The following is a 72089-nucleotide window of genomic DNA, read 5'->3' on the forward strand; positions in this document are numbered from 1 at the left end:
TACAGATAGAGAGAGATAGTACAGATAGAGAGAGATAGTACAGATAGAGAGAGATAGTACAGATAGAGAGAGAGATAGTACAGATAGAGAGAGAGATAGTACAGATAGAGAGAGAGAGATAGTACAGATAGAGAGAGAGAGAGAGAGAGATAGTACAGATAGAGAGAGATAGTACAGATAGAGAGAGAGAGATAGTACAGATAGAGAGAGAGAGATAGTACAGATAGAGAGAGAGAGATAGTACAGATAGAGAGAGAGAGATAGTACAGATAGAGAGAGAGAGATAGTACAGATAGAGAGAGAGAGATAGTACAGATAGAGAGAGAGAGATAGTACAGATAGAGAGAGAGAGATAGTACAGATAGAGAGAGAGAGATAGTACAGATAGAGAGAGAGATAGTACAGATAGAGAGAGAGATAGTACAGATAGAGAGAGAGATAGTACAGATAGAGAGAGAGATAGTACAGATAGAGAGAGAGAGAGATAGTACAGATAGAGAGAGAGAGAGATAGTACAGATAGAGAGAGAGAGAGAGTACAGAGAGAGAGAGAGAGGGAGAGAGAGAGAGAGATAGTACAGGGAGAGGGAGAGAGAGTTAGTGAGAGAGAGAGACAGTGGGAGAAAGACATACGGAGGGAGGGAGAGGGAGGGAGAAAGGAAAATAAATAGATACAGAAAGACAATAAAAGGGAAATACGAAGATCGAGATACCAAGAAAAAAATAGAGGGCAAGAAATATAAAAATACATAGTGAAAGAGAGAGAGAGAACACAGGGGGAGAGGGGGAAGTTTGAGCGGATAGAGGCGGACTCGAGGAGGGCAGGGTGTGGAGGAACTGCAACCCGCAGGGAGCCGGAGACCAGAGCTGAGAGAGCCGGAGACCAGAGCTGAGAGAGCCGGAGACCAGAGCTGAGAGAGCCGGAGACCAGAGCTGAGAGAACCGGAGACCAGAGCTGAGAGAGCCGGAGACCAGAGCTGAGAGAGCCGGAGACCAGAGCTCAGGGAGCCGGAGACCAGAGCTCCGAGAGCCGGAGACCAGAGCTGAGAGAGCCGGAGACCAGAGCTCAGGGAGCCGGAGACCAGAGCTCAGGGAGCCGGAGACCAGAGCTCCGAGAGCCGGAGACCAGAGCTGAGAGAGCCAGAGCTCCGAGAGCCGGAGGAGGAGGAGGAGGGTGCGCTGCCTCTGCCTCTGCCTCTGTCCGCCCCTCACAGACATTGAGCCCATTCCACTGCCCGCAGGCATCGCACTCGTCCTCGGGTTTTAATGGAAATGTTCCGGGAAGGCGGCTGACTCCAAGCTTCTGGTGGTGCCCCGGACCGGACTGCGCTGATCGACAGGGTAAAACCATCCTCCTTTTTAAATGTTGCGCATTGTTCTGGTTGAAATGCGGTGGGTTAGTACCTGAGAAAGGTCAGTGCACGGTCACTGAAGGGTCAGGGTACGGTCACTAAAGGGACAGGGTACGGTCACTAAAGGGACAGGGTACGGTCACTAAAGGGTCAGGGGAACGGTCACTAAAGGGTCAGGGGAACGGTCACTAAAGGGTCAGGGGAACGGTCACTAAAGGGTCAGGGGAACGGTCACTAAAGGGTCAGGGTACGGTCACTAAAGGGTCAGGGTACGGTCACTGAAGGGTCAGGGTACGGTCACTAAAGGGACAGGGTGCCGGTCACTGAAGGGTCAGGGGAACGGTCACTAAAGGGTCAGGGTATGGTCGCTGAAGGGTCAGGGGAACAGTCACTAAAGGGTCAGGGGAACAGTCACTAAAGGGTCAGGGTACAGTCACTAAAGGGTCAGGGTATGGTCACTAAAGGGACAGGGTGCCGGTCACTAAAGGGTCAGGGTACGGTCACTAAAGGGTCAGGGTACAGTCACTAAAGGGTCAGGGTACGGTCACTAAAGGGACAGGGTGCCGGTCACTAAAGGGTCAGGGGAACGGTCGCTAAAGGGTCAGGGGAACGGTCGCTAAAGGGTCAGGGTGCCGGTCACTGAAGGGTCAGGGTGCCGGTCACTAAAGGGTCAGGGTACGGTCACTAAAGGGTCAGGGGATCGGTCCCTGAAGGGTCAGGGCAATAGTTACTAAAGGGTCAGGGAAATAGTTACTAAAGGGTCAGGGTACGGTCACTAAAGGGTCAGGGGATCGGTCCCTGAAGGATCAGGGGAACGGTCGCTAAAGGGTCAGGGTGCCGGTTTTAAAGGGTCAGGGTATGGTCACTAAAGGGTCAGGGAAACGGTCACTAAAGGGTCAGGGAAACGGTCCCTGAAGGGTCAGGGGAACGGTCACTAAAGGGTCAGGGAAACGGTCCCTGAAGGGTCAGGGGAACGGTCCCTGAAGGGTCAGGGGAACGGTCCCTGAAGGGTCAGGGGAACGGTCACTAAAGGGTCAGGGGAACGGTCACTAAAGGGTCAGGGGAACGGTCACTAAAGGGTCAGGGGAACGGTCACTAAAGGGTCAGGGAAACGGTCGCTAAAGGGTCAGGGAAACGGTCGCTAAAGGGTCAGGGGAACGGTCACTAAAGGGTCAGGGGAACGGTCACTAAAGGGTCAGGGGAACGGTCGCTAAAGGGTCAGGGAAACGGTCACTAAAGGGTCAGGGGAACGGTCCCTGAAGGGTCAGGGTACGGTCACTGAAGGGTCAGGGAAATAGTTACTAAAGGATCAAGGGAACGGCCACTAAAGGGACAGGTTACATAAGAAGGAGTAGGCCATACAGCCCCCTCGAGCCTGCTCTGCCATTCATTAAGATCATGGCTGATCTTTGACCTCAACTCCAGTTTCCTGCCCAATCCCCATATCCCTTGATTCCCTTGAGTCTAAAAATCTATTGATCTCAATCTTCAATATACTCAACGGCTGGGATGTATCCTAGGTTGCTGAGGGAAGTAAGGGTGGAAATTGCGCGGGTACTGGCCATAATCTTCCAAACATCCGTAGATACGGGGGTGGTGCCAGAGGACTGGAGAATTGCAAATGTTACATCATTGTTCAAACAAGGGTGTAAGGATGAACCCAGCAACTATAGGCCAGTCAGTTTAACCTCAGTGGTGAGGAAACTTTTAGAAACCATAATATCTCCTTTCTCTATTCAAGAAAGGAAGGAGATAGAAAGCAGGAAACTACAGGCCAGTTAGCTTAACAAATGTCATAGCGAAAATGCTAGAATCTATTATTAAGGAGGTTATGTAAGGAACCCTTCACTCACCTGACGAAGGAGGTAAGCTCCGAAAGCTTGTGATTTTCAAATAAAACTGTTGGACTATAACCTGGTGTTGTAAGATTCCTTACATTTGTCCACCCCAGTCCATCACCGGCATCTCCACATTAAGGAGGTTATAGTAGAGCACTTAGAAAATCTCAATGCAATCGGGCAGAGTCAACACAGCTTTGTGAAAGGGAAATCGTGTTAGACTAATTTATTAGAGTTCTTTGAGAAAGTTACAAGCAATGTGAATAAAGGGGATCCTGTGGATGTGGTGTACTTGGATTTCCAGAAGGCTTTTGACAAGTTGCCACATCAAAGGCTACTACACAAAATAAGAGCTCATGGTGTAGGGGGTAACATATTAGCATGGATAAAGGATTTATTAGCTTACAGGAAACTGAGAGTAGGCATAAATGGGTCATTTTCAGGTTGGCAAGATGTAATGAGTGGAGTGCCACAGGGATCAGTGCTTGGGCCTCAACTATTTACAATCGATATCAATGACTTAGATGAAGGGACCAAATGTATAGTTGCTAAATTTGCTGATGACACAAAGGTAGGTAGGAAAGTAAGTTGTGAAGAGGACGTAAGGAGTCTGCAAAGGGATATAGATAGGTTAAGTGAGTGGGCAAAAATTTGGCAGATGGAGTATAATGTGGGAAAATGTGAACTTGGCATGAGGAATAGAAAAGCAGTATATTATTTAAATGGAGAGAGATTGCAGAACTCTGAGGTACAGAGGGGTCTGAGTGTCCTTGTACATGAATCACAAAAAGTTAGTATGCAGGTACAGCACTGCTCTTAATACTGTTCCGGATTACATACACACATACGAATTATCAGTCACTTGGACGAGTGTGGGTTGATTAGGGAAAGCCAGCACGGATTTGTTAAAGGCAAATCGTGTTTAACTGATCTGATAGAGTTTTTTGATGAGGTAACAGAGAGGGTAGATGAGGGTAGATGCAGTTGATGTGGTGTGTATGGACTTTCAAAAGGTGTTTGATAAAGTGCCGCACAGTAGGCTTATCATCAAGATTGCAGCCCATGGAATAAAGGGGGCAGTAGCTACATGGATATAGAATTGGCTAAGGGACAGGAAACAGAGACCAGTGATGAATGGTTGTTTTTCAGACTGGAGGGAGGTGTACAGTGGTGCTCCCCAGGGGTCAGTGCTGGGACCACTGCTTTTCATGATATATATTAATGATTTGGACTTGGGTGTACAGGGCACAATTTCAAAATCTGCAAAACTTGCAAGTGTAGTAAACAGTGAGGAGGATAGTGATAGACTTCAAGAGGATATAGACAGGCTGGTGGCATGGGCGGACACATGGCAGATGAAATTTAACACAGAAAAATGCAAAGTGATATATTTTGGTAGGAAGAACGAGGAGAAGCAATATAAACTAGAGGGCACAACTCTAAAAGGGGTACAGGAACAGAGAGATCTGGGGGTATATGTGCACAAATTGTTGAAAGTGGCAGGGCAGGTTGAGAAAGCAGTTTAAAAAAAGCAGACGGGATCTTGGGCTTTATAAATAGAGGCAATAGAGTACGGAAGTCATGATGAACCTTTTATAAAACACTGGTTTGGCCACAACTGGTGTATTGTGTCCAGTTCTGGGCAGCGCACTTCAGGAAAGATGTAAAGGCCTTAGAGAGGGTGCAAAGAGATTTACTAGGGATGAGGGACTTTAGTTACATGGATAGACTGGAGAAGCTGGGGTTGTTCTCCTTGGAACAGAGACGGTTGTGAGGAGATTTGATAGAGGAATTCAAAATCATGAAGGGTCTAGACATGGTAGATAGAGAGAAACTGTTCCCATTGGTGGAAGGGTCAAGAACCAGAGGACATAGATTTAAGGCGATTGGCAAAAGAATCAAAGGTGATATGAGGAAAAACTTTTTTACACAGCGAGTGGTTAGGATCTGGAATGCACTGCCCAAGGGTGTAGTGGAGGCAGATTCAATCATGGCCTTCAAAAGGGAACTGGATAAGTACTTGAAAGGAAAAATTTGCCGGGCTACGGGGAAAGGGCAGGGGAGTGGGACTAGCTGGATTGCCCTTGCATAGAGCCGGCACGGACTCGGTGACGGAATGGCCTCCTTGCGTGCTGTAACCGTTCTAAGATTCTATGACTGAGCATCCACAGCCCTCCGGGGTAAAGAATTCCAAATATTCATGACCCTCTGAGTGAAGAAATTCAACCTCATCTCAGTCCTAAATATCCGACCCCTTTCCTGAAACTATGTCCCCTAGTTCTAGACTCTCCAGCCAGGGGCAACATCCTCTCAGCCTCTATCCTCTCAAGCCGTCTTAGTCTTATATGTTTCAATGAGATCACCTCTCTTTCTGGAGGTTAGAAGAATGTACACACCCATTCTACTCAATCTTTCCTCATAGGACAACCCTCACATCCCCGGAATCAAACTAGTGAACCTTTGTTGCACCGCCTCTAAGGCAAGTATATCTTTCCTTAGGTAAGGAGACCAAAACTGCACACAGTACAGGGTCAGGGAATGGTCACTAGTCAGGGCACAGGTACTAAAGGGAGAGGGTACGGCTTAAAGGGACAGGGTATGGGTGCTAAAGGGAGAGGGACAGGATACTGTCACGTTAAGGATAGGGTACCAATAAGAACAGGGTACTAAAGGGTCAGGGCATGGGTACTAAAGGGACAGAATACGGACACTGGTCAGGGAACAGTCACTAAAGGGACAGGACACAGCTACTGGCCAGGGCACCAATAGCAACAGGGTACTAAAGGAACAGGGAACGGTCATTAAGGGGACAGGGCACAGCTACTAATGGGTCAGGGTATGGGTACTAAAGAGACAGGGCACAGTCACTGGATATAATATGGTCAGGGTACCAAAGGGAGAGGGTACGGGTACTAAAGGGACAGAGTACGGTCACTAAAGGGACAAGATATGGGTGATAAAGTTTGGAGAGCCCTCACGTTCTAATTATTAATTAATTGAAATCTGATTGTTTATCCTGGTTTAAATGTTAGGATTTTCACTGATTTTCAAATCAATGTGAATAGGGCTTTCTAGTTTAAGTATTGTATTTGACTGTGGCACTAAGAGTGCTGGGACACACCAGTATCTCATTCTCAGATCATTACCAGCACGGAGAAGCAGACTGGAATCATTGTGCCGACCTCTGCCTCTGCTGGGGCTCTTTTTTCACATACAATAATATCACTGCCTCCTCGTCACTTGTGTTTTTAACTGTTGCAGTGTGGAGCTTGCCAAGGCAACTAACTGTGAAAGACTGAAGACTGGAAGCCAAACAGAGAGTAGAAGGTCTCCTTGGGTGGAAGTGTCAGATACTTTGTACAGATGCCAACCAACGAGCAGAGGCTTCATCTGGTGCTGGCAGCCCAATCGCAAAATCCTAAATTGAAGGTGATGGAGGAATCTCACTAATGGGACAACAGACACCGTGTTTAAACCTGTACGTTAAACTACTTAACCCAGCTGAATAATAAATCTGTGAGGACCTCGGAAAAAGGAAGCCCTACGTTTTTTGAGGGTCAGGTGCCCCAATCCTCAGCTCTGATCTCTGGTCTTGACTGCATCAAGCTGTTTCTGGTTGGGAGTTCCTCTGGATGGGAGTTGCAGATATGGACGGTGTTTTACCACAGAGATCCAACACCTTGACCCCATTCACTCCACCATGCTAGTAACTGAGAGGCAAAGTTTGGAAAATGTGATCTACATTGTATTTGAGCTTGTGATCGCTGTCTTGGCCGTGCTGGGCAATGTCCTGGTCTGCTGGGCCGTCTATCTGAACAGCAACCTGCAGAACGTGACCAATTTCTTTGTGGTGTCCTTGGCCGTGGCAGATATTGCTGTCGGGGTGCTGGCCATCCCCTTCGCCATCACCATCAGCACCGGTTTCTGCTCGCTCTTCTACGGCTGCCTCTTCATCGCCTGCTTTGTGCTGGTGTTAACCCAGAGCTCCATCTTCAGCCTGTTGGCCATAGCCATCGATCGGTACATTGCCATCAAAATCCCGCTCAGGTAAGAGGAGGCTGGCAGCATTTAAAGGGGAGCAACAGGAATATCTGATTGATTGACACTCGCCGATCAATACTGTGCCTCCCTCTACTGATCTGTCTTCCCTAGTAAAGGGGTATTTGAAGATTGTGTCTATCCACTGGTTTGTTTAAAGTGGACATCTCTGGGGAGAGGGGGAAATTGGGTGGGACAGTGAGTTGGGCATTGGGTTCACTTTTAGAATCTGGATTGAAATCCAGGCCAGGCTGAGTCTGACTGTAAGGACTCCTGTGTGAGGTAAGTGTGGACAGTTTAATTCAGCGGGCTGGCGAGAGAAGTGGGAAAAGCATCCTGGTGCACTGGGTCGTGTGGGATTGAGGCTAAGGCACATTGTTGAAGTGCAGTAGTGTAGCTGACTGACTGTACCTGACCTCAGAACGCTTGATGCTAAAACTGGGTAGCAATGAATCCTTCACATCAAAAAAAAACAATGCCCTCCGTCACAATAGACCCATTTTTCCCTTCAAAAAATGTTGTTAAATTAATAATTTTAAAAGTGCATATTTAGCAGATTAATGAGATTGTGTTAATGAGGGAGGGAGGATGGGTGGGAGATTCCCGTTAAACCTAGCGCCATGATGTCATTCCCAATCACGTACATAATTGCCGCTTCCAGGTTGTGAGGAATGGCGATTTTGTATGTGAATAATTGACAGTGATACCTTTGAGTCTTGCTAATGTTGGCATCGAGCCGAACGGGCAGTCTATTTCCTACTAATATGAGCATCCGGCAGCTACAGCTGTACTGCTTTGTAGTTTCTGGGTGAGACCTACAGGAACTGGCAGTTTAATTCAGCACTAAGTAGGTACAATACTGTGTAGGACACTGCAGTATAAATGGCTATTAGAGACAGAAAAAAAAGGAGGGTAACATGCATAGAGGGTAAAATACAAAGGCATAGAAATTGGATGGCATCCACCCATTTTTAGGGCGGTAAAGGGTGCCCAAGCCTTCAATAAGGCAGGCAGGAAGCGCTCACTCATCACAAGCCATAAGTGCGCCAGCTGCCATATGAGTGTAGGCAAAAAAATAGGTGTCCAGTACTCACGCTTGAAAAGGGCATTGAGTCCTCTTCATATTCAAATAAGGGACCTAACAACAACTTGCATTTATACAGTGCCTTTAACATAGTAAAATGTTCCAAGGTGCTTCACAGGAGCGATTATCAAACAAAATTTGACCGTTCCTCCCAAACCCACATTAATACCATCGGGTTCCTGCCGACCAACGCTTTACCCCCCCAAACCCACCACCACCACTTCTGGCTACAGCTAGACCCTCTTTCCTGTTCGCCCCCTTCTCGACACCCCCTTTGCAGATCATCCTCTCTCCCGGTCCCCTTTAAGGACTTATCTTTGAGTCCCCTTCTCCAGTGAGCTGCCTGAGAACGCCCTTTAGGTGTCTACAGCTCGCCGGTTCGATAATAACGAAGCCTGAGGACAAATATTACATGTGCCTTGGGTCTATCCATTCAGGTGCAGGAATCGTTCCTTGCACGCCTGTTTTTGGGCACGCTCAAATTTCTAGGCCAGAGGGTGAGTAAAGCCAGGGGAGGCAGAGGGTCAGGCACGGGGAAGGGGAGGCAATAAAACAGAAAGTAAAATACATAGAGGAAAAAATAAATGAGAGAAGGTAAAATACATAGAGGGTAAAATATATAGACAAGTAAAGAGTATAAAATAGTGTGAGGGGGTAAAATGGACAAGGAAAGAGAGTGAGTAAAATAGGCCGGGAGAGCTGGGGTAAAATACATATTCTGGAAGGTGTGAAAGAGAGCAAGGGAATTTAGTTATTTCCTGTGAAACTGGATTTTTATTTCTCTGAGATGAATTCATTAATGAGACCCAGTGGGGATAGATCTGAAAGTCCGACCCCTTGTGGTGCGGTTCATCACAGGTGCTGGATAATTCAAGGTGTCAGAGCAAGGAGTAAACACTTGTGTGGCATCTCTGAACCCTTGTAACATAGCAACTGTGCTGCTGAGTTACTGGCACTTCACTTGCCTCTGGCACTATATAGGTTGTCCTGGCCATTTGTACAGCTGTCAGAACAGGAGCTTAATGTTCTAGCAGGGTCAGTATTTGTACAATTGGATCGATGGAGGTGGCTGTGTACGTGAGGCAGTCTGTCACTCCCCTTCAGTCAATATCCTAGTCACCTGAGGCCTATCCATAACTCCTGGGCTTTTTACAATACAGTCTTTGCCTGCCTCATCTTCCTTCCAAAAGTATACTGTGAAGAATGATGATAAACTGTTCATTTTTAAAGCAGACGCTAGTTCCAAAAGACTGTTTGCATTTGAACAATTCTTGGTCCCTAAACAGACCTACAAAGTGCTTTAATTCTGTAATATTTCTAGTAAGCTTTATAATATGTATTTCAAATATAGTCCTTTTACGTCAAGACATGCTGGGGTAAGTTCCACAGGTGTCAGTTGCCCTCTGGTGCCTCACCGAAGTGGTCATTATACATATAACAGGCTGTTTGACCATGAAAGACGGCATAGCCCTGCCTGATCCATTCCTCAGGTGACACGCACATATACAGCATTCAGAAGCCGAGGGATACTGGGCCCAGTTATTGAGCCGTAGCTGGCTGGAAATCAAACATGGGATCTGGTACCGAGCGGTGCCTTTCCCTACTGGTTATTGGATCAGCTATAAAATGGGCTGTGCTTAATGCTTTCTCCGACTATCCAAGATTTCACTTGAAGAGGTTTGCGTGCAAAGCTGTTAATGGAGGCTGACCTGTGGGTGATTGTCACTGCCAGGTTTTGCAGAATCAATAGTCACCAAGGTCAAAGTCTACTTCTTGCTGCTTCGGGCTGGTTGTGTTCCTTATTGATCAGTGTGTGTACTGACTGTACATTCGTCAGTACCCCATAATGGGGGGCAGTATCAGAAGGACCTTGGGCAACATAGTTAGAGTTTACTAGGATGGAATTCAGTCTGTTTAACCAGGCTATAATGCTGTGCCGATAGATTGACTCTTGTCCAGAATGGCTCAGGTTCAACTGGTAGCTGATTTCAGCTGGAGCAGGGGACTGGAGTAGAGGGCGCGACCTTTGGTCTCCGCACTCCTAGGCTCGGGATGGGAAAAAAAATCAACCAGGATTCCCATTCCAGTGACCTCTGCTCTATGTGCAGGATAGTGATGAGGCTCGTCTCTGATGCCCCCTACTGTTGAATAGCCTGCTGTCGAGGCTTGCACGTGAAGAATGACAACTTGGGTTAGATACCATGTCACGCCCTGTGGCTGTGGAACCGTAAGAGTCAGAGCACACAGGAGAACATTGCACAAAACTGGACTGGCTGTCGAGTGAGAATCTGCTACAGGCAAGGGACACACATCTGCCTACTGTTGATCCCTTGTTTCCCAGAAAATAACTCTAGATGACTGGTATTTACACACCAATGCCAGCTTTTAACTTCATTGCCTAATAAAATATTACACCTCTTCATTTTCCCTCTAGTTCTTTTGCCAATTATTTTAAATCTATGACCTCTGGTTACTGACCCACTTGCCAGAGGAAAGAGTTTCTCCTTATTTGCTCTATCAAAACCCCTCATAATTTTGAATACCTCTATCCGGTCTCCTCTTAACCTTCTCTGCTCTACCTCATCCCTGGTACCATCCTGGTAAACCTCCTCTGTACCCTCTCCAAAGCCTTGACATCCTTCCTAAATTATGGTGCCCAGGATTGTACACAATTTTCCAGCTGAGGCCTAATCAGTGATTTGTAAAGATTTAGCATGACTTTCTTGTTTTTGTATTCAATGCCCCTATTTACAAAGCCAAGTAGCCCATAAGCTTTCTTAACTGCCTTCAAAGATTTGTGAATTTGCACCCCCAGATCCCTCTGCTCTTGCACCCCCCTCAAAATAATACAATTTAAATTATGCTACCTCTCCATGTTGTTCCTCCCAAAGTACATCACCTCAATTGCATCTGCCACGTGTCTGCCCATTTCACCAGTCTGTCAATGTCCTCCTGAAGTTTGCTACTATCCTGCTCACTATTTACTACGTTGCCATGTTTTGTATCACCGCAAACTTTGAAATTGTACTCCCTATACCCAAGTCCAGGTCATTTATATATAAGAAGAAAAGCAATGGTCCTGGGGGACTCCACTGCATACTTCTCTCCAGTCAAAGAAACATCCGTTCACCACTACTCTCTGCCTCCTAGCCTGTAGCCAATTACGTATCCATATTACCACCGGTTAATCCCATGTGCTTCTATTTTCCGAATAAGTCTGTTATGTGGTACTTTATCAAATGCCTTCTGAAAGTCCGTATGTACATCTACTGAACTATTTTCATCAACCCTCTTTGTTATTTCATCGAAGAACTCAATCGGGTTAGTCAGACATGATTTGCCATTAACAAATCCGTGCTGGCTGTCCCTTATTAATCCCTGCTTCTCCACATGAGAATTAATTTTGTCCTTGACAATGGTCTCTAATAGTTTTCCCACCATTAGGTTGATTGGCCTGTAGTGAACAGAGGTGTAAAATTTTGCAATCCTCTGGCACCACTCCCACATCCAAGGATTGAAAGATTGTGGTCAGAGTTTCTGCAATTTCCACCCTAGCTTCCTTCAGCAACCTAGAATGCATCGCTTCTGGACCGGGTGACTTGTTAACTTTGAGTGATGCCGACCTATTTAGCACCTCCTTTCTATCTATTTTTATTCTATCCAATATCTCTACTCCCTCCTCCTCTACTGCAACATTAACCTCATCCTCTTCTTTTGCGAAGACAGATGCAAAGTACTCATTCAGTACCTCAGTCATGTCCTCTGCCTCCACAGAAGATTTGCTTTTTTGTCCCTAATCGGCCCCATCATTTGGGACAAAATTGATTTTCAATTGAAAAAACATGGGTTAATTAATGACAGCCATCACAAATTTGTTAAAGGCAAATAGTGTCTAACAAACTTGATTGAGTTACATTGTTACATTGAGTCTACAGCACAGAAACAGGCCATTTGGCCCAACTGGTCTATGCTGGCATTTATGCTCCTCACAAGCCTCCTCCCTCCTTACTTCATCTAACCCTATCAGCATACCTTTGATTCCTTTCTCCTTCATGTGGTTATATAGCTTCCCCTTAAATGCATCTATGTTATACGCCTCAACTACTCCTTGTGGTAGCGAGTTCCATATTCTTACCACTGTCTGGGTAAAGAAGCTTTTTCCTGAATTCCCTGTTGGATTTATTAGTGACTATCTTATACTGATGACCTCTAGTTTTGGATTCTTCCACAAGTGGAAACAATTTCTCTACATCTAACCTATCAAACCCTTTCATAATCTTAAAGACCTCTATCAGGTCACTCCTCAGCCTTCTCTTTTCTAGAGAAAAGAGCCCCAGACTGTTCAGCCTTTCCTAATAAGTACATACACTCAGTTCTGGTATCATCCTTGTGAATCTTTTTTGTACCTTCTCCAATACCCCTATATCCTTTTTATGGTATGGAGACCAGAACTGTGCACAGTACTCCGAGTGTGGTCTAACCAAGGTTCTATACACGTTTAACATAACCTCTCTACTTTTTAATTCTATTCCTCTAGAAATTAACCCCAGTGCTTTGTTTGCATTTTTATGAACTTGTTAACCTGCACTGCTACTTTTAATGATTTGTGAATCTGCCCCCAGATCTCTTTGCTCCTCTATCCCATTTAGACTCTTATTATCCAAGCATTATGTGGCCGCCTTATTCTTCCCAGCAAAATGCACCATCTCACACTTATCTATATTGAAATACATTTGCCAATCACACACCCATTCTGCAAGTTTATTAATGTCTTCTCGCATTTTAACACAACCTTCCTTTGTAGTAACAATATCCCCCAATCTCGTGCCGTCTGCAAATTTTAAAATTGTATTTCCGATTCCCAAGTTGAAATCGTTCATGTAAATTGTAAACAACAGTGGACCACCACCTGACCAATACCACTTCCTACCTTTTGCCAGTCTGAGGAGCTACCTTTATCCCCTACTCTGTTTTCTGTTTTGTGGCCAGCTTGCTATCCACTCTGCGACCTGACTCCACATGCTCTGACCTTAGTCATGAGTCTACATTGCGGTCTTTTGAAGGCCTTTTGAAAATCCAACTATATTACATCTACTACATTACCCTTGTCTACTCTTTCTGTTACTTCATCAAAGAATTCAATAAGGTTGGTCAAGCATAATTTTCCCTTCTGAAATCCATGCTGACTACTCTATTATATTTTCATTTTCTCAATGTTTTTCTATTACATCTTTGAGTAAAGATTCCATTATCTTTCCTACCACCGACGTTAAGCTAATTGGTCTATATTTCCCTGGAATTGTTCTGTCTCCCTTTTTAAATATAGGAATCACATTAGCTGTCCTCTGGCACTATTCCATTTTCTAATGAATTTTTATATATGTGTAATAGAGCCTCTATTATCTCTTCGCTAACTCCTTTTAATATGTAAACAATTTTACAACACCAAGTTATAGTCCAGCAATTTTATTTTAAATTCACAAGCTTTCGGAGACTTCCTCCTTCCTCAGGTAAATTTACCTGAGGAAGGAGGAAGTCTCTGAAAGCTTGTGAATTTAAAATAAAATTGCTGGACTATAACTTGGTGTTGTAAAATTGTTTACAACTTTTAATATGCGCAGATGAAATCCATCCGGACCAGGGGTTTTATCCTCTCTAAGTTTGATTAATTTGTTAATTATCTCCCCCCTTTCTATCTTAAATGTCTTTATGATCTGAAGTTATTGAAATCAGTGTTGAGTCCGGAAGATTGTAAAGTGCCGAATCGAAAGATGAGGTGCTGCTCCTCGGGCTTCCGTTGAGCTTCATTGGAACAATGTAGGAAGTCGAGGACAGAGAGGTCAGAATGGGAGTGGGACGGAGAATTAAAATGAAAAGCGACCGGCAGGTCAGGGTCACGCTTGCGGACTGAGCGGAGGGTGTTCAGCAAAGTGATCACCCAATCTGTGTCTGGTCTCCCCAATATAGAGGAGACCGCATCGTGAGCAGCGAATACAGTATATTAAATTGAAAGAAGTACAAGTAAATCGCTGTTTCACCTGGAAAAGGAGTGTTTAGGGCTCTGGACGGTGGGAAGAGAGGAGGTGAAAGGGCAGGTGTTGCATCTCCTGCGCTCGCACGGGAAGATGCTGTGGGAAAAAGAGTGGGTGTTGGGGCGATGGAAGAGTGGATCAGGGTGTCGCGGAGAGAACGGTCCCTTCGGAATGCTGAAAGGGGAGGGGAGGGGAAGATGTGTTTGGTGGTGGTATCACGTTGGAGGTATGACAAATGGTGGAGACTGGTGGGGTAGAAGGTGAGGACAAGGGGGATCCTATCATGGTTCTGGCAGGGAGGGGAAAGGGTAAGGGCAGAAGTGCAGGAAATGGGATGAACATGGTCGAGAGCCCTTTCAACAACAGCAGAGGAAAAAGGAAGAGATATCGGAGGCACTGGTGTGGAAGGTGGTATCGTCAGAACAGATGCGATGGAGAAACTGGGAGAATGGAATAGATTCCTTACAGGAGGTGGGGTGGGGGGAAGTGTAATCAAGGTAGCTGTGGGAATCGGTGGGCTTATGATAGAGATTGGTTGACAGCCTATCCTCAGAAATGGAGATAGAGAAGTCGAGGAAGGGAAGAGTTGGAAATGAACCATGTGAAGGTGAGGGAAGGGTGGAAATTGGAAGCAAAGTTGATGAAATTTTCCAGTTCGGGGCGAGAGCAGGACACGGCATGGATACAGTCATCAATGTACCAGAAAAGACGTGAAGGGACCTGAGTAGGACTAGAACAAAGAATGTTCCAAGTATCCCACAAAAAGGCAGGCATAGCTAGGACCCATAGCGACACATTTTATTTGGAGGAAGTGAGTGGAGTCAAAGGAGAAGTTGTTCAACATAAGAACAAGTTCAGCCAGGCGGAGGAGGGTGGTGGTGGATGGGGACTGGTTAGGCCTCCATTCAAGGAAGAAGTGGAGGGCCCACAGGCCGTCCTGGTGGGGGATGGAGGTCGGTGATGAAAAGGAGACGGTTAGCACCAGGAAACTGGAAACTGTTAAAGTGGCGGAGGGCATCGGAAGAGTCGCTGACGTAGGTCAGAAGAGGCTGGACAAGAGGAAAAAAAAGTCAAGCTGGGGCAAGAATAGGCTGAAACGATGGGCCTACCGGAGCAGTCCTGTTTGTGGATCTTGGGAAGGAGAAAGAAGCAGGCTGTGCGGGGTTGGGGGACAATGAGGTTGGAGGCCTCGGGGGGAAGATCTCTAGGGGTGATGAGATCAGTGATAGTCTGAGTGATGACTTCATATTCTCTTTTGTTATCCTCCTTTATTGTCTATCTACTTAAGAGAGTGCCCTTTTTTAGCTTCAGTTTTACCCATGTCTCTTTATTCATCCATGGTGTTTCATCATTAACTAGTTTGTTCTTGTTTTTTTAGAGGAATATATTTCTCCTGAACTCTTGATCACTGTTTTAAATATTACCCACTGCTATTCTCTCTTTGTCTGTCAACATTTTTTTCCAGATAACCTTCCCTAGTTCCATTCCCCTCAAAATTAGCTTTTTTTCAATCTATTACTTGGGTCTTTGTCTGTCTTATATCTTTCTCAATCATTATTTTAAACCTTATTATGTTATGATTGCTATTGCCTAGATGTTCCCCTACACTTACCTCTCTTATCTGCTCCGGTTCATTTCCCATTACTAAATCCAGCAGTGATTCCTCTCTTGTCAGGCTTCTCAAATACTGGGTAAGAAAGGAGTCCTGAACATACTGCAAAAACTCCATTCCCTGTATCCTTTTCCCCACCTCTTGCCAGTTTATTTGGGAATAGTTGAAATCGCCCATGATTATTATTTGATGTTTTTTACTCATTTCATAGATTAGCCTACGTATTTATTCGTCCACTTCCCTTCCACTATTAGGCGGTCTGTAGAATATCCCTATTAACGTGATCGATCCCTTCTTATCCTTTGTCTCAATCCACATGGATTCTGTTTCTATCTTAATATCATTTATGTCCCTTTTTTCTATTCCCATTATGTTGTCTTTAATTAGTACAGCTACCCCACCCCCCCTTCCTTCCCTATCCTTCCTAAATACATTATATCCTGCAATATTTAACTGCCAGTCCTGTTCTTTATGTAGCTATGTTTCAGTTATCCCTCCTACATCTGGCTCCTCACTACAAATTATTGCCTCCAGCTCCCCTGTTTTGTTTTGGATGTTGTGCACATTGCTGAAAAAAGGCAATTTAATTTGTTTTTAATAATTGTTCCCCTCACTCTTTTTAAGTCATTCTGTACTCCTGTTCTACAAGTTCATTGATGAAATAACTGAGAACATTGATGAAAGTAATGCAGTTGATGTGTATATGGACTTGCCACATAATAGACTTGTTAGCAAGAATGAAGCCCATGGGATTAAAGGGACAGTGGCAGTGTGGATACAAAATTGGCTACGGGACAGAAAGCAGAGAGTAGTGGTGAACAGTTGTTTTTCAGACTGGAGGGAAGTATACAGTGGTGTTTCCCAGGGGTCCGTATCAGGACCACTGCTCTTTTTGATATATATTAATGCCTAGACTTGGGTATAGAGGGTATAATTTCAAAGTTTGCAGATGACACAATACTTGGAAAAGTAGTGAACAATGAGGAAGATAGTAACAGACTTCAGAAGAACATAGATAGATTGGTGAAATGGGCAGACACGTGACAGATGAAATTTAACGCAGAGAAGTGTGAAGTGATGCATTTTGGGAGGAAGGAGGAGCAGTCAAATAGCTGCCTCCTGCGCTGTAAGATTCTGCTAAGATGTTTGTTTAGTATTAACCGCTCATTGGCGAGCAGTTACCAATCGCTACCTGATAGTTACCCCTTCTTGCCCAGCAATTACTCTACAATGCCTGCTATTTACACTTGATACTTGCCACTTGTTGCCTAGTAATTACCCCTTTGTCTGATATTCCCGATGCCCAATATTTACCCCTCAATGCCTAGTCATTACCCACCTGATAGCCCTCATGCCCAGTATTTACCCCTCAATGCCTAGTCATTACCCACCTGATAGCCCCTCATGCCCAGTATTTACCCCTCAATGCCTAGTAATTACCTCTCTGTCTGATATCCCTGGTGCCCAGTATTTACTCCTCGTTGCTAGTAATTATCCCTTGATGCCTGGCAACGATCCTTAAGTGAATGGTATTTATCTCCTCTCCTCTCTTTCTCTCCTCCCCCCCCCCCCCCCCCACACTATGATCGATGAGCTCAACCTGATGTTTGATATTCACCTCCAATTTCTGGTAGGTGCACTTTGTTACCCACTAATCACAGCTCGATCTCCACTATTTAACCCTCAATGTTTGGTATTTACACGTACCATGATAAGTATTTCTCCACCAATCTTTGGTATTTACCCTTTGGTGCCTGGTATTTTACCCCTCTTCTCCCCCCCCACCCCCCAATCAGAATTTACCTCTGAGCATTTTTACCCCTCGATTACTACAACAAATTGCATTTCCCTCCCTAAACCTCTCCGCCTCTCTCTCCTCCTCTCTCCTCCTTTTAAGACGCTCCTTAAAACCTCTTTGACCAAGCTTTTGGTCACCTGTGCTAATATCTGTTTATATGGTTTGGTGTTAAATTTTGTTAATCTTGATTTTGTTAATTTTGATAATCGCTCCTGTGAAGCGCCTTGGAACGTTTTAGTATGTGAAAGGCATGATATAAATGCAAGTTGTTGTTGGTTACACACCAGATGGAGTGTGTTACACACTGGACGTCACACATGCTGCAGTGTGACACAGATTCACGTCTGGGAACTCCAGACCCATTTGAGAGTCGCACCTGGGGTGGAAGTCCTGTTGGATCAGAAGAATCCAGCTCTTGATGTCAGGTCAGTGTAGTACAGATCGGAAAGCCCCTTGTTTTGATCGTTGGCCTCTGCTCAGTTAGGTGATCTTGGCTCAGCAGCAGTTGGGACACCAGAAGAGCTGAATTCCAGAGGTGAGGTGAGAGTGACTGCCCTTTATATCAAGGCAGCATTTGACCAAATGTGGCATCAAGGAGCCCTAGTAAAATTGAAGTCAATGGGAATCGGGGAAAACACCAGTGGCTGGAGTCATACCTGGCACAAAGGAAGATGGTAGTGGTTGTTGGGGGCCAATCATCTCAGCCCCAGAACATCACTGCAAGAGTTCCTCAGGGCAGTGTCCTAGGCCCAACCATCTTCAGTTGTTTCATCAATGACCTTCCCTCCATCATAAGGTCAGAAATGGGGATGTTCGCTGATGATTGCACAGTGTTCAATTCCATTCGCAACCCTTCAGATAATGAAGCAGTCCGAGCCCGCATGCAGCAAGACCTGGACAACATCCATGCTTGGGCTGATAAGTGGCAAGTATTAAGGGATATGGGCCAAAGGCAGGTATATGGAGTTAGATCACAGATCAGCCGTGATCTTATCAAATGGCGGAGCAGGCACAAGAGGCTGAATGGCCTACTCCTGTTCCTATGTTGCTAAGTAACATTCGCGCCAGACAAGTGCCAGGCAATGACCATCTCCAACAAGAGAGAGTCTAACCACCTCCCCTTGACATTCAACGGCATTACCACCGCCAAATCCCCCACCATCAACATCCTGGGGGTCTCCATTGACCAGAAACTTAACTGGACCAGCCATATAAATACTGTGGTTACCAAGAGCAGGTCAGAGGCTGGGTATTCTGCGACAAGTGACTCACCACCTGACTCCCCAAAGCCTTTCCACCATCTACAAAGCACAAGTCAGGAGTGTGATGGAATACTCTCCACTTGCCAGGATGAATGCAGGTCCAATAGCTCAACACCATCCAGGACAAAGCAGCCCGCTTAATTAGCATCCAATCCACCACCTTAAACATTCACTCCCTTCACCACCGGCGGACCGTGGCTGCAGTGTGTACCATCCACAGGATGCACTGCAGCAACTTGCCAAGGCTGCTTCGGCAGCACCTCCCAAACCCGCGACCTCTACCACCCAGAAGGACAAGGGCAGCAGGCACATGGGAACAACACCACCTGCACGTTCCCCTCCAAGTCACACACCATCCCGACTTGGAAATATGTCGTCATTCCTTCATCGGTATTGGGTCATAATCCTGGCACTCTCTATCTAACAATACTGTGGGAGAACCTTCACCACACGGACTGCAGCGGTTCAAGAAGGCGGCTCACCACCACCTTCTCAAGGGCAATTAGGAATGGGCAATAAATGCCGGCCTCGCCAGCGACGCCCACATCCTATGAATTTTTTAAAAAATTTAGCCTTGATTCCCTCAGGTTACGATTGCTACGCAGTGACCACTGTTGAACAAGCGTGTGTGTGTGGATGTCAGATGCAGAGGGGTTTGGGTCACGTTGATACTTACTATCTAAACACATGATGTGTGGCTACTGAGCTGAGACTCCAACTCCATCACAAATACCGCCTACTTGCACCTCCCTAACATCATCCATCTCCCCCATTTCAGCCCAACTGCTGCTGAAACCCTGGTCCATGCTCTTTGTCACCTCCAGATCGACAATTCCAATGGCCTCCTGGTCGGCCTCCCTTCCTCCACCCTCCATAAACTTCAGCTCATTCAAAATTCTGCTGTCCATATCTTAACCCATACAAAGTCCTGTTCACCTTGCTGAACCACATTGGCTCCTGGTCCCCCAATGCCTCCAATTTAAGATTTTCATCCTTGTGTTTGAATCCCTCATGGCCTCGCCCCTCCCTATCTTTGAAACCTCCTCCAGCCCTACAACCCCCCGAGAACTCTGCATTCCTACAACTCCGGCCTCTTGTGCATCGCTCCCCCTTCGCCCCACCATTGGTGGCCGTGCCTTCAGCTCTGGAATTCCCTCCCTAAATCCCTCCACCTCTCCACTTCCCTCTCCTCCTTTAAGACCCTCCTTAAAACCCACCTCTTTGACCAAGCTTTTCATCACCCCTCCTAATATTTCCTCTATTGTCTCAGTGTTCATTTCTATCTGATTATACTTTTGTGAAGTGCCTTGAGACGTTTTCCTATGGAACTGTACCCCAGTGTCCTCAAGGAAGGGATGGAAGAAACTCTCAGACGGACACTACTTCGTGGGAAATGTCTGACAGACCTTTTTTTTTACATTTGGTTTGAAGAAAGGCCACGTTAACGTTGGTTTTGACACAGCGATGTCACAACAAGTAATGCGATGATCTGTTTATGACCTGATTTATGTGAGCTTCTTGTGTTTGTAAATAAATGCAGAAAAGGTCTGGTACACTTGATGGAGACAAGCTTGTTCCTTTTCCGAAGTGGGAATTTGCAGTTTGTTTATCGGAAGTTTCTATTTCTGTTCTGTGATTTTTGCGCTCCATGTTGAAGAATTTAAAATCTGTCCTACCTTCTAAAGGCCTTCACCAGGAATTGGCGAACGTAGGCCAAACGAGCTCAATTTCACTTTCCTCTGCTGTATATTAAATGGTGCCTCAGCCAAAGAAAAACTCAGCTCTCCGAAGTCACGGGTTAGCAGAGTAAAACGCCCTCTACTCTGCCCTAACAATGAGCCTCAGCCCCAAACCCAACTCCAGAAGAGCATCTCCTGCTCTACAAGTGCTGACAACTTTTAATTCCCCACACCTCAAGTCACCCTTTGGCCTTAGTGTTAGTTGGGGCAGGTTCTGCACTGAGGCCCATAACAGGGTCCATGTTGGCCATTTTGCACGTGATTCTCGCAGCTAATGTAGAAAGGACACTCGTCCTATCACTGAGTTGGACTTCCATCCAGGGCTTGAAGCCAAAGACGCTGAATGGCCTACTCCAGTTTCTATATTCCCATTCAGCCCCTCAAGCCTGTTCCACTATTCAGTTAGATCATGGATGATCTGTATCTCAACTCCATTTTACCTGCCATTGCTCCATATCCCTTGATACCCTTACCTAACAAAAATCTATCTATTTCAGTCTTGCAAATTTCAATTGACCCAGCATCCACAGCCTTTTGGGGGTGGGGGGGTGGGAGAGTTCCAGATTTCCATTACCCCTTTGTAAGAAAAAGTGCTTCCTGATTTCACTCCTGAATCGTCTAGCTCTAATTTGAAGGTGTTGTTCTGGATAGTGAGCAAAAGCAGGAACCCTACCCGACTTCCTGCCCAATGGTAGGGTGGGGTAGGGACGGGGGACAACAGTAAAGCTAATTATAAAAGTCCAGCAACTGCTTCAACTGAAAGCAGCTAACTCACCGTAGAGATTGACTCTGTGACTATCTGGTCGGTATGGCTTAATGCTACACTGGGCAGTATCTTCACCCACTGGGAACCTTCAGCCCAAGTGCTCTATAAAGCCACTGGTCTGTTGGGGTTGTGATATACATAGGAACAGGAGTAGGCCATTCAGCCCCTCGTGCCTGCTCCGCCATTTGATAAGATCATGGCTGATCTGTGATCTAACTCCATATACCTGCCTTTGGCCCATATCCCTTAATACCTTTCGTTGGCAAAAACCTATCTATCTCACATTTAAAATTAGCAATTGAGCTAGCATCAATTGCCATTTACAGAAGAGAGTTCCAAACTTCTACCACCCTTTGTGTGTAGAAGTGTTTTCTAATCTCACTCCTGAAAGGTCTGGCTCTAATTTTTAGACTGTGCCCCCTACTTCTAAAATCCCCAACCAGCGGAAATAGTTTCTCTCTATCCACCCTATCTGTTCCCCTTAATATCTTATAAACTTCGATCAGATCACCCCTTAACCTTCTAAACTCTAGAGAATACAACCCCAATTTGTGTAATCTCTCCTCGTAATTTAACCCTTGAAGTCCGGGTATCATTCTAGTAAACCTACGCTGCACTCCCTCCAAGGCCAATATGTCCTTCCGAAGGTGCGGTGCCCAGAACTGCTCACAGTGCTCCAGGTGCGGTCTAACCAGGGTTTTGTATAGCTGCAGCATAACTTCTGCCCCCTTATACTCTAGTCCTCTAGATATAAAGGCCAGCATTCCATTAGCCTTCTTGATTATTTTCTGCACCTGTTCATGACACTTCAATGATCTATGTACCTGAACCCCTAAGTCCCTTTGGACATCCACTGTTTTTAACTTTTTACCATTTAGAAAGTTCCCTGTTCTATCCTTTTTTGATCCAAAGTGGATGACCTCACATTTGCCTACATTGAATTCCATTTGCCACAGTTTTGCTCATTCACCTAATCTATCAATATCCCTTTGTAATTTTATGTTTCCATCTACACTGCTTACAATGCCACCAATCTTTGTGTCGTCGGCAAACTTAGATATGAGACTTTCTATGCCTTCATCTAATTCGTTAATAAATATTGTGAATAATTGAGGCCCCAAGACAGATCCCTGCGGGACTCCACTAGTCACATCCTGCCAATATGAGTACCTACCCATTATCCCTACTCTCTGTCGCCTTTCGCTCAGCCAACCTCCTAACCAAGTCCGTACTTTTCCCTCGATTCCATGGGCTTCTATCTTAGCTAACAGTCTCTTATGTGGGACTTTATCAAATGCCTTCTGGAAGTCCATATAAATAACATCCATTGACATTCCCCTGTCCACTACTTTAGTCACCTCTTCAAAAAATTCAATCAGGTTTGTCAGGCACGACCTACCTTTCACAAATCCATGCTGGCTCTCTCTGATTAACTGAAAATTCTCAAGGTGTTCAGTCACCCTATCCTTAATTATAGACTCCAGCATTTTCCCCACAACAGATGTTAGGCTAACTGGTCTATAATTCCCTGGTTTCCCTCTCTCTCCTTTCTTAAAAAGCGGAGTGACGTGCAATTTTCCAATCTAGAGGGACAGTTCCTGAATCTAGAGAACTTTGAAAGATTATAGTTATACATATATATATATATATATAGAAGTTACAACATGGAAACAGGCCATTCGACCCAACTAGTCTGTGTTTGTATTTACTTTCCACGTGAGCAAATCGTCGAAATCACATTTACCTGCCCTGTTCCCATATCCCTTCAACTCCTTTTCCTTCGTCAACCTATCCAATCTGAACTTGAGCACTGACAAGAGTTTCTGCCTAAACCACTAACCCTGGAAGTGAGCCTCACAACCCCCTGTGTGAAGAAGTTTCTTCTGCCCATGTTCTAAATCTCTTACATTTAATCTTGTATCTTGTATCTATGGCCCCTTGTTCTTGACCCTTCAACTACTCGAAACAGTCTGTTTCTATCTATCCAGTCCTTTCATAATTTTAAATGCTTCTATCATATCACCCTGTAATCTACGTTGTTCAACCAATTTTTTTTTTAACGTCCTTCTTCATATTTGTATTTGCCAAACTCAGTGGCTTTAAAATCAGCAGGAAATGGAGCGGCTCCATTTTAACTGCCCCCCGCGCCCCCCCCCCCCCACTTCTTTCCTGTTGGAGAGCTAATTGCTGAGAGGGGGAGACATAAAGAAAGCAAGAAAAGGGTAGATCCACAGGAAGAGCAAGGCAGAAAATGTGAGGAAAACACTTGAGTCTTTCTCACCTTTTCTGACTTGTCCCCTCTGCAAGTCAGTCCCTTCTGAGATACATAGATGACAAAAAGAGTCGAAGACAAATAGAGAGAGGGAGGCACAATAATTTAGCGAGTGGAAGACAAGCAGAGAGATGGTACATGAAAAGAGACAAACTGTGACCAACGCCACGGAATATCAACTAGTAGTCATTAATTGTAAAAAAAAAACTGCTTACACAAAGAATTGGAGTTCAGAATCAGCTCTAGTTTCAGTCTTGTACATTTCAGATGCCTTAAGAACATAGAAATAGGAGTAGGAATAGGCTATATGGCTCCTTGAGCCTGCTCCGCCATTCAGTGAGATCATGGCTGATCTTCTACCGAAATTCCACTTGACCATCATTTTCCAATCCTCCCTGGCTACAGGCGTGGTGCTGCAGGATTGGAGGACTGCTAACATTGTACTGTTGTTTAAAAAGGGAGAAAGATTAGACCAAGTAATTATAGGCCAGTCAGTCTAACCTCGGTGGTGGGCAAATTATTGGAATCAATTCTGGAGGACAGCATAAATCGTCATTTAGAAAGGCATGGGTTAATCAAGGACAGTCAGCATGGATTTGTTAAGGGAAGGTCGTGTCTCACCAACTTGATTGAATTTTCTAGGGAGGCAAGGAGGGCCAATGAGGGTAACGATTTTGATGTAGTCTACATGGATTTTAGCATTGCTTTTGACAAGGTCCCACATGGCAGACTGGTCAAAAAAGAAAAAGCCCATGGGATACAAGGAAAAGTGGCTAGTTGGATCCAAAATTGGCTCACTAGCAGGAAGCAAAGGGTAAGGGCTGACGGGTGTTTTTGTGACTGGAAGGCTGTTTCCAGTGGGGTTCCACAAGGCTCAGTACTGGGTTCCCTGCTTTTTATGGTATATATTGATGATTTGGACTTGAATGTGGGGGGCTTGATCAAGAAATTTGCAGTTGATACAAAAATTGGCCGTGTGGTTGATAGTGAGGAGGAAAGCTGTAGACTGCAGGAAGATATCAATGGACTGGTCAGGTGGGCAGAAAAGTGGCAAATGGAATTCAATCCAGAGAAATGTGAGGTAATGCATTTGGGGAGGGCAAACAAGGCAAGGGAGTACACAATAAATGGGAGGATAGTGAGAGGTGTAGAGAAACACCTTGGAGTGCATGTCCACAGATCTCTGCAGGTAGCAGGACAGGTAGATAAGGTGGTTAAAAAGGCATACTGGATACTTTCCTTTATTAGCCGAGTCATAGAATATAAGAGCAGGGAGGTTATGCTAGAACTGTATAAAACATTGGTTAAGCCACAGCTTGAATATTGCGTACAATCCCATGAGCCCTAATCTTGTGTAACAACCTCTTGTGTGGCAACTTATCGAATGCCTTTTGAAAATCCAAATATACTACATCCACTGGTTCCCAGTTATCCAGTCTGTTAATTACACCTCAAAAAATTCTAATAGATTTGTCAAACACAATTTCCCTTTCATCAAACTGTGTTGACTCTGCCTAATCATATTATGATTTTCTAAGTGCCCTGTTACTATGTCCTTGATAATAGATTCTAGCATTTTCCCTAGTACTGATGTCAGGCTAACTGGTCTATAGTTCCCTGTTTTCTCTCTTCCCTCCTTTCTTGAATAGCGAGTTTACATTTGCTACCTTCCAATCCATGGGGACCCGTTCTAGAATCTAGGGAATTCTGGAAGATCAAAACCAATGCATCCACTATCTCTGTGTAGGCCAACAGGGCCAGGGGATTTGTCAGCTTTTAGTCCCATTAATTTCTCCAGTACTTTTTCTTTACTAATCTTAATTACTTTTAAGTTCCTCACTCTCATTATACCCTTGGTTCCCTATTTCCGGTATGTTTTTTGTGTCTTCTACTGTGAAGACAGATACAAAATATTTGTTTAACATCCCCACCATTTCCTTATTCCCCATTATAATTTCTCCTGTCTGTGCCTCTAAGGGATCCACGTTTACTTTTGCTAATCTCTTCCTTTTTACATACTTGTAGAAGCTCTTACAATCTGTTTTTATATTTCTTGCTCGTTTACTCTCATATTCAATTTTCAACCTCTTTATCAATTTCATAGAAATTTGTGGCACAGAAAGAGGCCATTCAGTCCATCGTGTCTGTGCCTAATCCCACTTTCTAGCGCTTGGTCCATAGCCTTGTAGGTTACGGCACTTCAAGTGCATATCCAAGTACTTTTTAAATGTGATGAGGGTTTCTGCCTCTACCACCCTTTCTGGCAATGAGTTCCAGAATTTCTCCTCAGCTCCCCTCTAATCCTTCTACCAATTACTTTAAATCTATGCCCCTTGGTTATTGACCCCTCTGCTAAGGTAAATAGGTCCTTCCTATCCACTCTATCTAAGCCCCTCATAATTTTATACACCTCAATTAAATCTCCCCTCAGCCTTCTTTGTTCCAAAGAAAACAACCCCAGCCTATCCTATCTTTCTCCGTAGCTAAAATTCTCCAGTCCTGGCAACTTCCTTGTAAATCTCCTCTGTACCCTCTCTAGTGCAATCACATCTTTCTTGGTCATCCTTTGCTGATGTCTAAAACCCTCCCAATCCTCAGGCTTACTACTCTTTTTGGCTACACTGTAAGTCTTTTTACCTGAGGGACAGTATTACTTTTTCTTAAAGAAAAGACTTGCCATTGAATAAAAAAACTTCCACTGTAAATTTAGATGGCACTATTTTACTTTAAGGGCTGTGACAATGCAGAGCATTTGCTACTAAATAATTTAATTTGTAGTGAAATGCAGGTTACCTTTTTTTAAAAAAAAAATTCAAAACTCTACTGCTGAAGCCCTAGGCTATTGTTTATCATGTTTTCAATTGTATTTATGGGTCAACGCGATTATTGAGTGCTCAGTAAGGAAGTAGAATGGGATAGAGATAACCGATTTGTCTGATACAGATGTCGATGGTTTATACATCAAATAACAGATAAAGTTAGAGTCATAGAGTCATAGAGTTATACAGCACGGATAGAGGCCCTTCGGCCCATCGTGTCCGCGCCGGCCATCAAGCCCTGTCTACTCTAATCCCATATTCCAGCATTTGGTCCGTAGCCTTGTATGCTATGGCATTTCAAGTGCTCATCCAAATGCTTCTTGAATGTTGTGAGGGTTCCTGCCTCCACAACCCTTTCAGGCAGTGAGTTCCAGACTCCAACCACCCTCTGGGTGAAAAAGTTCTTTCTCAAATCCCCTCTAAACCTCCCGCCTTTTACCTTGAATCTATGTCCCCTTGTTATAGAACCCTCAACGAAGGGAAAAAGCTCCTTAGTATCCATCCTATCTGTGCCCCTCATAATTTTATACACCTCAATCATGTCCCCCCTCAGCCTCCTCTGCTCCAAGGAAAACAAACCCAATCTTCCCAGTCTCTCATCATAGCTGAAGCGCTCCAGCCCTGGTAACATCCTGGTGAATCTCCTCTGCACCCTCTCCAAAGCGATCACATCCTTCCTGTAGTGTGGCGACCAGAACTGCACACAGTACTCCAGCTGTGGCCTAACCAGTGTTTTATACAGCTCCATCATAACCTCCTTGCTCTTATATTCTATGCCTCGGCTAATAAAGGCAAGTATCCCATATGCCTTCTTTACCACCTTATCTACCTGTTCCGCCGCCTTCAGGGATCTGTGAACTTGCACACCAAGATCCCTCTGACCCTCTGTCTTGCCTAGGGTCCTCCCATTCATTGTGTATTCCCTTGCCTTGTTAGTCCCTCCAAAGTGCATCACCTCACACTTTTCCGGGTTAAATTCCATTTGCCACTGTTCCGCCCATCTGACCAACCCATCTATATCGTCCTGCAGACTGAGGCTATCCTCCTCGCTACCCGGGACTGAGTTACAGGCTAGAGTCTAATCGAAGAGTTCAGGTGATTTATATATAGAACACCATACTCAGGAATGAGTTACAGGCTAGAATCTAATCAAGGTGCAAATTTTCATGCAGTTTCTTGATACCAATCGCACAGAATAACCTGAGTGACAATACAATGAATTTGGGGTCAATCCCCATTCATTTCAGTACAAATTGCACTGACACCTGGAGCCTTGGCTGTGGACTCGGGTTTGTTTGTAGTTCTAACACACGGGCTGGAGTGTGAGACGCGCAGGATAACACACGGGCTGGAGTGTGAGACGCGCAGGATAACACACGGGCTGGAGTGTGAGACGCGCAGGATAACACACGGGCTGGAGTGTGAGACGCGCAGGATAACACACGGGCTGGAGTGTGTCACACACGGGCTGGAGTGTGAGACGCGCAGGATAACACACGGGCTGGAGTGTGAGACGCGCAGGATAACACACGGGCTGGAGTGTGTCACACACGGGCTGGAGTGTGAGACGCGCAGGATAACACACGGGCTGGAGTGTGAGACGCGCAGGATAACACACGGGCTGGAGTGTGTCACACACGGGCTGGAGTGTGAGACGCGCAGGATAACACACGGGCTGGAGTGTGTCACACACGGGCTGGAGTGGTTAGGATCTGGAATGCACTGCCCGAGGGAGTGGTGGAGGCAGATTCAAACATGGCCTTCAAAAGAGAACTGGATAAGTACTTGAAATGACAAAATGTGCAGGGCTACGGGGATATGGCGGGGCACTGGGACTAGCTGGATTGCTCATGCATAGAGCCGGTGCGGACTCGATGGGCTGAATGGCCTCCTTCCGTGCTGTAACCTTCTATGATTCTTCACTCTGAGGGTGGTGAACCTGTGGAATTCTCTACCACAGAAGGCTGTGGAGGCCAAGTCACTGAATATATTTAAGAAGGAGATAGATAGATTTCTAGAACAGAAGGCATCAAGGGGTATGGGGAGAGAGCGGGAATATGGTATTGAGATAGAGGATCAGCCATGATCATACTGAATGGCGGAGCAGGCTCGAAGGGCCGAATGGCCAATTCCTCCTATTTTCTATGTTTCTATAACACACAGATTTATTCCATTGGCTCACTTTGCCATTTCGTGGGCTTTTTCCCTGCCACAAAATCCTCTATAAACAGCCTTGCGGAGAAATAGGAGGGGAAAAAATACAAGCAGACCGTAGGGAAGAAACTTATTTGTGGTGCTGAAATTGTGGCCCAGTTTTTATCTCTTACTGAAATCATGATTCTTGCTTGTCTGAAGAATTGCACAACTCCAGAACCCACATCTCCAGCACACAGTATGTACAAAAAGAGCAAACCAGAGGCAGCTTTCCACATCACGGCCTCTATTCAAAGGTTCTGTTTCTAATCTTTCAACTTGGTTCAGTTGGTGTCACTCTCGGCTCTGAGTTGGAAGGTTGTGGGTTCAAGTCTCTAGGTGCAACACTGAGTGAGTGCTGCACTGTCGGAAGTGCCTTCTTTTGGATGAGGCCCCGTCTGCCTTCTCGGATTGATGTAAATGATCCCATGGCACTATTCGAAGAAGAGCAGGAGAGTTTTCCCGGTGTCCTGGTCAATATTTATCCCTCAACTAACACCACCAAAAGCAGATTATCCGGTCATTATCTCATTGCTGTTTGTGGGAGCTTGCTGTGCACAAATTGCCTGCCACGATTCCTACATTACAACAGTGACTACAAAAATATTTCATTGGCTGTGAAGTGCTTTGGGATCTCCTGAGGATGTGAAAGGAGCTATATAAACGCACATTCTTTATCTTAGTGACTATATTATTTTTTGAAAAGTTAGTAACCCTGTTTATTGTGGATTTTAATGACAAACGTCAATTACATAGAATCTACAGCATAGAAACAGGCCATTCAGCCTAACTGATTTACCACAACAACAACTTGCATTTATATAGTGTCTTTAACAAAGTAAAACAACCCAAGGCGCTTCACAGGAGCGATTATCAAACAAAATTTAACACCAAGCCACATAAGGAGATTTTAGGTCAGGTGACCAAAAGCTTGGTCAAAGAGGTAGGTTTTAAGGAGCAACTTAAAGGAGGCAGAGAGGGTTAGGGAGGGAATTCCAGAGTTTAGAGTCTAGGCAGCCGAAGGCATGGCCGCCAATGGTGCAGCGGTTAAAATCGGTGAAGCGCAAGAGGCTAGAATTGGAGGGGCGCAGAGATCTCGGAGGGTTGTAGGGCTGGAGGAGATTTCAGAGATAGGGAGCAGCGAGGCCATGGAGGGATTTGAAAACAAGGATGAGAATTTTAAAATCAAGACGTTCCCGGACCGGGAGCTAATGCAGGTCAGCGAGCACAAGGGTGATGAGTGAATGGGAGTTGGTGCGAGTTAAGATACAGGCAGCAGAGTTTTGGATGAGCTCAAGTTTACAGAGGGTGAAAGGGTGGGAGGGTAGCCTCTAGAGAATTGGAATAGTCGAGTCTAGAGCTAACAAAGGCATGAATGAGGGTTTCAGCTGCAGATGAGCTGAGGCAGAGGCGAAGACGGGCGATCTTACGGAGCTGGAGGGAGACAGTCTTGATGATGGAGAGGATATAGGTTCGCAGCTCAGCTCAGGGTCAAATAGGGGGCCAAGATTGCAAACGCTCTGGTTCGGCCTCAGACAGTGACCAGGGGGCGGGACAGAGTTGGTGGCTAGAGAACGGAGTTTGTGGCGGGGGCCAAAGACACTGGAAATTTCTCCTCATCCGATACTGGATGTCTGACAAGCAGCTAATGTTTATACTCCACACGAGCCTCCTCCCACTCGAATTACCTTTTCCCACCCTGCCCCTCGTAGCCCTCACTTTTCCCTCACGAATGCATCAAGCCTCCCCTTAAATGTGTCAATGCTATCTGTTACAACCACTCCATGTGACAGCGAGTTCAAAATGGCGGATGAGAGGGAGCTTGCAGTGGCTGCTTTTGTGCAACTCGTTTTCATTAGCAGGAATGATGGGAAACGGCACACAACGCAGCTGTAAAAAGGGATCTTTCATATTTCTTAATCAGCCGATGAGCAATTTAACCAGTGTATCTGGATTGCACAGAATTTGGACAAGTGGCACTGTGGCAAAATCGAAACGTTCATTTTACTGACAGGGCCATGATGGTCGTGTGTCTCATATCATTGAGAGACATGAGGAACAATCTGCTGCAGAGACAAAATATTAAAAAACCTGGCAAACCAGCAGAGAGCATATGCACTCAGGTCCAGCCATCGTTAGGAACGGGTAGGAGTCCAGGAGAAGAGTCGTGGTTTGAATATGAGCACCAAGGTAAGGCAGAACTATTGTTGTAAAGTAGCAGCAAAGGACTGATATGGAGATGAAGGCCATATATGGCAATCAAGTGAAGTCTAGGGTGAGAGACTTCAGTTATGTGGAGAGACTAGAGACGCTGGGATGTTCCCCTTAACTGTCTGGTCTAAGGAGAGATTTAATAGAGGTGTTCAAAATTATGAAGGGTTTTGATAGAGTAGATAGGGAGAAACTGTTTCCAGTGGCAGGAGGGTCGTTAACCAGAGGACAAAGATTTAAGATAACGGGCAAAAGAACCAGAGGGGAGATGAAGAGAAAATTATCTAGAATACACTGCCTGAAAGGGTGGTGGAACCAGATTCAGTAGTAACTTTCAAAAGAGAATTGGATAAATACTTGAAAAGGAAAGATTTGCAAGGTTATGGGGAAAGAGCAGGGGTGTGGGACTAATTAGATAGCTCTTTCAAAGAGCCAGCATGGGTATGATGGGCCGAATGATCTCATTCTGTGCTGTATGATTCTAGCTAAAGATTTCAATCCATGCTGCTCCTATTTCCTATGATTCAATGATCAGAGCAGCATGGATTAAAATCTTTAACTAGGATCATACAGCACAGAATGAGATCATTCTGATGTGTAACATCAAAACTCTCACCTAATACGAGACTGAGGAGTTCCACCACTCGTGGCTCCTCCCAGGAAAAAAACAATTAACCACAGAATTCTGGAACTCAAGGAGTGAGATTCCCTTAAGGCTTGCGAGCTTGGGCAAACCAATTGCATGGAGCATATTAACCACCATATATCAATATACACGTACACATACGCAAGAGTCCATATAATGCAATGTACAAGTATACAAGCGTGCTCATGTACTCGTAACATTCCGTCTGCTCTCTTTACAGAGCCAGGAGGACCAAGTGGTTGTAAACGCGCAGCCTGAGAAACCAGCTGACAAAACCCTAACGGCCTCCACCCTGGTCCCAGATACAGACATCTCGTGACAAATGATATCGTGGTGTAGTTAAGGAATAAGAGGGTGAAGCATGCAGCAGCGGTGAGCTAGCACAGGCAGGAGTCCATGAGGAGCGAGTAGGTGCAGGGTGCAGGTCCGAGGTGTTGCCTGCCTCATTCTGAATTGATTCAGGATGCCAACTATTAGTGGGGAATGTTAGGACATATGGCCATATGGAGCACGCAGTGTCTCCATTGTAAAAGGCAGTAAACGAGGTACAGATAGGATGGATGGATGAAGCAGGCAGAACATGCTTGCAGAGGACTGTGAGGGAGAGATTTGGAGAGCTCACTGCATCATGGTGCTCTTCGCTCAGAGAGATCAGCAGGCATGATAAGGATGTGCTGTTTGGCCATGCCAACAGGAACAGTGGTTGCCATTCACATCTGTGCCTGTTCTGTAGCTCTGTACAAGTGACCAGAGGTGCCACCTCAAACAAAGGAGACTCCTTGCACTGACACAGGTTCATTAGGGGGAGTTAACACTCCATCTCCTGGGCCCAGGAGCAGGACACCTATACAAGATGACACAAGAAGTTCACGACTCCGAACACACTGAACATGAACATCACACGCACTCAAAGATAATAAAATTTGTGCATCTTTACTACATCTTGCAGTTTGTCATTCTTTGATTTTGTCCAAAGGAAAGTGTGGATTGTCCAGCATTTTTTTAAAAAAAGGCAATTGAAGATATTCAGTTCTTGGCAAATAGCCAGCAGTTGCTTATGTGCCCAATTGTTGTCCAGTTACAGAGCCCACTATAAGTGGTTGATGAGGCCCTCGTACATTTAAATGTTGCCCACCCTTATCCTGGGCTTTGCTGCTGTTCCTCATTCTGTTTAACTTTACATTGCCTTCCCTGGGACAGAATCTAAGTTCCCTGGCCCCTCCCAACCCAAATGGTCTGAGCGTCTGAAGCGATTCGTTAGTACCACACGTGTTTGCTCAGTGAGGGCTTTGATTGGCTCGTGTGCTCTCGGTGTGTACTCTCTGCTGGGGTACAGGAGTTGGGTAAAGCTATCATCGGCTTAGCTATACTGTGTAGTACCTGGTGCCAGCCACTTTATCCTTATTTTTCTCTCAAAGAGCTTTGTGATATTTGATTGCCTGAGAACGACAGCAATCTGCCACAGAACATGTGTGTTAACATGTGATACTTCACACGTTCAGAGGTCTGTAATGTTGCCAAGAAGAGCAGTAAGCCTGAGGATTGGGAGAGTTTCAGAAACCAGCAAAGGTTGACCAAAAAATTGATAGAATATGAGTGTAAATATAAAAATGGATTGTAAGAGCTTCTACAAGTATGTAAAAAGGAAGAGAGTAGCAAAAGTAAACGTTGGTCCTTAGAGGCTGAGACTGGAGAAATTATAATGGGGAATCAGGAAATGGCAGATACGTTAAAAAAAAAATATTTTGTATCTGTCTTCACAGTAGAAGACACAAAAAACATACCAGAAATAGTGGGGAACCAAGGCTCTAATGAGAGTGAGGAACTTAAAGTAATTAATATCAGTAGAGAAAAAGTACTTGAGAAACTAATGGGACTAAAAGCCGATAAATCCCCTGGACCTGATGGCCTATATCCAAGGGCTGTAAAAGAGGTGCTACAGAGATAGTGGATGCATTGGTTCTGATCTCCTAAAATTCCCTCAATTCTAGAACGGTCCCTGTGGATTGGAGGGTAGCAAATGTAACCCCGCTATTCAAGTAAGGAGGGAGAGAGAAGACAGGGAACTACAGGCCAGTTAGCGTGACATCAGTCGTCGGGAAAATGCTGGAATCCATTATTAAGGAAGTGGTAACAGGGCACTTAGAAAATCATAATATGATTAGGCAGAGTCAACATGGTTTTATCAAAGGGAAATAGTGCTTGACAAATTTATTAAAGATTTTTGAGGATGTAACTAGCACGGTAGATAAAGGGGAACCAGTGGATGTAGTATATTTGGATTTTCAAAAGGCATTCGATAAAGTGCCACATAAAAGGTTGTTACACAAAATAAGGGCTCATGGGTTGGGGGTAATATAGAATCATAGAATCATAGAAGTTACAACATGGAAACAGGCCCTTCGGCCCAACATGTCCATGTCGCCCAGTTTATACCACTAAGCTAGTCCCAATTGCCTGCACTTGGCCCATATCCCTCGATACCCATCTTCCCCATGTAACTGTCCAAATGCTTTTTAAAAGACAAAATTGTACCCGCCTCTACTACTGCCTCTGGCAGCTCGTTCCAGACACTCACCACCCTTTGAGTGAAAAAATTGCCCCTCTGGATCCTTTTGTATCTCTCCCCTCTCACCTTAAATCTGTGCCCCCTCGTTATAGACTCCCCTACCTTTGGGAAAAGATTTTGACTATCGACCTTATCTATGCCCCTCATTATTTTATAGACTTCTATAAGATCACCCCTTAACCTCCTACTCTCCAGGGAATAAAGTCCCAGTCTGTCTAACCTCTCCCTGTAAGTCAAACCATCAAGTCCCGGTAGCATCCTAGTAAATCTTTTCTGCACTCTTTCTAGTTTAATAATATCCTTTCTATAATAGGGTGACCAGAACTGTACACAGTACTCCAAGTGTGGCCTCACCAATGCCCTGTACAACTTCAACAAGACATCCCAACTCCTGCATTCAATGTTCTGACCAATGAAACCAAGCATGCTGAATGCCTTCTTCACCACCCTATCCACCTGTGACTCCACTTTCATGGATAGAGGATTGGTTAATGGACAGAAAACAGAGCATAGGGATAAAGGGGTCATGTTCAGGTTGGGCCACAGCTATTTACAATCTATATTAGTGACTTAGATGAAAGGACTGAGTGTAATGTATCCAAGTTTGCTGATGATACTAAGCTAAGTGGGAAAGTAAGCTGTGAGGAGGACACAGAGTCTCCAAAGGGATATAGACAGGTTAAGTGGGTGGGCAAGAAGGTGACAGATGGAGTATAATGTGGGAAATTTGAGGTTATTCACTTTGGTAGGAAGAATAGAAAAACAGAATTTTTTTAAATGGTGAGAAACTATTAAATGTTGGTGTTCAGAGAGACTTGGGTGTCCTCATACAAGAAACACAAAAAGATAGCATGCAGGTACAGCAAGCAATTAGGAAACCAAATTGAATGCTGGCCTTTATTGCAAGCGGGTTGGAGTACAAGAGTAGGGAAGTCTTACTACAATTGTAAAGGGCTTTAGTGAGACCTCACCTGGAGTACTACGTACAGTTTTAGTCTCCTTATCTAAGGAAGGATATACTTGCCTTAGAGGCAGTGCAACAAAGGTTCACTAGATTGATTCCTGAGATGAGAGGGTTGTTCTATGAAGAGAGGTTGAGTAGAAAGGGCCTATACTCTCTGGAGTTTAGTAGAATGAGTGGTGATCTCATTAAAACATATAAGATTCTGAGAGGGTGTGACAGGGTAGATGCTGAGAGATTGTTTCCCCTGGTTAGAGAGTCTAGAACTCGGAGGCACAGTCGCAGGATAAGGGGTCGGCCATTCAAATTCTTCCCTCAAAGGGTTGTGAATCTTTGGAATTCTCTACCCCAGAGGGCTGTGGATGCTGAGTCATTGAGTATATTCAAGGTTGAGACGAATAGATTTTTGGACTCTAGGGGAATCGAGGGATATGGGGATCGGGCGGGAAAGTGGAGTTGAGGTCGAAGATCAGCCATGATCTGACTGAATGGCGGAGCAGGCTCGAGGGGCCGTATGGCCTACTCCTGCTCCTATTTCTTATGTTCTTCAGTCTATCCAATTAAATTAAGTCCCTCATCCCTGGAACCATTCTAGTAAATCTTTTCTGCACCCTCTCTAAGGCCTTCACATCCTTTCTAAAGTGCAGTCCCAGAATTGGACACAATACTCCAGTTGTGGCCAAACCAGTGTTTTATAAAGGTTCATCATAACCTCCTTACTTTTGTACTCTATGCCTCTGTTTATAAAGCACAGGATCCCGTATACTTTTTTAACCGTTTTCTCAACCTGTCCTGCCAGCTTCAAGGATTTATGCACATATACCTCCAGGTGTCTCTGTTCCTGCACCCCTTTTAGAATTGTACCCTTTAATTTATATTGCCTCTCCTCATTCTTTCTACTAAAATGTATCACTTCGCACTTCTCTGCGTTAAATTTCATCTGCCACATGTCCACTCATTCCACCAGCCTGTCTATGTCCTCTTGAAGTCTTTCACTATCCTCCTCACTGATCACTACACTTTCAAGTTTTGTGTCATCTGCAAATTTGGAAATTGTGCCCTGTACACCCAAGCCCAAGTCATTAATATATATCAAGAAAAGCAGTGGTCCTAGTACCAATCCCTGGGGAACACCACTGTATAACTTCCTCCAGTCTGAAATACAGCCATTCACCACTACTCTGTTTCCTGTCACTTAGCCAATTTCGTATCCATGCTGCCACTGTCCCTTTTATTCCATGGGCTTCAACTTTGCTGATAAGCCTATTATGTGGCACTTTATCAAACGTCTTTTGGAAGTCCATATGCACCATATGAACAGCAAAGCCCTCATCAAACCTCTCAGTTACCTCATCGAAAAACTCAATCAAGTTAGTTAAATACGATTTGCCTTTAATAATTCCATGCTGGCTTTCCTGCATTAATCCACACTTGTCCAAGTGACTATTAATTCTGTCCTGGATTATCGTTTCTTAACGCTTCCCCACCACTGAGGTTAAACTGACTGGCCTGTAGTTGCTGGGTTTATCCTTACACCCTTTTTTGAACAAGGGTGTAACATTTGAAATTCTCCAGTCCTCTGGCACCACCCCCGTATCTAAGGATGATTAGAAGATTATGGCCAGAACCTCCGCAATTTCCACCCTTACTTCTCTCAGCAGCCTAGGATGCATCCAATCCAGACCAGGTGACTTATCTACTTTTAAGTCCAGCTAGCCTTTCTAGTACCACCTCTTTATCAATTTTTAGCCCATCCAGTATCTCAACTACCTCCTCTTTTACTGTGACTTTGGCAGCATTTTCTTCCTTGGTAAAGACAACTGCAAACTACTCATTTAGTACCTCAGACATGCTCTCTGCCTTCAAATGTAGTTCTCCTTTTTGGACCCTAAACGGGCCCACCCCTCCTCTTACTACCCGTTTACTATTTATATGCCTATACAAGACTTTTGGATTCCCTTTTATGTTAGTTGCCAGTCTATTCTCATACTCTCTCTTTGCTCCTCTTATTTCCTTTTTCACTTCCCCTCTGTACTTTCTATATTTGGCCTGGTTCTCACTTGTATTGTCAAACTGACATCTGTCATACGGCCCCTTTTTCTGCTTCATCTTACCTTCTACCTCCTTTGTCATCCAGGGAGCTCTGGTTTTAGTTGCCCTACCTTTCCCCCTCGTGGGAATGTACCTAGACTGTACCCGAACCATCTCCTCTTTAAAGGCCGCCCGTTGTTCGATTACAGTTTTGCCTGCCAATCTTTGATTCTAATTTACCCGGGCCAGCTCCGTTCTCAACCCACTGAAATTGGCCCTCCTCCAATTAAGTATTTTTAATCTAGATTGCTTCATGTCCTTTTCCACAACTAATCTAAATCTTATGATACTACGATTACTGTTCCCTAAATGTTCCCCCACTGACACTTGCTCCACTTGACCCACCTCCTTTCCCAGAACCAGATCCGGCAATGCCTCCTTCCTCATTGGGCCGGAAACATACTGATCAAGAAAATTCTCCTGAACACACTTCAGAAATTCTTCCCCCTCTTTGCCTTTTACACTATTACTATCTCAGTCTATATTAGGATAGTTGAAGTCCCCCATTATCACTACGTTTGGTTCTTGAGAGGTTCTTGCACCTCTCTGTAATTTCCCTGCAAATTTGTTCCTCTATATTCTCTCAATAAATTCTCGACATGGAATTATTTAAATCGGGAAATATCAAAAATGAATATGGCTTTCGGATGTTACCATAGCATATGAAATCCTACGTTAGTATTTGTCAATCACAGTGTTCACAATTTCTTCAAACACCTTCAGTGTTGGCTGACTCTCTTAGAGGTGATTTAAATATAATAGGTAATCGCAAGGCTCACTGAACACCTGTTGCTGCCTGAAATAGCCAGCGAGCTAGCTTAAAGGTGACTTTGTAATTGACAATAACAGTAATGGCGGTTTGTGCTATTTGCCCGATTTAAACGTGGGCCATTTTAACAGTGGGGACTGTATTTTGGTGTCGGGAGGAAGTGCTGTATATAAATTGGAGTATGTAGTCCAGTGGTGTGGTAGGAAGGATTACTCACCACTTCCGTAGAGCTGTGCTTCTTCAGATAGCTGTAGGCATTTCTGACGTGACTGAATTAGCAATAGTGCGTGTGTGTTGGACAAGTGAAGGCCAGAGGCAAAGATCAAGCCCATCAATCTGACAATTGTTGTGACAAGATAATGTCTACAGTGTACAATAGCATGTCACTGCTGATTAGACACAACCTTTGAATGATCTCACTCAGGGAGCAGAGGAGGAACTAAAATTGATTAGTGTCCCAAGAGAGGGGAGGAGAAATCGGCCACTGACCGCCCGCCCACAGGAAAGTGTATATATGTGTGTGTTTGTACGTACGTATATGTGTACGAGTTTGTGCGTTTGTACGTAAATGCCTACGTATTTGTGTGTGTGACGTGTGCAACAGTGTACATGTTTATGTGAGAGTGTGTGTATGTGAGAGTGTGGACAGGATCGGGCTATGTTATGATGCTGCCCCTTGGACGAATGGCCTCACTGTCTAGACTCACACATGAAGAATGTCCCCTTCAGTGAGATCCTGGAAGGCAATCCAATTCCGGCAGTGAGCCAACTCCTTCAGGAGAGAAAAGGGAAGGAAGAAAATACTGTCTGAGGGAAAGGAGACCAACTGCGAGGGAAGGGAGAGCCTGCTGGCTGTGTGCGGGGGATGGGAGATCCTGTTGATTGCACGCGGGGGGTGGGAGATCCTGCTGGCTGTTTATAGGGGGAAGGGAGATCCTGCTGGCTGTTTATAGGGGGAAGGGAGATCCTGCTGGCTGTTTATAGGGGGAAGTGAGATCCTGCTGGCTGTCTGTAAGGGGAAGGGAGATCCTGCTGGTTGCACGCGGGGGATGGGAGAGCCTACTGGTTGTCTATAGGGAATGGGAGAGCCTGCTGTCTACCTGCAGGTAATGGGAGATCCCATTGGCTGTCTGTAGCGGGGGAGGAGAGATCCTGCTGGCTGTCTCTAGGGAATGGGAGATCGTGCTGGCTGTCTCTAGGGAATGGGAGATCGTGCTGGCTGTCTCTAGGGAATGGGAGATCGTGCTGGCTGTCTATAGGGAATGGGAGAGCCTGCTGTCTGCCTGCAGGTAATGGGAGATCGTGCTGGCTGTCTGTAGCGGGGGAGGAGAGATCCTGCTGGCTGTCTGTAGGGAATGGGAGATCGTGCTGGCTGTCTGTAGGGAATGGGAGATCCTGCTGGCTGTCTGTAGGGGATGGGAGATCGTGCTGGCTGTCTGTAGGGAATGGGAGATCCTGCTGGCTGTCTGTAGGGAATGGGAGATCTTGCTGGCTGTCTGTAGGGAATGGGAGATCCTGCTGGCCATCTGTAGGGAATGGGAGATCCTGCTGGCCGTCTGTAGGGGATGGGAGATCCTGCTGGCCGTCTGTAGGGGATGGGAGATCCTGCTGGCCGTCTGTAGGGGATGGGAGATCCTGCTGGCCGTCTGTAGGGAATGGGAGATACTGCTGGCTGTCTGTAGGGGAGGGAGTTCCTGCTAGCTATCTGATGAATGAGCAGTTCGTTTTTGGCTGGAGGAGGAATGTGGCCGAGACACGGAGAGAGCTTCCCTGCTCCTTGCATAGTCGCAAGGGATTATTATTAACATCCAGCTGAACAGACCGACAGGGCCTCATTTTATCTTCCAATCTGAAGGACCACACCTCTGACAGTGCAGCACTCCCTCAGTACTACATTGAAGTGTCAGCCTGGATTATGTGCTGAAGAGGGGAGATTTAATTGAGGCATATAAAATTATGACTGGACTGGATAGAATGAGTAGGGAGGACCTAGTTCCCTTAGCAGAGGGGTCATTGACCAGGGGGCATAGATTTAAAGTAATTGGTAGAAGGATTAGAGGGGAGCTGAGGAGAAATATTTTCACCCAAAGGGTGGTGGGGGTCTGGAACTCACTGCCTGAAAGGGTGGTAGAGGCAGAAACCCTCAACTCACTTAAAAAGTATTTGACGTCCACTTGAAGTGCCTTAATCTACAGGGCTAAGGACCAAGTGCTGGAAAGTGGGATTAAGCTGGATAGCTTTTTTTCGGCCAGCACAGACATGATGGGCCAAATGGCCTCCTTCTGTACTGTAGCTTTCTATGATTCTAAGGGCTCGATATTACCAGGACGGCGGGTGAAATTAGTCTGCCCCGCGCGCAATCGCAGGCTAATTGGATCCACTTACCTGCTCTTCCGGGTTCCCCACTGCTGATCTGCGCGTCGGGGGACTGCGCATGCGCAGTAAGGTCTGTCAGCTGGAGGAGCTCTATTTAAAGGGGCAGTCCTCCACTGACTGATGCTGCAAGAAATAGGAAAAATTACAGCATGGAGCAGCCCAGGGGGAAGGCTGCTCCCAGTTTAATGATGCCTCACTCCAGGTATCATTGGATGGGGTGAGGAGGAGGGGGAGGACAGAGATCTTCCCCCCGGCGGGCGGGAGGAAGCGGCCTGCCTCTGCCACCAAGAAGGCCTGGCTCGAGGTGGCAGAGGAGGTCACCAGCACCACCAACATATCGCGCACCTGCATACAGTGCAGGAGGCGCTCCAATGACCTCAGTAGGTCAGCCAAAGTGAGTACACTTACTCATTCTCCTACACTCCATCTGCCACATCACTGCCCCCACCCCACATCTCCTTCTGCACTGCCAACACTACTCTGTCACATCACCCCTCACACCCACTCAAAGCTCAGCCTTGTCTTACCTGCACTTACTCACCTCGCCAGTACTCATCCCGCCACTACCACTCAACCCAATCCTCATACAATCTCATGGCTCTATCTCATACTCACCCTCTCGTGCATCTCTTTCACAGTCAGCCTCACTCAACCTGCCACTACCTGTGCTGCAGCCACAGGGCATGCATCACATATGTGCAGTAGGCAGCGTAAGGCAAACATGTTGTGAGCATGAAGGGGATGCACAAGGGTGTTTGAGGGTTTGTCATGGTTTTTACTTATATTTAATTTCTGAGCAACTCACATCACATATTATATTGGCACCACTACTTCCACGTCTTTGCGAATCTTGTCTGGTTTGTGCAATAATGCCCTTTCCTGAGGATCACAATGAAGACCCACACCTGATGCCACCCATTGTGTCACTGCAGAGTGGGTGTAGGTGTATTTGCAGGGCTCTTTTGTGCAGACGACTGAGACGTCGGCGATGTCCCCGGTGGCACCCTGGAAGGATGCGAAGGAGAAGTTGTTGAGGGCAGTGGTGACTTTGACAGCGACAGGTAAGAAGATGGTGCTCGGGCCAGCCGGGAGCAGCTCGGCATGAAGGAGGCTGCAGATGTCCACAACTACATGTCGAGTGACTCTGAGCCTCCGTGTGCACTGCTGCTCAGAGAGGTCCAGGAAGCTGAGCCTCGGTCTGTGGACCCTGTGGCGAGGGTAGTGCCCTCTGCGACACATCTCTCTCTGCAGTTGCCCTCCCTCCTGCTGTGCAGGTGGATGTGTCACAGCACTGTGTTGTGGAACTCCACGTGTCAGAGGTGGACGGCGTGGCCGGTGAGGCTGTTCGCCCACCGAGGAAGTCATGACTGCAGCTACGGCGGCCCCCATCTGGAAGATGTACATCTGAGGGGGTCCGCAAGGTAGGTACATGTGTCTGGACACCGGGGTAAGTGTGCAAGTTGGTGAATTTTCTTGTTAGGAGGAGGGTGGTGGAGGCCAAACTTTGCCCAAAGTGACAGAGTGGCCTCCTGCAATGAGTGAGGGTCTCCGCCACCCCCCCGCCACCTGTCAAATGGACCTTTGCAGCTGCCACAGGCTGATGGCTGCAACACGTCCATTTGAACTGGGAGTGTTTCCCCCAGTATGGGAAACAGTCCCAGTTATTTGTAAAATCCCACCCCATGTAAAATATCTCCTTAATCAGGTCTCTAAACGACCTGAAATACCTAAATAAATACTTTAAGTGGCACCCCGCCGGCTTTAATTGCCGGCGGGAGTCCCATATGCGGGGGCTGTCCGCGCACGTCAGCTCGTCACTGGGGAACCCGGAAGTGGGCGGGTTGGAGCCGGGCTCCCGACCCGCCCCGGGAATCCCCGATTTTCAGAGCCCCCCCGCCAGGAACGCACCCCATTGCGGGTGCTAATATCGAGCCCTAAGTTTCTGGAGTGGGACTCGAACCCAAAATCTTCTGAGTCAAAGGCAAGAGTGCTACAACTGAGCCAAGCTGATATGTAGAGGCTGTTCTTCATGTCTGGGGCTAGATAGTAAGTGACAACAGGCTATTCTTCTGTGGCATGTGTCACACCTGAACAAATTCTATCCTAACCCACTATCCACACACACGCTCACACACACACACAGGTTAGTGATAAGAAGCAGGAACTCTTATTTTTCCCTCCTTAATCTGGAAGCACTGAGGCTAATTACAGCACCCAACTACTGTACCCACTGAGATCAGGTAGCTCAGCAAGGACCCAGGATCAAATCTGGGGCATGCCAGCTTGGCTCTGTCAGTAGCACACTCACCTCTGAGTGACAAGATTGTAGCTTCAGGTCTCAATCCAGGAGCTGAACATGTCATGTAGGCTGTTGCTCCTGGTATCCGCGGAGGCCAACATTCCTCCCTCAACTAATGCCACCAAAAAAATTAGATTAAATACGTTGTCTCATTGCTGTTCATGAGATCTTGCTGTGTACAAAATGGCTGCTGTGTTTCCTCCTTTAACTGCACTTCAAATTAATGCACCGTATGAATAGTGCTTTGAGATGTTTTTAAGAGGTCAGAGGAGGCACTATATATGTATATCAGTTTGGCTGTTTTGCACAGAGTTCCAGGCGAAGCTTCCAAAAGGGTCTATTCCTTGTCCCGTGGGCAGGGTTAACGTGTTACCTTGCGAAAGTTAAGTTTGCACTGAAGGAGAAGTAGGTCCAACGAGAAAGGACAGGCCTCGGAGTGAAAACTGCACAGGAAAAGGTTTGCAGATAGCAAGTGATGAAAAGCTTACAGCTTCTGCATTTGCTCAATAACCACAAGCTCACGGCTGAGGGCTTCCACACTCTTGTAGGGGGTGGTGGTCTGTGTCAGCTTCACCTCTGACTACTGAGCGGTCCGAATCGCTCCCACTCCCCGGGTTCTAGACCTTGGACTTATTTGGGGGTTGTGACAAAAAATGCAGCAGACAACTGGTTTTGGTACAAGAAAAGAAACTGGGTTTATTGAAATCACAAATGAACTTATAACATTAGGATAACACTGAGATACAAAGTACACTTAGTTAAGAATGGGGAACACACAGCATAACGAGGGAAAATCACCCTACTAATCCCCTTACCCTTGTCCCACCCCCAAAACCTAACTAAATTGAACTAGGAGAGGTCAGGAATCATGCTCACCAAACCAGGGTTCCTTGACAGTTCGAAATCCAGCCAGGTGAGCCGGTTGCAGTTTTGGGGTACGCTCTTTGTGTCCTCTGGGCCCTGCCGTCCCCACGTGGCCCTGGTCTGTGGAATCTGCGAAGGTTCTTCAGTTGGATAGAGTCTGTTGGTGCGGTGAGGCGCAGTTGTGGGTGGACGATCTTCGTGCAGGGCTGTGGCTGCCTTCTTGCTGCTTCAAAACTGCTGTTTTAAAGCTGAACTGCTTAGAACCTGCTCCAAAACCAAAACCCCCTGCTTCATAACTGGTCCCCAGTTATACTGACTTTTGAATTTCTTATCTGATTCCCAAAACAAGGTTAGTTCTTTGTGTTCTTCAGGTGATTGTTGGCTTCCTGTTTTTAGTAGTTAGTAGCGATAATTTATGCAAGGTTTTGATGTGCTTTAGTTTTGTGTAAGCTGAAGTCTTTCTCTGGGTTGATTGTTTTAAAGGGAAGAATGCGTATTCTGTCTACTCTCATTGTCTGGTTTTCAGGAACAATCCACTCTGTCGCAACAAGTCCAGGCATGTCTTGCAGGGATCCATGTTTTAAAACAAACATTTACCTGAGGAAGGAGAAAATCTCCGAAAGCTTGTGAATTTAAAATAAAATTGCTGGACTATAACTTGGTGTTGTAAAATTGTTTACAATTAAAACTAGCAGTTGATACGTCTTCAAATAAAATTCCAAAAGTCATATCCTCGTTGATGATATGAAAAATGTGGGAATTTTGAGAACCCTTCACTCTAAGCAACTGTACAAGAGGCCTCGGCTTCACACTGTCCCCTGGAAGAGGCCCTATGCAAACTTCCTTAAGGTGCTGGCTGCGACGCCGAGCAGATTACCCTAAACCTAGCCTTTATTTGGCATTGATTAAGGCTGAATTTCATGCACAGTTAAAAATAAAATACCAATTATTAACAATCAATTGGCCTGGAGGTGGTAGCACTCTCGTCTTTGGGTCAGAAGGCTCTGGGTTCAAGTCCCACTCGAGACTTGAGCACAAAATCTAGGCTGACACTCCAGTGCAGTACTGAGGGAGTGCTGCACTGTCGGAGGTGCCGTCTTTCCGATGAGACGTTAAACCGAGCCCCCGTCTGCCCTCTCAGGTGGACATAAAAGATCCCGTGGCACGATTCGGAGAGCAGGAGAGTTTTCCTGGTGCCCTGACCAATATTTATCCCTCACCCAACATCAGTAAAACAGATTATCTGATCATTATCACATTGCTATTTGTGGAATCTTTTTGTGCGCAAATTGGCTGCCGCATTTCCTACATTACAAGTAGGAACTACTCTACATCAAAAGTACTTTGTTGTCTTCAAAGCGCTTTGAGACGTCCTGAGGTCGTGAAAAGCACTACATAAATGCAAGGCTTTTCTTTCTGTCTTTTGCATGCATTTACGGGTTTAATACCCCCACTAAAACAGCCCACTGAGCCATGGCACCAGTCCGCTACTATCACCCACTAATCATTTCTAGATTTCATGTTTGACATGAAACCATTATCGAGCTTGTAAATGGTTTGTTGACATTAGTGAAGGTATCCATCCAAGGCGTCCAATCAGTCTTTAAATACATGTGCAAATAAGGATTGGCCCAACTCCATATGCTGTGGAGTACTCAATACTTTGAATGGAGGTGATAGAACACAAGGGAAAATGAATGAAGGCCACGGACAACCCCAATGAAAGTCCCCTCAAGTGCAAAGAGAAATTTGATTCAGACCAGGTCCAGCTTTGATCTCTAACCTCTGCTTAGTTAGCTGACCGGTGTTGGGCGTTGGTAGTGGGGGTAGTGCTCTCAGCACCACTGGGCTAGGGAGGATTAAAATTAGCCAATGACCATACCTGCAGAGTACACATGTGTGGGTGTCTGGTGGGGACAGATTAGGACTTCAGCTGTGGACCCCCTTCGCACTCAGGAAGCCCAGCAACACTCACTGTTCAGGAACAGACACGAGGAATGAGCACTCGGATAGGGTCATGGAGGATGTTAGCTACTGTGGAACTGTACCCAGCAAGAGGCCTGCACCTTTGGGAGTGCTGAAAATTGTCAGGAAAGGGAGCTTTAGAATATCAGCAAATAAGAAATATTTCATTTTTAAAAAATCTATGATCAGTAGATTTTACTCTTCAAAGGTACGGTTTAAATGTTTGCTATAATAATGAGAATGCATTAATTCACACAAGGCCTTCTTGTTGTTGCAGATACAATAGCTTGGTGACTGGTCAACGTGCGAGAGGAATCATCTGTATCTGTTGGGTTCTGTCCTTTATGATTGGCTTGACTCCAATGCTCGGCTGGAATAAATCCAATTGCAACAAAGTGAAAATGAATGAGACTATTACGTGCAGGGATGGTATGGTCTCCTGCCTGTTTGAAGAGGTGGTCACTATGGACTATATGGTCTATTATAACTTCTTTGCCTGTGTCTTGATACCCTTGCTTATAATGTTTGGGATTTACCTGAGGATCTTCATGGCTGCTCGCCATCAGCTCAAGCAAATGGATTTTAAAATCATCCACACGGAGAAGACAAGGTCCACCCTCCAGAAGGAAGTCCACGCAGCCAAGTCCTTGGCCATCATCGTGGGACTCTTCGCTGTCTGCTGGCTGCCATTGCACATTATAAATTGTGTCAACCTCTTCTGCGGGAACTGTCGGCCGCCAGCCTGGATCATGTACTTTGCGATTATCCTGTCACATGCCAACTCGGTCGTGAACCCTTTAATTTACGCGTACAGGATCAGGGAGTTCCGCCAGACCTTCCGGAAGATTCTGAAAAGGCATGTCCTGAGGAAAACGGACCAGGCATTCAAAAACCAGAACACAAGGAGCTCCATTCACACTAATGGAGTGGGTATAAATGTTCATATCAATGGGTATCCTTTAGATCGCCTTAATACCTGTGATGTTGAGAAAACTGAAGTTGTAGATAAAGATATTCATCAGAATGGGCACATTAGGGATCTCCAGCCAAATGGGACCATCCCAGGAGCTCATCAAAATGAACAGCTTCTTGATCAAAACGGAGACTTACTTGAGGACCAGGTCAGCAGCTGCTGTGATGTGCACCTCAACATGGCCTTTTTACAACAGACTTCCTGCATGACTCTAACCGAAGTCTCTTGACCTGCAACCAAATGAAGTCCCTACTTGTTGTCATAACGGCAAGGAGAAGGGTTGCACGTCATTCCAAGGTGCAGCTACAGCAAGAGACAGAGAGAGAGAGGGACAGAGAGAGAGAAAGAGAGACAGACAAAGAAACAGCATTCCCATGGAGCAAAAAGAAACAAGTGTGTGGAGGTCAATTTGAGGCCTTAAGGGTGAGGTCACCATAGCAGATTTGACAGCAACTCAGTGTAAGTCTTGCAGTGCCCGAGTTGACTGTACAATGTGTTTACCTTCCTCTGCAATGCCAGTCTCTCTCTCATCCTTCCTCATTAGTTGGAGAACTGGAGTGTACGCTGCCCTCACCCTGAGATAAGTTGGTGTGTGTTCTTATACCAGTCTGGTGAACACTGTAATTTCCTGTCTGTAAGCTGTTCCACGTAGGGTTGTGTGTTGTGTTTACACAAGTCCAGTTTCAGTGGATGGTCCATAGTCCGGGTTGGGACACGGTGGTCCTGCCTATTCACTCGATGCATGTCAGCTCCTTTAAGGCCACGTCTGGGGGACGTTTGTATTTGAGGGTTAGCTTTCTACATGGCCTATAGCACTTTAATCGTGAATACATCAACCCTTTTGGATCTCAATTCCAAGTTACCCATGATCTTTGAGGGTCAGTAAGAACTTCCTGAGGAAACTGTAGACAGTTCTCAGTAATTAGGGCACTAGCAGATTCTCATACAAGGGCTGGATTTTGTTGTTTATTTCAGTAACTCAGATTTAAAATTAAGAAAGTAAAACATACCCTGTTGGAATTAATTTTTACTCGACATTAATGGGGAGCAGCAAGGCCCAGGAAGCCTTTGAGAGACCATAGCTTCTACTGCTTTTGCACCTCGCACTCCATTTCAGGGAAGGAACTTTGTGAGTTTCCCCCATATTTATTCCAAGTCCAATTCTGCTAGAGCTCAGTGCCAGGAGGCAATCCTTTAGAATCCTGCCTATTAGCTCCACTGATGGCTTCATGAGCAAGGAGCCACACAGACCAGACGTTCAAGCTGCAATTCTGGGGCACTGAGGCCAAATACTGCTGCCCCGGGTGAGTACAGCTAGCTAACTCAGCTTAGCCTGGGAATCAAAAGTGGTACTTCTGGCTCTGTATGGCTTAATTTCTGTGGCTTTGTTGGAAGTATGCATTCTGTGGCCAGGCCTGGAGTTAGCTTGAGGAGCGGTGGTGGATATTGCAGAGAAATTCTTCAGACAGAGAAGATAGGAAGGAACAATGTTCTTGTTCCCAATTTTTCTTTTCTCTCCTCTCCTGTAAGTGGTGACTTGCACTAGAGTGTGATCCCTAGGCACTGGTTGACCCTCCGGTAACAATGAATGTGGGCTGGGATGGACTGGCTCCACTGAAAAGGGTGCAGAATACTTTGTGATTCTATTGCGGGGGGAGGGGATAATACAATGCTACGGAACCATTCACGGAAGCACTCGGGAAATCTCCCAATTTCTTGTGGCCAGTCCCGCCCCCGTGTTCTGAGCCCTTGTTCTAGCCAGTGTTCCGAACCATGTTCTTACTTGTGTTTGATCCCAATCAGCCCTGTGGTTTCTGTTCCATCTTCTGTCACTGAGACTCATTTTCCAGAAGTTTGTTCTGAATTCCAGAAGTAACCCAGCCAGTTCAATGTATGGAATTTCCCAGTTCCCCTCAAATCCCCATTCATTCTCTGGCCGCTATCCTTTACCCTTCAGCTGCTCGGTGTAGGAATAGGATTGAAGATTCTAGGTAGGGACTGAGATGATCAAGAACTCCACGGGCCAGTAGTTTGAAAGATGACTGCGGGGAGGGGGTTGTCTACGGAAGGCAACAGCCAACGTTGTAGGTTGGACAAGTATTCTGGAACTTTGCTCCATTATCTTTGAAGATCAGGGAGTGTTTATGTTGAGCAAACAATTCTAACTGACAGCTGAGGCTGCAGGTCACTCACATTTCCTGAACCCGCGGGGCGAAGCAGAGTGAATGGGGGGGGAGATGAAGCAGAGTGAATTGGGGGGGGGAGGGAAGAGAGATGAAGCAGAGTAAATGGGGGGGGGGGGGGAGGGTGAAGCAGGGTGAATGGGGGGGGTGATGCAAAGTGAACGGGGGGTGGGGGGGGAGTGAAGCCCGGTGTTCGGTCTCGGCCGAAACGCCCTCGGTGGTTCAGCGTTCTCCAGCCCGCGCCGGTCCTGCTGATAAGGTGGGTGCGAGTGGGAGTGCGCAGGCGCGGGGCCCTGGGCCTAAGCGGAGAGACAAATGTAAACAATCTTACAACACCAAGTTATAGTCCAACAATTTTATTTGAAAATCACAAGCTTTCGGAGGCTTCCTCCTTCCTCAGGTGAATGTCAGGAAATCCTTGAACCTATCGCATTTATAAATCACAGAACAATACCTGGTGATTACAGATAATCATTCCAACTGCCCGTTGTCAAGGCAATCAAAGTGTTCAGACAGAGAGGTGTTACCTACAGGACCACCGAATATACAAACTATACAAACGGCCAGAACACAAAACAGAGAGAGAGAGAGGGAGAAACATCCGAAAGGAAGAGAAAGACAGAAAATGACCCGTTGAATTAAAAACAGATAGCTTTTTTTCACTGGTGGGGTTACGTGTAGCGTGACATGGACCCAAGATCCCGGTTGAGGCCATCCTCATGGGTGTGGAACTTGGCTATCAATTTCTGCTCAACGATTTTGCGTTGTCGTGTGTCTCGAAGGCTGCCTTGGAGAACGCTTACCTGAAGATCGGTGGCTGAATGTCCTTGACTGCTGAAGTGTTCCCCGACTGGGAGGGAACCCTCCTGTCTGGCGATTGTTGCGCGGTGTCCGTTCATCCGTTGTCGCAGCGTCTGCATGGTCTCGCCAATGTACCATGCTCTGGGGCATCCTTTCCTGCAACGTATGAGGTAGACAACGTTGGCCGAGTCACAGGAGTAATAACCATGTACCTGGTGGGTGGTGTCCTCTTGTGTGATGGTGGTATCCGTGTCGATGATCTGGCATGTCTTGCAGAGGTTGCCGTGGCAGGGTTGTGTGGTGTTGTGGACGCTGTTCTCCTGAAAGCTGGGTAATTTGCTGTGAACGATGGTCTGTTTGAGGTTGGGTGGCTGTTTGAAGGCGAGTAGTGGAGAGGTTCGCGCCTTACGAACCCCCAGGATCCCAGCCTCACTATGCTGGCGGTTTAAGGTGACACACTGTATATTGTCAGTAATAAAAACCTTTCAACGAAAAACAACAGCAGATATTTATTTATTCAGTTTCTTTTTTTTTTAACATTAATGTCTGATTGTATCGAGCGGACTTATAACTCGATCTACCTGACTGTACAATCGGCAGCTTATGGATAGATGCTGACCAGATAGTCTTTTTCAACTTAATATCGTGTATTTTTGTAAAATGTACAGAAGAATTTAATGTCTGTTTATAGAAGTATTTTCCTGTGAACTTACATACACTGAAGGAGTGAGTGCGATCACCGCCGCTCCTCGACTGGCCGTGGGCTCCGAATGACCGAACAATGAGAAAGCGGCTCGAGGTGTGGGCGGGAGTTTGGGGAAAGCGACGCACGAGGCGCGCAACCGTCAAACGGCCGGGGGAGGGGGAGAGAGGGAGAGCCTGAGGGAGGGAGGGAGGGAGGGGAGGGAGAGCCTGAGGGAGGGAGGGAGGGAGGGGAGGGAGAGCCTGAGGGAGGGGAGGGAGGGGAGGGAGGAGAGGAGAGGGAGGGGAGGGAGGAGAGGAGAGGGAGAGCCTGAGGGAGGGGAGGGAGAGCCTGAGGGAGGGGAGGGAGGAGAGGAGAGGGAGGGAGGGAGGAGAGGAGAGGGAGAGCCTGAGGGAGGGAGGGGAGGGAGGGGAGAGGGAGAGCCTGAGGGAGGGAGAGCCTGAGGGAGGGGAGGAGAGGAGAGGGAGAGCCTGAGGGAGGGAGGGGAAGAGAGGGAGGGAGGGGAAGAGAGGGAGAGCCTGAGAAGTGAGGGGGGGAGAGGGAGAGCCTGAGAAGTGAGGGGGGGAAGAGGGAGAGCCTGAGAAGTGAGGGGGGGGAAGAGGGAGAGCCTGAGAAGTGAGGGGGGGGAAGAGGGAGAGCCTGAGAAGTGAGGGGAAGAGGGAGAGCCTGAGAAGGGGGGGGGGGAAGAGGGAGAGCCTGAGAAGGGGGGGGGAAGAGGGAGAGCCTGAGAAGGGGGGGGGGGAAGAGGGAGAGCCTGAGAAGGGGGGGGGGGAAGAGGGAGAGCCTGAGAAGGGGGGGGGGGAAGAGGGAGAGCCTGAGAAGGGGGGGGGGGAAGAGGGAGAGCCTGAGAAGGGCGGTGGGGGGAAGAGAGCCTGAGGGGGGGGGGGTGAGGGGGGAAGAGAGCCTGAGGGGGGGGGGGTGAGGGAGGAAGAGAGCCTGAGGGGGGGGGGGGTGAGGGAGGAAGAGAGCCTGAGGGTGGGGGGGGTGAGGGAGGAAGAGAGCCTGAGGGTGGGGGGGGTGAGGGAGGAAGAGAGCCTGAGGGTGGGGGGGGGGGGTGAGGGAGGAAGAGAGCCTGAGGTGGGGGGGGGGGGTGAGGGAGGAAGAGAGCCTGAGGGGGGGGAGGGGGTAGAATTTCACCAGCAGGACAGGAATGAGTAGAGTCTGAGAATTTCCCCATCCTGTGCCTGTTAGTGTTAGACGTTCAAGGGTGCGGTGACCTTTACTGCACAGCCAGTGCCGTCCCTGCTCTGGAGATTGGTTGCAGCTCATGCTGGAACACATGACACAACTCTGTCACTGCCTCCTTGGTGAAGTATAGCTTCCACATGCATGCTCTTCCCACAAGGCCAGGAATATTCACTTTGGTTTGTATACTCTGTTGGCAGACTAAAGATGGTGTCAACAGCCCTTCTACAATGTCCTGTATCTTAACCATCATCCTTCCAGTCTGCCTCCTCTTCAGGTGAGCCAAATATAGTGGAATTCCCATAGTGCGAAGACTAGGAAGCTTGTAAAAATAGCCACAAAATTTTTTTAAAACCATACACACAGAGTGCAAAAACTACTGAAAATGACAAAAACCTGATTTGCAGAAGTGTATGCTGAAGATAAAATGAGCCTTTAAATGGTCAGTGATTAAAATGGCCATCCTCCACCTGTGATCAATTAAGGTTTCTTGGTGTCATCAATAATGGGGAATCACAGCAGAAACTCTGTAAATTCATGTTGATGTCTAAGTGACAATCCAGTGATCGAGGGTTCTAAAACTAGGGGATACAGATATATGATTAAATATTGATTGAGGACAGAGAGCAGCAGAAAGTTTTTACGCTGAGCTGAGAGGCCGTGGAATGCACTGCAGGACCATGTCAACATTTAAGGATAGGTTAAATAGATGGATGAAGGAAAGGGGAATAATGTCAAATGGGAACAGAGTGGGCACGTGTGATTAGGGTACTGCTCATGTAGAAGATAAACACTACGCTGTGATGTATAATTGCATTTCATATCATGCTTTTTTGCTTAATGTAGTTGTATTCTGTATTTGTTTCAAAAAAACCGAAGGGGAGATGAGAATTTTTTCTACGCAGCGAGTTGTTACAATCTGGAATGCACTGCCTGAAAGGGTGGTGGAAGCAGATTCTATAAAACTTTCAAAAGAGAATTGGATATATACATGAAAAGGAAAGATTTGCAGGGCTATGGAGAAAGAACAGGGAAGGGGGACTAATTGAATAAATCTTTCAAAGAGCTAGTACAGGCACGATGGGCCGAATGGTTTCCTGTGCTGTATGATTCTATGAAATAACTGTATTACTTAAAGCTAGTTACAAACCGCCAGAACTAGTGTGTTCGATCATTCATAATTTTTATGGTTGTAAAACAATGAGTAGTGCCTTTGAACTGTCACACAAGAACCCACAAAACTGGCAACCCTAATGAGATACAAAGCTGCTTCGAAACAACATTGGCGAAAAAACAATTTACACTTGACAAAACCATTAAAGAAAACTTGAGATGGCCACCAAGGAGGGAATGTCTGAGTTAAACTGAGTTCCATTGTTAATTGGGACATAAATATCTGCTCTAATATCAGATAACAATTGTCCAGGATGGAAGAACTTTGTAGTAAACAAACAAGACCTAAATTGAGCTAAACTGGAGAGCAGCCAAGCTCCGGACCTACCCAAGGAGTAGAGATCCAAAGATCGTGCCCATGCCTGAGGGGAGTAAATCACAGAACAAAGACAGAAGAGAAAAGAAAGAAGCTTTCTCTTCAGATTACACCAGTGCTATCATGAGATTCTCTGTTTATTAACTATGAAACATATGTATCTACCAAAAGTTTGGAATCGAATGAGCATTACATGTATAAAGGAAAAGTTAAAGGAAAATTGCTCTGTTTTTGCCTCTGTTCTCAGGATCCCTTTTTCTAAACCCTTAAAGATAGCTGGTGTATACCAAGTTAATATTCGTAAAGTAACATCCCACTACCATAATTTAGAAATAGTACGCAACAACCAACACGGACTGGTTGGCTGAAGGGCCTGTTTCCATGTTGTAATTTGTATGTAATCATTAGAACATGAAGCTCCCATTTTGGATGGAAGTTTCCACAATCTGCCCGAAACTCTAACAGAAAATCCAACAGCGCCAGGAATCAGGTGAATCTGATCTCTGTCCCAGTGATATGCTCTGTTAGGCTTCCACACTTATTTTCAGGGGCATAATAGAACAAAATCAGCCCCTTTTATCTTTGCCTGTGTAAATTTCTAATTACAGATGAATTTGATCAGTAATTTCCACCTGTATAAAGTGGGGCCTCCTGTCTGTCGCCATTACAGGCAGGAGACGCAGCACGGATTCCACTTAACCTGCAGCAACTGATTCACCGTGATTGGGCTTTCATTATTGGGCCTTTGAAATGGAGCGTTGTGGCCTTACTGTCCGCGGGAATCACGCTGGCCACCATTTTAACTGCTCGCTGCAGTTCAGTTGCCGAGGCGCCTCCTGGAAACAGGCAGAACCCTCGTGAATTTATGGAAATGGCACCCTGATTGCACTTTCACCCATTGCTGATTGGGGAGGCAGGTCGGTAGCTGCTGGGAAGGAGAAAGAGGTCCTCCGAGGTAAATTTAAAACTTTCTTTTGTGGGGTCAGGAAGAGCAAGAATGCTCATCCGGCCTCCCAAGACCCCCCCTGCCACCGAGCCTTCCTGTAGTGCCGGCCAAACTTCCCCTCCCAGCCACCAGCTAGCTGCTGCTTTGCACCCGTTTCAGGTGGGCAGCCGACCAGTAACATGTGGACAAGGCCCAGGAGTTAAAATTCGCTGGGCTTCAAAATTAAGGCCTGCAAGTGCGTTTTGCACTTTCCCCACTCCCCGCCTGCCGAAAACCGGCTGGGGGGGGGGTTAAAATTGAACCAAAAGTGTAACAGCAAGGGAGGGAAACAGCTGGGGGACACCAGTAGGAAAACTGGTGCACTCATTGGAAGAGTGTAAGGAGTCGTACAACACCAGGTTATAGTCCAACAGCTTTATTTGAAATCACAAGCTTTCGGAGCTTTGCTCCTTCGTCAGGTGAAGTGAAGAGTTGCATAAAGGCACAGCATATATAGTCAGAGAACAATGCCTGGTGATTACAGATAATCTTTCCAACTGCCCTTTATCACACCTCGGCAGAGAGATAATCACAGCAATCAAAGGAGTGAATGGTGTTCAGACAGGTTAGTCAGGGAAACATTACATCCAAGAATACTGAGGTGGGGTCACCAGGGGTCAAATGTAGCAGATGCTGGGGTTTGTATTAAAAACAGACAACTTTTTTTTTGCTGGAAATCGCAGCAGGTCCGGCCGCATCTGTGTATGGAGAACAAGCCAACTACGACTTGAGTCTGGATGACTCTACGTCAGGTGGGGTTACATGTAGTGTGCCATGAACCCAAGATCCCGGTTGAGGCCGTCCTTATGGGTGCGGAACTTGGCTATCAATTTCTGCTCAACGATTTTGCGTTGTCGTGTGTCTCGAAGGCCGCCTTGGAGAACGCTTACCCGAAGATCGGAGGCTGAATGTCCTTGACTGCTGAAGTATTCCCCGACTGGGAGGGAACCCTCCTGTCTGGCGATTGTTGTGCGGTGTCCGTTCATCCGTTGTCGCAGTGTCTGCATGGTCTCGCAGTGTCTGCATGCGCGTTAAGACTTCCAGCACCTCCCTCTCTGTAATATGTACACTCCCAAAGACATCACTATTTATTTCCCCATGTTCCCATGCTCCGGGGCATCCTTTCCTGCAACGTATGAGGTCGACAACGTTGGCCGAGTCACAGGAGTATGAACTATGTACCTGGTGGGTGGTGTCCTCTCGTGTGATGGTGGTATCTGTGTCGATGATCTGGCATGTCTTGCAGAGGTTGCCGTGGCAGGGTTGTGTGGTGTTGTGGACACTGTTCTCCTGAAAGCTGGGTAATTTGCTGCGAGCGATGGTCTGTTTGAGGTTGGGTGGCTGTTTGAAGGCGAGTAGTGGAGGCGTGGGGATGGCCTTAGCGAGGTGTTCGTCGTCATCGATGACATGTTGAAGGCTGCGGAGAACATGGCGTAGTTTCTCCGCTCCGGGGAAGTACTGGACGACGAAGGGTACTCTGTTGGTTGTGTCCCATGTTTGTCTTCTGAGGAGGTCTATGTGATTCTTCACTGTGGCCCGTCGGAACTGTCGATTGACGAGTCGAGCGTCATATCCCGTTCTTATGAGGGCGTCTTTCAGCGTCTATAGGTGTCCATCGCGTTCCTCCTCGTCTGAGCAGATCCTGTGTATTCGCAGGGCCTGTCCATAGGGGATGGCCTCTTTGACGTGGTTAGGGTGGAAGCTGGAGAAGTGGAGCATCGTGAGGTTGTCTGTGGGCTTGCGGTAGAGTGAGGTGCTGAGGTGCCCGTCTTTATAGAATCATAGAATCAACAACATGTTTACAACATGGAAACAGGCCCTTCGGCCCAACATGTCCATGTCGCCCAGTTTATACCACTAAGCTAGTCCCAATTGCCTGCACTTGGCCCATATCCCTCTATACCCATCTTACCCATGTAACCTACCAAATGCTTTTTAAAAGACAAAATTGTACCCGCCTCTACTACTGCCTCTGGCAGCTCGTTCCAGACACTCACCACCCTTTGAGTGAAAATATTGCCCCTCTGGATCCTTTTGTATCTCTCCCCTCTCACCTTAAATCTATGTCCCCTCGTTATAGACTCCCCTACCTTTGGGAAAAGATTTTGACCATCTACCTTATCTATGCCCCTCATTATTTTATAGACTTCTATAAGATCACCCCTAAACCTCCTACTCTCCAGGGAAAAAAGTCTCAGTCTATCCAACCTCTCCCTATAAGTCAAACCATCAAGTCCCGGTAGCATCCTAGTAAATCTTTTCTGCGCTCTTTCTAGTTTAATAATATCCTTTCTATAATAGGGTGACCAGAACTGTACACAGTATTCCAAGTGTGGCCTTACTAATGTCTTGTACAACTTCAACAAGACATCCCAACTCCTGTATTCAATGTTCTGACCAATGAAACCAAGCATGCTGAATGCCTTCTTCACCACCCTATCCACCTGTGACTCCACTTTCAAGGAGCTATGAACCTGTACTCCTAGATCTCTTTGTTCTATAACTCTCCCCAACGCCCTACCATTAACGGAGTAGGTCCTGGCCCGATTCGATCTACCAAAATGCATCACCTCACATTTATCTAAATTAAACTCCATCTGCCATTCATCGGCCCACTGGCCCAATTTATCAAGATCCCGTTGCAATCCTAGATAACCTTCTTCACTGTCCACAATGCCACCAATCTTGGTGTCATCTGCAAACTTACTAACCATGCCTCCTAAATTCTCATCCAAATCATTAATATAAATAACAAATAACAGCGGACCCAGCACCGATCCCTGAGGCACACTGCTGGTCACAGGCCTCCAATTTGAAAAACAACCCTCTACAACCACCCTCTGTCTTCTGTCGTCAATCCAATTTTGTATCCAATTGGCTACCTCACCTTGGATCCCGTGAGATCTAACCTTATGTAACAACCTACCATGCGGTACCTTGTCAAATGCTTTGCTGATGTCCATGTAGACCACGTCTACTGCACAGCCCTCATCTATCTTCTTGGTTACCCCTTCAAAAAACTCAATCAAATTCGTGAGACATGATTTTCCTCTCACAAAACCATGCTGACTGTTCCTAATCAGTCCCTGCCTCTCCAAATGCCTGTAGATCCTGTCTCTCAGAATAGCCTCTAACAACTTACCCACTACAGATGTCAGGCTCACCGGTCTGTAGTTCCCAGGCTTTTCCCTGCTGCCCTTCTTAAACAAAGGCACAACATTTGCTACCCTCCAATCTTCAGGCACCTCACCTGTAGCTGTCGATGATTCAAATATCTCTGCTAGGGGACCCGCAATTTCCTCCCTAACCTCCCATAACGTCCTGGGATACATTTCATCAGGTCCCGGAGATTTACCTACCTTGATGCGCGTTAAGACTTCCAGCACCTCCCTCTCTGTAATATGTACACTCCCCAAGACATCACTATTTATTTCCCCAAGTTCCCTAACATCCATGCCTTTCTCAACTGTAAATACCGATGTGAAATATTCATTCAGGATCTCACCCATCTCTTGTGGTTCCGCACATAGATGACCTTGTTGATCCTTAAGAGGCCCTACTCTCTCCCTAGTTACTCTTTTGCCCCTTATGTATTTGTAGAAGCTCTTTGGATTCTCCTTTGCCTTATCTGCCAAAGCAATCTCATGTCCCCTTTTTGCCCTCCTGATTTCTCTCTTAACTCTACTCCGGCAATCTCTATACTCTTCAAGGGATCCACTTGATCCCAGCTGCCTATGCATGTCATATGCCTCCTTCTTCTTTTTGACAAGGGCCTCAATCCCCCGAGTCATCCAAGGTTCCCTACTTCTACCAGCCTTGCCCTTCACTTTATAAGGAATGTGCTTACCCTGAACCCTGGTTAACACACTTTTGAAAGCCTCCCACTTACCAGACATCCCTTTGCCTGCCAACAGACTCTCCCAATCAACTTCTGAAAGTTCCTGTCTAATACCATCAAAATTGGCCTTTCCCCAATTTAGAATTTTAACTTTTGGGCCAGACCTATCCTTCTCCATAGCTATCTTAAAACTAATGGAATTATGATCACTGGTCCCAAAGTGATCCCTCACTAACACTTCTGTCACCTGCCCTTCCTTATTTCCCAAGAGGAGGTCAAGTTTTGCCCTCTCTCTAGTCGGGCCATCCACATACTGAATGAGAAATTCCTCCTGAATACACTCAACAAATTTCTCTCCATCCAAGCCCCTAATGCTATGGCTGTCCCAGTCAATGTTGGGAAAGTTAAAGTCCCCTACTATTACCACCCTATTTTTCTTGCAGCTGTCTGTAATCTCCTTACATATTTGCTCCTCAATTTCCCGTTGACTATTTGGGGGTCTGTAGTACAATCCTATCAAAGTGATCTCTCCCTTCTTATTTTTCAGTTCTACCCATATAGACTCAGTGGGCGAACCCTCGGATATATCCCCTCTCACTACTGCCGTGATGTTCTCCCTAATCAAGAATGCAACTCCCCCTCCTCTCTTACCTCCTGCTCTATTTTTCCTATAGCATCTGTACCCTGGAACATTGAGCTGCCAGTCCTGCCCCTCCCTTAGCCATGTTTCAGTAATAGCTATAACATCCCAGTCCCATGTACCCATCCATGCCCTGAGTTCATCTGCCTTGCCCATCAGACTTCTTGCATTGAAATAAATGCAGTTTAATCTAGCCTTCCCTTGGTCTTTGCCCTGCTTTCTCAGACCATCTGTCCGGTCATGTTTTGTACACTCTCCCTTACTGCCTTTTGTTTCTGTCACCACTTTACTTCCCACTGACTTCCTGCATCGGTTCCCATCCCCCTGCCACATTAGTTTAAACCCTCCCCAACAGCACTAGCAAACACTCCCCCTAGGACATTGGTTCCAGTCCTGCCCAGATGCAGACCGTCCAATTTGTACAGGTCCCACCTCCCCCAGAACCGGTTCCAATGGCCCAGGAATTTGAATCCCTCCCTCTTGTACCATCTCTCAAGCCACGTATTCATCCTAGCTATCCTGTCATTCCTACTCTGACTAGCCCGTGGCACTGGTAGCAATCCTGAGATTACTACCTTTGAGGTCCTACTTTTTAGTTTAACTCCTAACTCCCTAAGTTCAGCTTGTAGGACCTCATCCCGTTTTTTACCTATATCGTTGGTGCCTATATGCACCACGACAACTGGCTGTTCACCCTCCCCCTCCAGAATGTCCTGCAGCCGCTCCGAGACATCCCTGACCCTTGCACCAGGGAGGCAACATACCATCCTGGAGTCTCGGTTGCGTCCGCAGAAACGCCTGTCTATTCCCCTTACAATCGAGTCCCCTATCACTATAGCTCTGCCACTCTTTTTCCTGCCCTCCTGTGCAGCAGAGCCAGCCACGGTGCCATGAACCTGGCCGCTGTCACCTTCCCCTGGTGAGCCATCTCCCCCAACAGTATCCAAAACGGTATGCCTGTTTTGGAGGGAGATGACCGCAGGGGACCCCTGCACTGCCTTCCTACTCTTCCTCTGTCTGTTGGTCACCCATTCACTATCTCCCTCAGTAATTTTTATCTGTGGTGTGACCAACTCACTGAACGTGCTATCCACGACTTCCTCAGCATCGCGAATGCCCCAAAGTGAGTCCATCCTCAGCTCCAGAGCCGTCAAGCGGTCAAACAGTAGCTGCAGCTGGACACACTTCCCGCAGGTGAAGGAACCAGGGACACAGAAAGGATCCCTGAATTCCCACATCCCACAAGAGGAACATGACACGGGTCTGGGATCTCCTGCCATGACTTAACCCTTAAGTTAGCTTAACAACAACTACAGTGTCAAGAAAAAAAAAGGAAAGAAAAACTACTTACCAGTCACCAGCCAATCACTTACCTGTTGGCTGTGACTTCGTGCCTCCGGCAGCTGCAGTAGCTTTGATGGAGATTCGTGTGTCCAAGAATGAAACCAATTCTGAGGAGTAGTCCATGGTGAGCTTGATGGTGGGATGGAACTTGTTGATGTTATCGTATAGTCTCTTCAGTGATTCTTCGCCGTGGGTCCATAGGAAGAAAATGTCGTCGATGTATCTGGTGTATAGTGTTGGTTGGAGGTCCTGTGCAGTGAAGAAGTCCTGCTCGAACTTGTGCATGAAAATGTTGGCGTATTGGGGTGCGAATTTGGTCCCCATGGCTGTTCCGTGTGTTTGGGTAAAGAACTGGTTGTCGAAGGTGAAGACATTGTGATCCAGGATGAAGCAGATGAGTTGTAGGATGGCGTCTGGAGATTGGCTGTTGTTGGTGTTGAGTACTGAGGCTGTTGCAGCGATGCCGTCATCGTGGGGGATACTGGAGTAGAGTGCCGAGACGTCCATCGTGGTGAGAAGTGTTCCTGGTTCAACTGGTCCGCGGGTGCTGAGTTTTTGTAGGAAGTCTGTAGTGTCGCGACAGAAGCTGGGGGTTCCCTGTACGACATACAACACAGACTACGCTGAGAGACTCTGCCTTCGTACCTCTCGCACACTCCGCAACCATCTTGTACACCAGCTCTACAGCAGACGCCGCAACCTGGAAACCAAGATAGAGTCCATACTCTCAACCTGTGCTCAGGACACAGCAAAGAGGCTCCAATGTGATTTAGACAAGTTGGGTGAGTGGGCAAGAACATGGCAGATGCAGTATAACGAGGATAAATGTGAGGTTATCCACTTTGTTTGTAAAAACAGAAAGGCAGATTATTATCTGAATGGTGATAGATTGGGAAAAGGGGAGGTGCAACGAGACCTGGGTGTCCTTGTACACCAGTCGCTGAAAGCAAGCATTCAGGTGCAGCAAGCAGTTAGGAAGGCGAATGGTATGTTGGCCTTCATTGCAAGAGGATCTGAGTACAGGAGCAGGGATGTCTTACTGCAGTTATACAGGGCCTTGGTGAGACCACATCCGGAGTATTGTGTGCAGTTTAGGTCTCCTTATCTGAGGAAGGATGTCCTTGCCATGGAGGGAATGCAACGAAGGTTTACCAGACTGATTCCTGGGATGGCAGGACTGACATATGAGGAGAGATTGGGTGGACTCTGCCTATATTCACTAGAGTTTAGAAGAATGAGAGGTGATCTCATCGAAACATATAAAATTCTAATAGGACCAGACAGACTAGATGCAGGGAGGATGTTCCCGATGGCTGGGGAGTCCAGAACGAGGGATCACAGTCTCAGGATACGGGGTATGCCATTTAGAACCGAGATGAGGAGAAATTTCTTCACTCAGAGGGTGGTGAACCTGTGGAATTCTCTACCACAGAAGGCTGTGGAGGCCAAGTCATTAGATGTATTCAAGAAGGAGATAGATATATTTCTTAATGCTAAAGGGATCAAGGGATATGGGGAAAAAGCGGGAACAGGGTACTGAGTTAGACGATCAGCCATGATCATTTTGAATGGCGGAGCAGGCCCGAAGGGCCAAATGGCCTACTCTTGCTCCTATTTTCTATGTTTCTATGTTTAACCTGAACTAGTCTCAGTACTTAATGCCTGACCTGAGCACTGTACAGTTTGATCACCACCTCCTCTCACTTGTATTCTATTGTACTGGCTACGTATAAGAATAAAACCGGACGGACCACCCGGCATCAGACCACTAGGCACCGGACACGACAAAGGCAAACCAAGCCCAGTCGACCCTGCAAGGTCCTCCTCACTAATATCTGGGGACTTGTGACAAAATTGGCAGAGCTGTCCCACAGACTAGTCAAGCAACAGCCTGACACAGCCATACTCACAGAATCATACCTTTCAGCCAATGTCCCAGACTCTTCCATCACCATCCCTGGGTATGTCCTGTCCCACTGGCAGGACAGACCCACCAGAGGTGGCGGTACAGTGACATACAGTCAGGAGGGAGTGGCCCTGGTAGTGCTCAACATTGACCCTGGACCCTATGAAATCTCATGGCATTAGGTCAAACATGGGCAAGGAAACCTCCTGCTGATTACCACCTACCGCCCTCCCTCAGCTGATGAATCAGTCCTCCTCCATGTTGGACACCACTTGGAGGAAGCACTGAGGAAGCAAGGGCACAGAATGTACTCTGGGTGGGGGACTTCAATGTCCATCACCAAGAGTGGCTCGGTAGCACCACTACTGACCGAGCTGGCAGAGTCCTGAAGGACATAGCTGCTAGACTGGGCCTGCGGCAGGTGGTGAGCGAAGCAACATGAGGGAAAAACTTACTTGACCTCGTCCTCACCAATCTACTTGTTGCAAATGCATCTGTCCATGACAGTATTGGTAGGTGTGACCACCGCACAGTCCTCGTGGAGACGAAGTCCCGTCTTCGCACTGAGGACACCATCCAACGTGTTGTGTGGCACTATCACCGTGCTAAATGGGATAGATTCAGAACAGATCTTGCAGCTCAAAACTGGGCATCCATGAGGCACTGTGGGCCATCAGCAGCAGCAGAATTGTATTCCAGCATAATCTGTAACCTCATGGCCCGGCATATTCCTCACTCTACCATTACCAACAAGCCAAGGGTCAACCCTGGTTCAATGAGGAGTGTAGAAGAGCATGCCAGGAGCAGAACCAGGCGTACCTAAAAATGAGGTGCCAACCTGGTGAAGCTACAACTCGGGACTACATGCGTGCTAAACAGCGGAAGCAACATGCTATAGACAGAGCTAAGCGATTCCACAACCAACGGATCAGATCAAAGCTCTGCAGTCCTGCCACATCCAGTCGTGAATGGTGGTGGACAATTAAACAACTAACGGGAGGAGGAGGCTCTGTAAACATCCCCATCCTCAATGATGGTGGAATCCGGCACGTGAGTGCAAAAGACCAGGCTGAAGCGTTTGCAACCATCTTCAGCCAGAAGTGCCGAGTGGATGATCCATCTCGGCCTCCTCCCGATATTCCCACCATCACAGAAGACAGTCTTCAGCCAATTCGATTCACTCTATGTGATATCAAGAAACGGCTGAGTGCACTGGATACAGCAAAGGCTATGGGCCCCGACAACATCCCGGCTACAGTGCTGAAGACGTGTGCTCCAGAACTAGCTGCGCCTCTAGCCAAGCTGTTCCAGTACAGCTACAACACTGGCATCTACCCGACAATGTGGAAAATTGCCCAGGTATATCCTGTCCACAAAAAGCAGGACAAATCCAATCCGGCCAATTACTGCCCCATCAGTCTACTCTCAATCATCAGCAAAGTGATGGAAGGTGTCGTCTACAGTGCTATCGAGCAGCACTTACTCACCAATAACCTGTTCACTGATGCTCAGTTTGGGTTCCACCAGGACCACTCAGCTCCAGAACTCATTACAGCCTTGGTCCAAACATGGTCAAAAGAGCTAAATTCCAGAGGTGAGGTGAGAGTGACTGCCCTTGACATCAAGGCAGCATTTGACCGAGTGTGGCACAAAGGAGCCCTCGTAAAATTGAAGTCAATGGGAATCAGGGGGAAAACTCTCCAGTGGCTGGAGTCATACCGAGCACAAAGGAAGATGGTAGTGGTTGTTGGAGGCCAATCATCTCAGCCCCAGGACATTGCTGCAGGAGTTCCTCAGGGCAGTGTCGCAGGCCCAACCATCTTCAGTTGCTTCATCAATGACCTTCCCTCCATCATAAGGTCAGAAATGGGGATGTTCGCTGATGATTGCACAGTGTTCAGTTCCATTCGCAACTCCTCAGATAATGAAGCAGTCCGTGCCCGCATGCAGCAAGACCTGGACAACATTCAGGCTTGTGCTGATAAGTGGCAATTAACATTCGCACCAGACAAGTGCCAGGCAATGACTATCTCCAACAAGAGAGAGTCTGACCACCTCCCCATGACATTCAACGGCATTACCATCGCCAAATCCCCCACCATCAACATCCTGGGGGTCACCATTGACCAGAAACTTAACTGGACCAGCCATATAAATACTGTGACTACAAGAGCAGGTCAGAGGCTGGGTATTCTGCGGCGAGTGACTCACCTCCTGACTCCCCAAAGCCTTTCCACCATCTACAAGGCACAAGTCAGGAGTGTGATGGAATACTCTTCCCTTGCCTGGATGAGTGCAGCTCCAACAACACTCAAGAAGCTCGACACCATCCAGGACAAAGCAGCCCACTTGATTGGCACCCCATCCACCACCTTAAACATTCACTCCCTTCACCACCAGCGCACTGTGGCTGCAGTGTGTACCATCCACAGGATGCACTGCAGCAACTCACCAAGGCTTCTTCGACAGCACCTCCCAAACCCGCGGCCTCTACCACCTAGAAGGATAAGAGCAGCAGGCACATGGGAACAACACCACCTGCACGTTCCCCTCCAAGTCACACAGCATCCCGACTTGGAAATATATCGCTGTTCCTTCATCGTCGCTGGGTCAAAATCCTGGAACTCTCTTCCTAACAGCACTGTGGGAGAACCTTCACCACACGGACTGCAGCGGTTCAAGAAGGCGGCTCACCACCACCTTCTCTAGGGCAATTAGGGATGGGCAATAAATGCCAGCCTCGCCATCGACGTCCACATCCTATGAACGAATAAGAAAAAAGTGTTGTTCAACATCCTATTGGCTTTGTTGCATTGGATGGACATGTTGAGTGTTGTGTCTACTGGAACTCCTCAGTCTTATACATCGGTGGCTGCAGAGATAGTGGATCCATTCGTTTTGATCTTCCAGAATTCACTAGGTTCTAGAATGGTCCCCATGGGTGGAAGGTAGCAAATATAACCCCGCTATTCAAGAAAGGAGGGAGAGAGAAAACGGAACTATAGGTCAGTTAGCCTGACATCAGTAGTTGGGAAAATGCTAGAATCTATTATTAGGGACATGGTAACAGAGCACATGGAAAATCATAATATGATTAGGCAGAGTCAACGTGGTTTTATGAAAGGGAAATAATGTTTGACAAATCTATTAGAGTTTTTTGAGGGTGTGACTAGCAGGATAGATAAGGGGGAACCAGTGGATGGAGTATATTTGGATTTTCTTCACTCAGAGGGTTGTGAATCTTTGGAATTCTCTACCACACAGGGCTGTGGATGCTCAGTCATTGAGTATATTCAAGACTGAGATTGATAAATTTTTGGACACTAAGGGAATAGTGCGGGAAAGTGGAGTTGAGGTCGAAGATCAGCCATGATCTGATTGAATGGTGGAGCTGGCTCGAGGGGCCGTATGGCCTACTCCTGCTCCTATTTCTTATGTTCTTATTCGATAAGGTGCCTCACAAGAGGTTGTTACACAAGATTAGGATTCATGGGATTGGAGGTAATATATTAGCATGGATTAACGGACAGAAAACAGATTAGGAATAAACAAGTCATTTTCGGGTTGACAGGTTATAACTAGTAGTGTGCCACAAGGATCAGTGCTTGAGCCTCTGCTGTTTACAATCTATGTCAATGACTTAGATGAGGGGACCGATACAAAGCTAGGTGGGAAAGTAAGCTATGAGGAGGACGCATAGAGGCTGCAAAGGGATATAGAAAGGTTAAGTGAATGGGCGAGAAGGTGGCAGATGGAGTATAATGTGGGGAAATGTGAAATTATCCACTTTGGTAGGAAGAATAGAAAAGCAGAATAATTTTTAAAAGATGAGAGACTAAGAAATGTTGGTATTCAGAGGGTGTTGTACACGAATTACGGAAAGTTAACATGCAGGTACAGCAAGCAATTAGGAAGGCAAATGGCATGTTAGCCTTTATTACAAGGGGGTTGGAGTATAAGAGTAAGGAAGTCTTGCTACAATTGTGCAGGGCTTTGATGAGACTACACCTGGAGTACTGTGTACAGTTTTGTTCTCCTTACCTAAGGAAGGATAGACTTGCTGTAGAGGGGACTCAACAAAGGTTCACTAGATTGATTCCTAGGATGAGAGGATTGTCCTATGAGGAGAGATTGAATAGAATGGGCCTATACTCTCGAGAGTTTAGAAGAATGAGAGGTGATCTCATTGAAACGTATAAGATTCTTAGAGAGCATGACAGGGTAGATACTGAGAGGCTGTTTCCCCTACCGGGAGGGTCTAGAATTAGGGGTCATAGTCTCAGGATGAGGGGTCGACCATTTAGGACTGAGATGAGGAAAAATTTCTTCACTCAGAGGGTTGTGAATCATTGGAATTCTCTACCCCAGAGGGCTGTGGATGTTCAGTCGTTGAGTATACTGAAGACTGGGATCGATAGATTTTTGGACTCTAAGGGAATCAAGGCATTTGGCGGGAAAGTGATGTTGAGGTAGAAGATCAGCCATGATCTGATTGAATGGCGGAGCAGGCTCGAGGGACCGTATGGCCTACTCCTGCTCCTATTTCTTGTGTTCTTATAGCTCTTTCAACCCTATTCAAGGGGTATTTGTGTCACTTATTTGCTCTTCCTGCATGCTCTACTTTAAACTTGTATTGAGTTATTGGTGATATGAAGAGCCTAGTCAATGGGAACTCAAGGAAGACTCTTGGTAGCTCAGTTGTGATTTGTCGCCGATGGAACATAGGAACATAGGAACAGGAGTAGGCCATTCAGCCCCTCGTGCCTGCTCCGCCATTTGATAAGATCATGGCTGATCTGTGATCTAACTCCATATACCTGCCTTTGGCCCATATCCCTTAATACCTCTGGCTGCCAAAAAGCTATCTATCTCAGATTTAAATTTAGCAATTGAGCTAGTATTAATTGCCATTTGCGGAAGAGAGTTCCAAACTTCTACCACCCTTTGTGTGTAGAAATGTTTTCTAATCTCGCTCCTGAAAGGTCTGGCTCTAATTTTTAGACTGTGCCCCCTACTCCTAAAATCCCCAACCAGCGGAAATAGTTTCTCTCTATCCACCCTATCTGTTCCCCTTAATATCTTATAAACTTCGATCAGATTACCTCTTAACCTTCGAAACTCCAGAGAATACAACCCCAATTTGTGTAATCTCTCCTCGTAACTTAACCCTTGAAGTCCGGGTATCATTCTAGTAAACCTACACTGCACTCCCTCCAAGGCCAATATGTCCTTCCGAAGGTATGGTGCCCAGAACTGCTCACAGTACTCCAGGTGCGGTATCGCCAGGGTTTTGTATAGCTGCAGCATAACTTCTGCCCCCTTGTACTCTAATCCTCTAGATATAAAGGGCAGCATTCCATTAGCCTTATTGATTATTTTCTGCACCTGTTCATGAGACTTCAATGATCGGTGTACCTGAACCCCTAAGTCCCTTTGGATATCCACTGTTTTTAACTTTTTACCATTTAGAAAGTTCCCTGTTCTATCCTTTTTTGATCCAAAGTGGATGACCTCACATTTGTCTACATTGAATTCCATTTGCCACAGTTTTGCCCATTCACCTAATCTATCAATATCGCTTTGTAATTTTACGTTTTCATCCACACTGCTTACAATGCCATCAATCTTTGTGTCATCGGCAAACTTAGATATGAGACTTTCTATGCCTTCATCTAATTCGTTAATAAATATTGTGAATAATTGAGGCCCCAAGACAGATCCCTGCGGGACTCCACTAGTCACATCCTGCCAATGTGAGTACCTTCCCATTATCCCTATTCTCTGTCGCCTTTCGCTCAGCCAACTTCCTAACCAAGTCCGTACTTTTCCCTCAATTCCATGGGCTTCTATCTTAGCTAACATTCCCTTATGTGGGACTTTATCGAATGCCTTCTGGAAGTCCATATAAATAACATCCATTGATATTCCCCTGTCCACTACTTTAGTCACCTCTTCAAAAAATTCAATCAGGTTTGTCAGGCATGACCTACCTTTCACAAATCCATGCTGGCTCTCTCTGATTAACTGAAAATTCTCTAGGTGTTCAGTCACCCTATCCTTAATTATAGACTCCAGCATTTTCCCCACAACAGATGTTAGGCTAACTGGTCTATAATTCCCTGGTTTCCCTCTCTCTCCTTTCTTAAAAAGCGGAGTGACATGTGCAATTTTCCAATCTAGAGGGACAGTTCCTGAATCTAGAGAACTTTGAAAGATTATAGTTAGGGCATCGGCAATGTGCTCACCTACTTCCTTTAAAACCCTGGGATGGAAACCATCTGGTCCTGGGGATTTGTCACTCTTTGGTGCTATTATTTTCTTCATTACTGTTGCTTTACTTATGTTAATTTTATTGAGTCCCTGTCCCCGATTCAATATTAGTTTTCTTGGGATTTCCGGCTCTTTTTCTACTGTAAATACTGACGCAAAGTAATTATTCAACATGTCCACCATTTCCCCATTGTCAATGACAATATCCCCACTTTCAGTTTTTAAGGGGCCAACACTGCTCCTGACCACCCTCTTTTTCCTAATAAATGCCACCAAGGGCTCCCATCTCATTCACAAATTGCTGCTGAAGTGCTGTGATTGGCTATCACAATGCGTACCCTGGACGTCGGAATTTGAATCTTCAGCACAAGCACTTCCCTCCTTTTCTTTCAGGTTTTCAAACACTTTCAAATCTTCCTTGAATCACCTTGGATGTTAATGTCATGGTATCTCCAAAAAATCGGAGCACCGTGAATGGGGTGTCCTGACCTCCATGCCCATCTATCCCATCGTGGTGCCATCAATTGAGCCTTGTAAAATTTATCCTTTGCCCATCTGACGAGACTTTCTGATATATCTTCAGATATAAAATGACAAATGACAACAACAACTTGCATTTATGTAGCACCTTTAACCTGGTAAAACATCTATCTGGGCTTCACAGAGCGGTAATCAAACAACATTGGATGCCTAGCTAAAGAATAGGTGATCAAAAGCTTGGTCAAAGAGGTGGGTTTTAAGGAGGGTCTCAAGGAAAGGGAGGTGGAGAGGCAGAGGGGTTTAGGGAGGGAACACATGATCAGATATAATAATGAACTCCGACGTATGTCTCGATGAGTTTCCGGAGAGGGCGTGGCAATAGTTGCTTTGTGTTAAATTATAAACATGTTCCTTTAGAATTCTTTAGCCATTTCACTGGAAACAGTGAACATATGAAACCTTGCTGCTTTGCTAACAGGTAGCAAAGTATCCTGAGAGAATCTTCTCAGAGTGTTGGCCTACGTGAAAGATTTGTTAAGGAAAGAACTTGCATTTAGGGCATATGTCAGCCATGGCTCGGTGGTAGTAGTCTCACCTCTGAGTCAGAAGGTTGTGGGTTCAAGTCTCACTCCTGAGACTTGAGCACATAATCCAGGCTGACATTCCAGTGCAGTACTGAGGGAGTGCCTCACTGTCGGAGGTGCCGCCTTTCAGATGACAAGTTAAACCGAAGCCCCGTCTACTGTCTCAGATGGGTGAATAAGTTCCCACGACACTATTTGAAGAAGAGCAAGGGAGTTCTCCCCGGTATCCTGGCCACTATTTATCCCTCAACTAACACCTCAGACAGACAATCTGATCATTTTCTCATTGCTGTTCATGCAAAATTGGCTGCTGCGTTTCGTATATTACAGCAGTGGCTACACTTCAAAAATACTTCATTGGCAGTGCAGCACTTTGGGATGTTCTGAGATCGTGAAAGATGCTTTATAATATGTGTTGCGTCAGCAAATGCAATATCCTCACTGTCCCACAAACAGCAATGAGATATAAGGCCAGATAATCTGTTCTAGTGATGTTGGTTGGGGGATAAATGTTGGCCAGGACACCAGGAGAACTCCCTAGTCTTCAAGTATTACCATGGGATCTTTTACATCCACCTGAGAAGGCAGACGGGACCTTGGTTTAACGTCTCATCCAAAAGACTGCACCTCTGACAGTACTACACAAGAGTGTCGGCCTGGATTATGTGCTCACGTTTTGAAGTGGGGCTTTGAACCCATAACCATCTGACTTAGAGGTAATGAGCTAAGGCAGTGATTGTTTTGCCTTGTGTGTGTATATTGAGGTTTTTACTATTTTTACTGTATCAGTGATTAAGGGAGGGTTGCCAACCCTCCAGATTGCCCTGAAGTCTCCAAGAATTAAAGAGTCATCTCCTGGACCCTGCTGGGAGCAACCCGGGAGAAAAATCATAGGCGCATTGTGCTTATTTTCATTTTTTTGATCTCTTTCATTTACATAAAAATATTGGAGATGGGGGGAAAAATAGGCTGTTTGACTGACAGTCAGCAATCATACAAAAGGGAACTGAAGAGTCTGTTCACTTTCCAATGGGAGTGGGACAGGGGTGTGCTATGAGGACGGATGTGCCAGTTGTCCAATGGCCGGAGTGTGGGGTAGGGCAGTTAGAGGTGGGATGTCATGTGACGAAATCTCCAGTACTACATCCAACCAGAGTTGGCAACCCTAGATTATGGTGACAACACTGCCATTCACATCTCATCATTTGTTTGCTGCTGTCCAACTTTCTCTCAAACAGTCTCCGCTGTCTGCATTATCTAACTGAGCCGTTAACAAACTTTAATTTTCACCATTCAAAGGATTTGTATATGAAGTGCCAAGTCTGACTCACAATGGAGTAGCATGGAGACTCCTAAACCTGAGGCCTATGGGATATTTATCACTGAATGCAGAAAGAAGACTGACTCAATTTAACACCTCCTGAGAAAGTACAGTCGCCCATGCTAGGCAATGTCCCTCTTAACAAAGGAGGTTCAGCATTAGGGCCCTGCTCAATCACACCACTATCTGAAACAGAGATAAAAATGTGATCAGTCTGAAGAGACCGTGAGGATTAACCCAAGAAAAAGCAGCTGCTTTCTCGATACATTTAGCTCTGCAGTGCCAGACATAGAAAACCTTCAAAGATTTAGAGTTCTTAAATTGTTACAACTCCAGACCACCCCTCCCCCATCCGGACGTTGGTGTTATTTCCTTCACTCCCTCCCCCACTGTCCTAGATTAAATGTCACGCTGGTCGACAAGTCTCTTCAAAGGGTGTCTCCAGACATTTCATTTCCCCGAGTCTCAGCTGACCTTCTATCTGTTGGACTCCACTCTTCAGAAAAGCCCTCTAAGAATTTATCGATGCATCAGTTGTGCAGCTGGTTAAGGGTCACTGTGGCCTGTCTAAACCAGGGTGTGGGGGGAGGGGGATGGTAGAAGGATGGAGGGGAAAGGGATCTGTTTGTGGACCACTTTCTACATATTGGTTAATATTTGTGAGGCAGCTCGTGCATCTTGAGAGTAAAAGACTCCTTTAGCAGCTCAGTGGGCCAAGGCATCATACGATGTAGTTCTGGTGCACACAATCCGTTCCAGATCAGCAGGAAAGTCCGAAGCATGTGGGCATCAAGCGAGAGCGGGATCTGGCTCGGCTGTGATGTCCCCACGGTTGAATATCCCTCCAATGTCTGGGTTGCACATGAGAAATGGTGTCACTTGGGCGAAAGGCTGCAGCACCAGTCCTGCCTCCCAGCTCAACATTTTATTCCAAAAGTATGCAGGTCGGGTCGTTTTAAATATTTAGGCCGGAGTTGTTCGTTTCTGCGCTGGTCAGCCCGTAATTTTCACCCAATCAACTTTAAACGGAAAACACTGGGTCTCAGACCAGGGCCCAGAGGTGAAAGGATGAAAAGAAAGAAAGAAAGACTCAAGTCAATTGATTGGTGGGTGAGGGATGGTGATGAGGGGATGGGTGAGGGGATGGGTGAGTTGGTGAGGGATGGTGATGGGGGTGGGTGAGGGGATGGTGATGAGGGGGTGGGTGAGGGATGGTGATGAGGGGGTGGGTGAGGGATGGTGATGAGGGCGTGGGTGAGGGATGGTGATGAGGGGGTGGGTGAGGGATGGTGATGAGGGGGTGGGTGAGGGATGGTGATGGGGGGATGGGTGAGGGATGGTGATGAGGGGGTGGGTGAGGGATGGTGATGAGGGGGTGGGTGAGGGATGGTGATGAGGGGGTGGGTGAGGGATGGTGATGGGGGGATGGGTGAGGGGATGGGTGAGTTGGTGAGGGATGGTGATGGGGGTGGGTGAGGGTTGGTGATGGGGGGGATGGATGAGGGGATGGTGATGGGAGGATGGATGAGGGGATGGTGATGAGGGGGTGGGTGAGGGATGATGATGGGGGGATGGGTGAGGGGATGGTGATGAGGGGGTGGGTGAGGGATGATGATGGGGGGATGGGTGAGGGATGGTGATGGGGGGATGGATGAGGGGATGGTGATGAGGGGGTGGGTGAGGGATGGTGATGGGGGGATGGGTGAGGGATGGTGATGGGGGGGATGGATGAGGGGATGGTGATGAGGGGGTGGGTGAGGGATGATGATGGGGGGATGGGTGAGGGGATGGTGATGAGGGGGTGGGTGAGGGATGATGATGGGGGGATGGGT

General features: G+C 46.5%; 1 protein-coding gene across 1 annotated transcript; it reads left to right on the forward strand.

The window, feature by feature from the left end:
• Positions 1-653: 653 nt before the first annotated feature.
• On the forward strand, positions 654-48771 carry LOC137341924 (adenosine receptor A2a-like). The gene is made up of 3 exons (XM_068005430.1): positions 654-1340; positions 6451-7236; positions 45833-48771. The coding sequence occupies exons 2-3, from the start codon at positions 6890-6892 to the stop codon at positions 46755-46757; spliced, it is 1272 nt and encodes a 423-aa protein (XP_067861531.1). The 5' UTR covers positions 654-1340; positions 6451-6889; the 3' UTR covers positions 46758-48771.
• The last annotated feature ends 23318 nt before the right edge of the window (positions 48772-72089 follow it).

This window comes from Heptranchias perlo, chromosome 25 (assembly GCF_035084215.1).
Source record: "Heptranchias perlo isolate sHepPer1 chromosome 25, sHepPer1.hap1, whole genome shotgun sequence".
NCBI classification, from domain to species: domain Eukaryota; kingdom Metazoa; phylum Chordata; class Chondrichthyes; order Hexanchiformes; family Hexanchidae; genus Heptranchias; species Heptranchias perlo.

Coding starts and splice junctions, on each gene's coding strand:
- LOC137341924 (XM_068005430.1), top strand. CDS start 6,890: ATGCTAGTAACTGAGAGGCAAAGTTTGGAAAATGTGATCTACATTGTA. Junction 7,237..45,832: donor GCCATCAAAATCCCGCTCAG/GTAAGAGGAGGC, acceptor TTGTTGTTGCAG/ATACAATAGCTTGGTGACTG.